Below are 67851 nucleotides of genomic sequence, written 5' to 3' on the forward strand. Positions count from 1 at the left end.
CTCCGCGTCTTACTCCTCCGCCATCTTTCCACAACTTCACAGGCGAATTCTATCAAACATTTAGAGAAGAGCTAACACCTATCCTTCTCAAACTGTACCAAAATAAAGCAGAGGGAGGAACACTCCCAAGTTCATTCTACAAGGCCATGATCACCTTGATACCAAAACCAGACAAGGATGTCACAAAGAAAGAAAACTACAGGCCAATATCACTGATGAGCAAAGATGCAAAAATCCACAACAAAATACTAGCAAAGAGAATCCAACAGCACATTAAAAGGATCATACACCATGATCAAGTGGGGTTTATTCCAGGAATGCAAGGATTCTTCAATATACAAAAATCAACCAATGTGATAAACCATATTAATAAATTGAAGGAGAAAAACCATATGATAATCTCAATAGATGCAGAAAAAGGTTTCGACAAAATTCAACACCCATTTATGATAAACACCCTGCGGAAATTAGGCATAGAGGGAACTTTCCTCAACATAATCAAGGCCATGTATGACAAACCCACAGCCAACATCATCCTCAATGGTGAAAAACTGAAAGCATTTCCACTAAGATCAGGAACGAGATGAGGTTGCGCACTCTCACCACTCTTATTCAACATAATTTTGGAAGTTTTAGCCACAGCAATCAGAGAAGAAAAGGAAACAAAAGGAATCCAAACTGGAAAAGAAGAAGTAAAGCTGTCACTGTTTGCAGATGACATGATACTATACATAGAGAATCCTAAAGATGCTACCAGAAAACTGGTAGAGATAATCAATGAATTTGGTAAAGTTGCAGGATACAAAATTAATTCACAGAAATCTCTGGCATTCCTATACACTCATGTTGAAAACTCTGAAAGTGAAATCAAGAAAACACTCCCATTTACCATTGCAACAAAAAGAATAAAATATCTAGGAATAAACCTACCTAAGGAGACAAAAGACCTGTATGCAGAAAATTATAAGACACTGATGAAAGAAATTAAAGATGATACAAACATATAGAGAGATATATCATGTTCTTGGATTGGAAGATTCAACATTGTGAAAATGACTCTACTACCCAAAGCAATCTATAGACTCAATGCAATCCCTATCAAACAACCACTGGCATTTTTCACAGAACTAGAGGAAAAAATTTCACAATTTCTATGGAATCATAAAAGACCCCAAATAGCCAAAGCAATCTTCAGAATGAAAAATGGAGCTGGAGGAATCAGGCTCCCTCACTTCAGACTATACTACAAAGCTACAGTAATCAAGACAGTATGGTACTGGCACAAAAACAGAAAGATAGATCAATGGAGCAGGATAGTAAGCCCAGAGATAAACCCATGCACATATGGTCACCTTATCTTTGATAAAGGAGGCAGGAGTATACAGTGCAGAAAGGACAGCCTCTTCAATTAGTGGTGCTGGGAAAATTGGACAGGGACATGTAAAATATGAGATTAGATCACTCCCTAACACCATACACAAAAGTAAGCTCAAAATGGATTAAAGACCTAAATGTAAGGTCAGAAACTATCAAAATCTTAGAGGAGAACATAGGCAGAACACTCTATGACATAAATCACAGCAAGATCCTTTTTGACCCACCTCCTAGAGCAATGGAAATAAAAACAAAAATAAACAAATGAGACCTAAGGAAACTTCAAAGCTTTTGCACAGCAAAGGAAACCATAAACAAGACCAAAAGACAACCCTCAGAATGGGAGAAAATATTTGCAAATGAAGCAACTGACAAAGGATTAATCTCCAAAATTTATAAGTAGCTCATGCAGCTCAATAACAAAAAAACAAACAACCCAATACAAAAATGGGCAGAAGACCTAAATAGACATTTCTCCAAAGAAGATATACAGATTGCCAACAAACACATGAAAGAATGGTCAACATCATTAATCATTAGAGAAATGCAAATCAAAACTACAATGAGATATCATCTCACACCAGTCAGAATGGCCATCATCAAAAAATCTAGAAACAATAAATGCTGGAGAGGGTGTGGAGAAAAGGGAACATCCTTGCCGCGCTGGTGGTAATGTGAATTGGTTCAGCCACTATGGAGAACAGTATGGATGTTCCTTAAAAAACTACAAATAGAACTACCATATGACCCACCAGTCCCACTACTGGGCATTTACCCTGAGAAAACCATAATTCAAAAAGAGTCATGTACCAAAATGTTCATTGTAGCCCTACTTACAATAGCCCGGAGATGGAAACAACCTAAGTACCCATCATCGGATGAATGGAAAAAGAAGATGTGGCTCATATATTCAATGCAATATTTCTCAGCCATAAAAAGAAACGAAATTTAGCTATTTGTAATGAGGCGGATAGACCTAGAGTCTGTCATACAGAGTGAAGTAAGTCAGAAAGAGAAAGACAAATACCGTATGCTAACACATATATATGGAATTTAAGAAAAAAATATATCATGAAGAACCTAGTGGTAATACAGGAATAAAGACACAGACCTACTATAGAACGGACTTTAGGATATGGGGAGGGGGAAGGGTGAGCTGTGACAAAGCGAGAGAGAGGCAGGGACATATATACACTACCAAACGTAAGGTAGATAGCTAGTGGGAAGCAGCTGCATAGCACAGGGAGATTAGCTCAGTGCTTTGTGATCACCTGGAGGGGTGGGATATGGAGGGTGGGAGGGAGGGAGATAAAGAGGGAAGAGATATGGGAACATATGTATAGGTATAAATGATTCACTCTGTTATAAAGCAGAAACTAACACACCATTGTAAAGCAATTATACCCCAATAAAGATGATAAAAAAAAAACAAAAATACACAAAAATTTCAAGCCTCTTTTTCAAGCTGGTTCTGTGGCAACACTAAGATTCACATCCAGATTTATCTGATTCCAGAAACTATACCCTCAGTTCGAGTTTGGGTTTAACAATTTAAAGTGTCTGGAGGGTAAGCACTCTGACAAAAGCCCTTTAACTACCTAAGGAGCCAGGGGTAAAGATAATTATGAAACTCCTCCTCACTCTTGCCTTCTAGAAGTTCTACCAACCTTGACATTGACAAAGAGGTAATGCCAGGGCTGCTTGCTAGCAGGGTGACATTCTCCTTAGAAACTGTCTTTGGATTGTTTGTCTACAGTTTACCTTTAAAATTCTGGTGCTACTTAGTGGCCTCCCTAGGAGTTTCTCTGAAGAGCAGCTAAAAGAAGAAGAAAAAAAAAAGAAACAGGGGAAAGGGACCTTCTCAAAGTATAAAATCATAGTGTTGGCTTATTTTCTTCACCCTAGCTTCAGCTGCACCTTTGGGAATGGTTATATAGGTTAATCATAGCTACCAAAGGCCTAAGCATCATGCTCCAAGAAGTCTGAAGCATACTCAGATTCCTTAGCATCTCCAAGGAAACAGCTCCTAATACTGCACAGTTAGTCATCATCTCTGATTATTATAACAGCACTATGAGGTAGATATTATTATATATTTTCATTTTAAATATAAAGACGGTATAATGCATGAGTCAAGTGAATTGCCAAAATCCATGTAACTACTAAGCGAAAAAGTTGAGGTTTGAACTCTGGCCTAATTCCAAGGTGAATGTTCTTTCAACTGTGCTTTTTTCCCTCACACCTAGTGGTGAATTAGCCAGTGCAACTGCTCAGCAAATAGTGTTTTTTCAAGCTAAGTGATCTTCTCTGGATGGTTGTTCCACCCAGAAGGAAAGTAATTGTTCCTTTCTGCAACCCATCAGAAACACCCTTTGTGCTAAATGCTTCCTTTCACCAGAGCAATAAAACCCCTTTCCGATAAGCTATTGCCTAAGCCTTGGGAATGCTTCTACTAAAGTGAATTTCTCACCACATACGCATTCCTTGCAGAGGGATTTGATGCATAGGCAAACAGTGCCTGTAACTCATTTTGTAAGAAAATGCATACACTATTAACATTTTATGGCATAAATTCCACAGGATAAAGGCAACATTTTAAAGAATTTCTTGGAAACACTTGGTAGTTCCATTATTTGTGGAGAAAAGGGTAGTCTGTGAGAGGGGAATTGAGGGAATACTCATGTTTTTTTTTTTTTCCTTTCACTGTTCTCTGCTCTGTGTCTGTGTTTGTGTGTGACTAGGCCTTCTCTTTTGACCACTCAAATGGAAGAAGGAGCATGTTTCTACAATTAGAACTATACAGACACTTGTTTCTCGTGAAGCACAAACTTGCAGCTATTTTTGGTTTCTCTTTGAGGCAAACAGTAGACAAACATGAGGCAAACATGAACTATTTACACAGGGGGAGGGATTCCAGGAACAGACTTTGGAAGGAGTGAAAGCAAGTATAAAAGCATTGCACATTTATAGGGTCCTTCATGAATGTCTCATAGTTGCCTCCAGGGAAAAGTATAGCTAGCTGGTTTTTAGAGGCCTAGTCCTCAATATCCTCCTTCCCTTCCCTCCCTGCAACCCCAGTTGCTCAGTGATATTTAGAAGCAACATCCAACTCACTTCAGAACACACATGTTCACTGATACTTTGGATTACTTGCTGAGATAGCAACCAATCTTTAGCTTCAGGAACCCGGGAATGCTCTGATAGATATCCCTTCTGAGAGATGCTTCCCTATCATCTCCAGGGCCAGAGGGTGGGAAAGTTCACATTTTATGGGCCTTGCAATCTGAATGACAGTGTATACATGGTAAAAATATGTTACTCACAGTCTTAAAGGTGTGCTTGCTCTTGGGCACTGCTGAGAACTACCTGAGTCCTGGGATAAAAAACAGAAAGTCTGTCACAGAAGAGCGAACTACAGCCCCCTCCAGAATGAGAGCAAGAGAATCAACAAGTACACGTTCAAAACATACCCCAAAAGGCCCAGGATTTGGAAGCACAGTGAGTGTCTGTACAAGTGTTCAAGCTATCATGCACTAACTATGTGACTTAGGCAGGTTATTTAACTTTTCTGAACCTCAGTTTTTCTATCTGGATAATAATACCTACCTTGCAGGGTTGTTTTAAGGAATTGTTATAAGGATAAGTGTGGTATACAACAATTCTTATCATAGTTTTTAATATATTGTAATTATTTTCCCTTGAATGTATGAACTTATATTAATTTGACTTGTTTAGGAATCATCAAAGTGCAGTGGCTAGATTATGAACTTTAAATTAATATAAATCTGTCTTTGAAATCCACCCCTACCCTTTTGGAATCATTCAGACTGGGTTCAAATCTCAACAGCACCCCTCGCAAACCTTACTTTGACCAACTTTAAGAATGTGATTATACTTGCCTTACAGAGTGGTTGAGAGATAAGATTGAATTAGATAATGTATATTAAAGTCTTAGTGCAATACTTGGCACATAATAGGTACTCAAGAAATATTAACCTCTTCTCCTCTCTCATCCCCAGAAGACTAGGCTGGACCCTTGCAAAAGTCACTAGATAATCTGTACATACTGAAAATAACGTACTTTGTTCTTTCTGTGTAAAAATATTCCAGAGATTTAAGTCATTTGAGCTCACTCCACTTATTTATGTATTCCACAGTCCATGTTTTAAGTATCCCCAGTGCACTACCTTTTCGTTCAGGGATCAGGACCATCAACACTACAGTAGATTGCTAACGTTTATCAGATAAAATGCACACTCCTTAATCAACCATTCTTGAGATCCTATAGTTATGGTAATTATACATATCAGTTTTTTCAAGAACAGACTCAATTTCAAGTATGGTATCCTATGTCCTATGTCCTCATAAATCACTGCAAATGACTGGCAGTTACAACACTTTGCTTTTCAAAATACATCTCTTACCTCTGCCACTCATACCCAAAAGCAGCATAAAAGTCATTTGATAGACCATAGGACCCGATAATTGATTCAGAATTTGTGAACACTGTACCTAGAGTTCTTTGCAGTATGTTAAAATATGGTACTTTCTCACTTACTCATTCCTTCAAACAAGTATTTATTAAACATCCACTATTTGTGAGGTAAGCAGTGCCAGAGAGGTAAATATGTTATATAGAAGAGTGAACATAGAAGTAGACAAACTATAATATTGATATAATGTGATAAACAGGAAAATAGAATTATTTGAAACTATGCTATGATAGCCAAAAGTAGAAAACAACCAGCTAATTCTACCTGAGGGTAATAAGGAAGCCTTAACTAGAGAAAGTGATGGTTGAACTTGGACTTAAATGACACTTAAACACATTAATGATAAGTAGCTACTGTTTTTCTGAGTATATTGTTGAGGAGTTAGATTGGGAGGTATGCCCTTCTATTACTGATTTGCATTTTGTGAGCTCATATAATATTTCAGTTTTTCTAGAAAGAAACAGAAAAAAAATTTCCCCATTATAACAAATCTACCTTCACATATTTTTTCATAGAAGTGTAACTTATAATATCTACTATTTTGGGTCATCAGGTGGCTAAAATTTCACTGTTATTAGTGACCACCCTTTTCAGATATCATTACTGACTTACAAAATGAGTTTTAAAAGAAACATATAACATACAAGAAACATATACATACCTGCATATAGACATATATATGACGTGTATGTCTATGAGTATGTGTACATATCACACACACACACAACACACACAACACTTACAATAAGCTCTGCATGCAGAAACAATATTGGCAACCAGCATTCCGTGAGTATAATGCTTGATTTGGAGCTTAAAAAAGATTGAAGTTGATCATTAAATGCTGGTTTCAGTTTCTAAAAAAAAGCTAAAAAATTACGTTCATAAAAGCAGTTTTGACGCTTTTGAACTCTGACTTTATTTAAAATATTAATTTCATTGCTTTTTAATTCATCTTCTGTTAACTCAATAAAGTGAAGTTTTTTTCATTTAATCCTTTTTTCCCACTATAGTCTCTGCCCCAGCTCACTGCCTAGCAAATTCATGCTGTTTGTCACAGGCACCGGGCAAGACAGAGTGAACAACTTGTTGAAAATCCATCTCAGCTTGCTGTAACAGCTAATCCCCAGGCATGCCCTGCTTTAGAGGGATGTGTTTCAAGCACTTCACATATTAAGACCGAAACATGAAGCCAAAAATGGCCCAGAAGATAACTAAAGCTGTAAACAAAAGTGTGACTGCAAGTGTTTCTGCAAGGAACAAGCAGGTGAATTAACAGTGGAGGAAAAAGTCTTCATGGCCAACGAGGCACCATCATTCGTTTTGCAACTTTCATCTCTCTCTTTTTTCTTTTTTTACATCTTTATTGGAGTATAATTGCTTTACAATGGTGTGTTAGTTTCTGCTTTATAACAAACTGAATCAGTTATACATATAAATATGTTCCCATATCTCCTCCCTCTTGCATCTCCCTCCCTCCCATCCTTCCTAACCCACCCATCCAGGTGGACACAAAGCACCGAGCTGATCTCCCTGTGCTATGTGGCTGCTTCCCACTAGCTATCTATTTTATGTTTGGTAGTGTATATATGTCCATGACACTCTCTCACTTTGTCACAGCTTACCCTTCTCCCTCCCCATATCCTCAAGTCCATTCTCTAGTAGGTGTGTATCTTTATTCTTGTCTTACCCCTAGGTTCTTCATGACTTTTTTTTCTTTTATTTCTTAGACTCCATATATATGTGTTAGCATATGGTATTTGTCTTTTTCTTTCTGACTTACTTCACTCTGCATGACAGACTCTAAGTCCATCCACCTCACTACAAATAATTCAATTTCGTTTCTGTTTATGGCTGAGTAATATTACATTGTATATATATGTGCCACATCTTCTTTATCCATTCATCTGATGATGGACACTTAGGGTGTTTCCATCTCCTGGCTATTGTAAATACAGCTGCAATGAACATTTTGGTACATGACTATTTTTGAATTATGGTTTTCTCAGGGTACATGCCCAGTAGTGGGATTACTGGGTCATATGGTAGTTCTATTTGTAGTTTTTTAAGGAACCTGCATACTGTTCTCCATAGTGGCTGTACCAATTCACATTCCCATCAGCAGTGCAAGAGTGTTCCCTGTTCTCCACACTCTCTCCAGCATTTATTGTTTCCAGATCTTTTGATGATGGCCATTCTGACCGGTGTGAGATGATATGTCATTTTAGTTTTGATTTGCATTTCCTTAATGAATAATAATGTTGAGCGTTATTTCATGTGTTTGTAGGCAATCTGAATATCTTCTTTGGAGAAATGCCTATTTAGATCTTCTCCCCATTTTTGGATTGGGTTGTTTGTTCTTTTTGTTATTGAGCTCCATGTTCAGCTTATAAATTTTGGAGATTAATCCTTTGTCAGTTGTTACATTTGCAAATATTTTCTCCTATTCTGAGGGTTGTCTTTGGGTCTTATTTATGGTTTCCTTTGCTGTGCAAAAGCTTTGAAGTTTCATTAGGTCTCATTTGTTTATTTTTGTTTTTATTTCCATTTCTCTAGGAGGTGGGTCAAAAAGGATCTTACTGTGATTTATGTCATAGAGTGTCCTACCTATGTTTTCCTCTAAGAGTTTGATAGTGTCTGGCCTTACATTTAGGTCTTTAATCCGTTTTGAGCTTATTTTTGTGTACCATGTTAGGGAGTGATCTAATTTCATACTTTTACATGTCCCTGTCCAGTTTTCCCAGCACCACTTCTTGAAGAGGCTGTCCTTTCTCCACTGTACATTCCTGCCTACTTTATCAAAGATAAGGTCACCATATGTGTGTGTTTATCTCTGGGGTTTCTACACTGTTCCATTGATCTATATTTCTGTTTTTGTGCCAGTACCATACTGTCTTGATTACTGTAGCTTTGTAGTATAGTCTGAAGTCAGGGAGCCTGATTCCTCCAGCTCCATTTTTTGTTCTCAAGATTGCTTTGGCTATTCAGGGTCTTTTATGTGTCCTTACAAATTGTGAAATTTTCTGTTCTACTTCTGTCAAAAATGCCAGTGATAGTTTGATAGGGATGGCATTGAATTTGTAGATTGCTTTGGGTAGTAGAGTCATTTTCACCATTTTGATACTTCCAATCCAAAAACATGGTATATCTCTCCATCTATTTGTATCATCTTTAATTTCTTTCATCAGTGTCTTATAATTTTCTGCATACAGGACTTTTGTCTCCTTAGGTAGGTTTATTCCTAGATATTTTATTCTTTTTGTTGCAATGGTAAATGGGAGTGTTTTCTTGATTTCACTTTCAGATTTTTCATTATTAGTGGATAGGAATGTCAGAGATTTCTGTAAATTAATTTTGTATCCTGCTACTTTACCAATTTCATTGATTAGCCCTAGTAGTTTTCTGGTAGCATCTTTAGGATTCTCTATGTATAGTATCATGTCATCTGCAAACAGTGACAGCTTTACTTCTTCTTTTCCAATTTGGATTCCTTTTATTTCCTTTTCTTCTCTGACTGCTGTGGCTAAAATTCCCAAAACTGTGTTGAATAACAGTGGTGAGAGTGGGTCACTTTGTCTTGTCCCTAGTCTTAGTGGAAATGTTTTCAGTTTTTCACCATTGAGAACGATGTTGGCTGTAGGTTTGTCATATATGGCCTTTACTATGCTGAGGAAATTTCCCTCTATGCCTACTTTCTGCAGGGTTTTTTAAACCATAAATGGGTGTTGAATTTTGTCGAATGCTTTCTCTGCATCTATTGAGATGATCATATGGTTTTTCTCCTTCAGTTTGTTAATATGGTGCATCACATTGATTCATTTGCATATATTGAAGAAACCTTGCATTCCTGGAATAAACCCCACTTGATCATGGTGTATGATACTTTTAATGTGCTCTTGGATTCTGTTTGCTAGTATTTTGTTGAGGATTTTTGCATCTATGTTCATCAGTGATATTGGCCTGTGGTTTTCTTTCTTTGTGAAATCCTTGTCTGGTTTTGGTATCAGGCTGATGGTGACCACGTAGAATGAGTTTGGGAGTGATCCTCCCTCTGCTATATTTTCAAAGAGTTTGAGAATGACAGGTGTTATCTCTTCTCTAAATGTTTGATACAATTAGCCTGTGAAGCCATCTGGTCCTGGGATTTTGTTTGTTGGGAGATTTTTAATCACAGTTTCAATTTCAGTGCTTGTGATTGGTCTGTTCATATTTTCTATTTCTTCCTGATTCAGTCTTGTCAGGTTGTGCATTTCTAAGAATTTGTCCATTTCTTCCAGGTTGTCAATTTTATTGCCATAGAGTTGTTTGTAGTAATCTCTCATGATCTTTTGTATTTCTGCTGTGTCAGTTGTTACTTCTCCTTTTTCATTTCTAATTCTATTGATTTGAGTCTTCTTCCTTTTTTTCTTGATGAGTCTGACTAATGGTTTATCAATATTTTTTCTTCTCAAAGAACCACCTTTTACTTTTATTGATCTTTGCTATCGTTTCCTTCATATCCTTTTCATATATTTCTGATCTGATCTTTATGATTTCTTTACTTCTGCTCACTTTGGGGGTTTTTTGTTCTTCTTTCTCTAATTGCTTTAGGTGCAAGGTTGTGTTATTTATTCAAGATATTTCCTGTTTCTTAAGGTAGGATTGTATTGCTATAAACTTCCCTCTTAGAACTGCTTTTGCTGCATCCCATAGGTTTTGGGTCATCAGGTCTCCATTGTCATTTGTTTCTAGGTATTCTTTGTTTTCCTCTTTGATTTCTTCAGTGATCACTTCGTTATTCAGTAGTGTATTGTTTAGCCTCCATGTGTTGTTATTTTTTACATATATTTTCTTGGAATTGATATCTAGTCTCATAGCATTGTGGTCGGGAAAGATACTTGTTACAATTTCAATTTTCTTAAATTTACCAAGGCTTGATTTGTGACCCATGATATGATCTATCCTGGAGAATGTTCCATGAGCACTTGAGAAAAAGGTGCATTCTCTTGTTTTTGGATGGAATGTACTATAAATATCAATTAAGTCCATCTTGTTTAATGTATCACTTAAAGCTTGTGTTTCCTTATTTATTTTCATTTTGGATGATCTGTCCATTGGTTAAAGTGGGGTATTAAAGTCCCCTACTACGAGTGTGTTACTGTCGGTTTCCCCTTTTATGGCTGTTAGTATTTGCCTTATGTATTGAGGTGCTCCTATGTTGGGTGCATAAATATTTACAATTGTTATACCTTCTTCTTAGGTTGATTCCTTGATCACTATGTAGTGTACTTGTCTCTTCTAATAGTCTTTATTTTAAAGTCTATTTTGTCTGATATGAGAATTTCTACTCCAGCTTTCTTTTGGTTTCCATTTGCATGGAATATCTTTTTCCATCCCCTTACTTTCAGTCTGTATGTCGCTCTAGGTCTGAAGTCATCTCCTGTAGACAACATATATATGGGTCCTGTTTTTGTAACCATTCAGCCAGTCTGTGTGTTTAGGTGGAGGCATTTAATCCATTTACATTTTAGGTAATTATCTTTATGTGTGTTCCTATTCCCATTTTCTTAATTGTTTTGAGTTCACCATTGTAGGTCTTTCCCTTCTCTTGTGTTTGTTGCCTAGAGAAGTTCCTTTAGCATTTGTTGTAAGGCTCGTTTGGTGGTGCTGAACTCTCTCAGCTTTTGCTTTTCTGTAAAGTTTTTAATTTCTCCATCTAATCTGAATGAGATCTTTGCTGGGTAGAGTAATCTTGGTTGCAGGTTTTTCTCCTTCATCACTTTAAATATATCCTGACAGTCCCTTCCAGCTTGCAGAGTTTCTGCTGAAAGATCAGCTCTTAACCTTATGGGGATTCCCTTGTGTGTTATTTGTTGTTTTTCCCTTGCTGTTTTAATATGCTTTCTTTGTATTTAGTTTTTGACAGTTTGATTAAAATGTGTCTTGGCGTATTTCTCCTTGGACCTATCCTGTATGGGACTCTCTGTTTTTCCTGGACTTGATTAACTATTTCCTTTCCCATATTAGGGGAAGTTTTCAGCTATGATCTCTTCAAATATTTTCTCAGTCCCTTTCTTTTTATCTTCTTCTTCTGGAACCCCTATAATTCGAATGTTGCTGTGTTTATTGTTGTCCCAGAGGACTCTGCCACTGTCCTCAGGTCTTTTCATTCTTTTTTCTTTATTCTGCTCTGCAGTAGTTATTTCCACTATTTTATCCTCCAGGTCACTTATCCATTCTTCTGCCTCAGTTATTCTGCTATTGATCCCATCTACAGCATTTTTAATTTCATTTATTCAGTTGTTCATCATTGTTTGTTTCATTTTTAGTTCTTCTATGTCCTTGTTAAATGTTTCTTGCATTTTCTCTATTCTATTTCCAAGATTTTGGATCATCTTTACTATCATTATTCTGAATTCTTTTCCCGGTAGACTGCCTATTTCCTCTTCATTTGTTAGGTCTGGTGGGTTTTTGTCCTGCTCCTCATCCACTCTTTGTTTTTATGTCTTCTCATTTTGCTTATCTTACTGTGTTTGGGGTGTCCTTTTTGCAGGCTGCAGGTTTGTAGTTCCCGTTGTTCTTGGTGTCTCTCTCCAGTGGCTAAAGTTGGTTCAGTGGGTTGTGTAGGCTTCCAGGTGGAGGGGACTAGTGCCCGTGTCCTTGTGGGTGAGGCTGGATATTGTCTTTCTGGTGGGGAGGTCCACGTCTGGTGATGTGTTTTGCGGTGTATGTGGACTTATTATGATTTTAGGTAGCCTCTCTACCAGGGGTTGGGTTTGTCTTCCTGTCTTGCTAGTTGTTTGGCATAGGGTGTCAAGCACTGTAGCTTGCTGGTCATTGAGTGAAGCTCGGTGCTGGTGTTGAGAAGGAGATCTCTGGGAGATATTTGCCATTTGATATTATGTGGAGCTGGGAGGTGTCTTGTGGACCAATTTCCTGAAATTGGCTCTCCCCACTCAGAGGCACAACACTGACTCCTGGCTTCAGCACCATGAGCCTTCATCCACACGTGTCAGAATAAAAGGGAGACAAAGAAGAAAGAAAGGAAGAAAGAAAGGAAGAGGATAAAATAAAATAAAGTAAGATTAAAAAATTAAGTTATTAAAATAAAAAATTATTATTAATAAAATAATTTTTAAAAGAAAAGGAAAAAAAAAACGGACGGATAGAACCCTAAGACAGATGGTGAAAGCAAAGCTATACAGACAAAATCTCAAACAGAAACATACACATACACACTCACAAAAAGAGGAAAAGGGGAGAAAATAATAAATCTTGCTCTCAAAGTCCACCTCCTCCATTTGGGATGATACTTTTTCTGTTCATGTACTCTACAGATGCAGGGTACATCAAGTTTTTTGTGGAGCTTTATTCCGCTGCTTCTGAAGCTGCTGGGAGAGATTTCCATTTCTCTTCTTTGTTTGCATAGCTCCCAGGGCTCAGCTTTGGATTTGGCCCCACCTCTGCATTTAGGTCGGTGGAGGGCATCTGTTCTTCATTCAAACAGGATGGGGTTAAAGGAGCAGCTGCTTTGGGGGCTCTGGCTCACTCAGGCCTGGGGGAGGGGGAGGGAGGATGCGGTGTGAGCCTGTGGCGGCAGAGTTCAACAGGACGTTGCTCCAGCCTGAGGCATGCCGTGCGTTTCCTGGGGAAGTTTTCCCTGGATCACGGGACCCTGGTGGTGGCGTGCTGCACAGGCTCCCCAGAAGGAAAGTGTGGATAGTGACCTGTGCTCACACACAAGCTTCTTGGTGGCGGCAGCAGCAGCCTTAGCATCTCATGCCCGTCTCTGTGGTCCGTGCTGTTAGCTGCAGCTTGCGCCGATCTCTGGAGCTCCTTTAAGCAGTGCTCTTATTCCCCTCTCTTTGCACACCAGGAAAAAAAGAGGGAAGGAAAGGTCTCTTGCCTCTTCCGCAGGTCCAGACTGTTCCCCGGACTCCCTCCCGGCTAGCCGTAGTGCACTAACCCCTTCAGGCTGTGTTTACGCCGCCAGTCCTCTCCCTGCGATCCGACCGAAACCCCAGCCTCAGCTTCCAGCTCCCGCCCACCCTGGTGGGTGAGCAGACAAAGCTCTCGGGCTGGTGAGTGCCAGTCGGCACCGATCCTCTATGCGGAAATCTCTCCGCTTTGCCCTCTGCTCCCCTGTTGCTGTGCTCTCCACCGCGGCTCCGAAGCTTTCCCCCTCCACCGCCCGCTGTCTCTGCCTGTGAAGGGGCTTCCTAGTGTGTGGAAACCTTTCCTCCTTCACAGCTCCCTCCTACTGGTGCAGGCCCCGTTTCTATTCTTTTGTCTCTGTTTTTCCTTTTTTTTTTTTTTTTTGCCCTACCCAGGTACGTGGGGAGTTTCTTGCCTTTTGTGAGGTCTGAGGTGTTCTGCCAGTGTTCAGTGGGTGTTCTGTAGGAGTTGTTCCACGTGTAGATGTATTTCTGGTGTATCTGTGGGGAGGAAGGTGATCTCCACATCTTACTCTTCCACCATCTTCCCGATTCCCCTTATACTGCCTCTTGATTTGTCCCTTGAACCTTCTCTTTTCCCCAAAGCTCAACATCTTTTCCACTTGCTTTATGCTGACTTTCATCGGAACCTGAACACTGAAGAGCAAAATATCTTTATTTTAGAATACAGTAGGCAAAGTACATACCTAATTTCCTAAAGAGGCTACTTTCAATACTCTTTTTCTTCGTTTGAGTTTGTACAGAACCTAGGGGTTCCCAAATATCTTTCCAAGTATTCAAGGAAGAACTCAAAGAAAGGAGACAAATCTTGAGCATGTTTTAAACTCACAAGCTATATTGAAGTCCTAAGTAAATAACTCCACCTTTCCTTTTGCAGTTTCCCCTCATTTAATTTGTACTTTCTGGCACTTATTGGCTCTTCTGAATTGTACATTAGACTGGAGTCTTCAATCCACCTGGTATGTCACACAGCACATAAATTTGACTACAAAGAATTATCTTGTTACTGGTGATTCTGAAAAATCTCTAATTACTTTCAGCACACATTCCCCTGGTTGATTTTCAGCCTATTTCTTTACTGGAAACCACTGTCTAGCCATTGAGAAGACATGTTTTTACTAAAAAAGAAAAAACGTAAAAGGGAGGGAAAAGAGCTATGTGATTGGATGCCATCCAGGAAGTGCATACATAGCTTTAACTGTAATGGAGTATAATGGCAGCCTTTTTCTGAGAGGATCTGGGGCCAGTGCTCACAGTTTTCTGTTTTCAGTTTTAGTGGGAGAAGTCTGTGCTGACTTCTCACATAAAATGCACTGCTATCATCATCTGCCAAGATGCTAACTGAAAAGATCCATTATTTTCATATTTAATACCTTATAAATTATATGGAGATTGTGTTGACTGATATGGACATCTGGAAGGATGGTCAGGAATTCTTTTCCTAGGTCAGGTAGACTGAGTATGTGCCTGTTTGTTCATCAATGACCAATTATGCATTTAGAGAGAAAATGTCTTTTCTCAGCTGCTAGTCAGCTAACCTCAGAGGAACTGGGATGAGTGGATTTGAAGACGGGATGCAAATGAGCAGTGGCCATTTGGAATTTATATGGAAAATGTATAGCTGCCTGTTCCCTAACAGAGTTGAATTGTGAGCTGGCCGGTTCTTGAAGATACAGACAAATCACATCTTGGTTAAGCAGAACTGAAGGTACCTTCAGAGCCTTTCTCACCTTCCATATTTGCTGTCTCTGCCAGCTAGAGAAGGTGCTTTTCACTTGAACATTGACCAGAAGTTATCTCGTTTCTGACCAATGACTCCCAATTTACTCCCAAACTCATCTCAAGAAGAGAGGGATTAGAGAGGGGGGAAGATGGTGGAAGAGTAAGAAGTGGAGATCACCTTCCTCCCCAAAGATACACCAGAAATACATCTGCATGTGGAACAACTCCTACAGAACACCTACTGAATGCTGTCAGAAGACCTCAGACCTCTCAAAAGGCAAGAAACTCCCCACGAGCCTGGGGAGGGCAAAATAAAAAAGAATAAACAGAGACAAAACAATAGGGATGGGACCTGCACCAGTGGGAGGGAGTTGTGAAAGAAGAAAGGTTTTCACACACTAGAAGCCCCTTCACAGGCAGAGACTGCGGGTGGCGGAGGGGGGAAGATTCGGAGCCGTGGAGGAGAGCGCAGCAACAGGGGTGTGGAGGGAAAAGCGGGGAGATTCCTTCACAGAGGGTTGGTGCCGACCAGCACTCACCATCCTGAGAGGCTTGTCTGCTCACCCACTGGGGGGGGGTGGGGCTGGGAGCTGAGGCTCGGGCTTCGATCGGATCACCAGGAGAGGACTGGGGTTGGCGGCATGAACAGAGACTGCAGCAGGTTAGTGCACTACGGCTAGCCGGAAGGGAGTCCAGGGAAAAGTCTGGACCTGCCGAAGAGGCAAGAAACTTTTTCTTCCCTCTTTGCTTCCTGGTGCACAAGGAGAGGGGATTAAGAGCGATGTTTAAAGGAGCTCCAGAGATTGGCGCAAGTCGCGGCTAAGAGCGCGGATCCCAGTGACAGGCATGAGACGCTAAGGCTGCTGCTGCCGCCACCAAGAAGCCTGTGTGTGAGCACAGATGACTATCCACAACCAGCTTCCAGGGAGCCTGTGCAGCCTGCCACTGCCAGGGTCCCGTGATCCAGGGACAACTTCCCCGGGAGAATGAACGGCACGCCTCAGGCTGGAGCAATGTCCTGCCGGCCTCTGCCGTCGCAGGCTCGCCCTGCATCCACACCCCTCCCTCCCCTCGTCCTGAGTGAACCAGAGACCCCAAAGCAGCTGCTCCTTTAACCCTGTCCTGTCTGAGCAAAGAAGAGATGCCCTCCACTGACCTAAACGCAGAGGCAGGGCCAAATCCAAAGCTGAGCCCTGGCAGCTGTGCGAACAAAGAAGAGAAATGGAAATCTCTCCCAGAAGCCTCAGAGCAGCGGTTTAAAACTCCACAATCAACTTGATGCACCCTGCATCTGTGGAATACATGAATAAACAACGAATCAGCGCAAATTGAGGAGGTGGACTTTGAGAGCAACATTTATTATTTTTTCCCCTTTTCCTCTTCTTGTGAGTGTGTATGTGTATGCTTCTGTGTGAGGTTTTGTCTGTATAGCTTTGCATTCACCATTTGTCCTAGTGTAATATCCATCCGTTTTTTTCTTTTTTAAAATTTTTTCTTAATAATTGTTATTTATTTTAATAACTTCTTTAATCTTAATTTATTTTATTTCATCCTCTTTCTTTCTTTCTTTCTTTTTTCTTTCTTTCTTTCTACATTTTCTCCCTTTTATTCTGAGCTGAGTGGATGAAAGGTCCTTGGTGCTGAAGCCAGGAGTCATTGCTGTGCCTCTGAGGTGGGAGAGCCAATTTCAGGACACTGGTCCACAAGAGACCTCTCCGCTCCACATAATATCAAATGGAGAAAATCTCCCAGAGATCTCAATCTCAACACCAGCACCCAGCTTCACCCAACGACCAGCAAGCTACAGTGCCGGACACCCAATGCCAAACAATTAGCAAGACAGGAACACAACACCACCCATTAGCATAGAGGCTGCCTAAAATCATAATAAGGCCACAAACAACCCAAAACACACCACCAGACATGGACCTGCCCACCAGAAAGACCAGATCCAGACTCATGCACCAGAACACAGGCACTAGTCCCCTCCACCAGGAAGCATACGCAACCCACCAAACCAACTTTAGCCATGGGGACAGAAAACATAAAAATGGAAACTACAAACATGCAGCCTGAAAAAAGGAGACCCTTAACACATTAAGATAAGCAAAATGAGAAGACAGAAAAACACACAACAGATGAAGCAGCAGGATAAAAACCCACCAGGCCTAACAAATGAAGAGGAAATAGGGAGTATACCTGATAAAGAATTCAGAATAATGATAATAAATATGATCCAAAATCTTGGAAATACAATAGAGAAAATGCAAGAAACATTTAACAAGGACCTAGAAGAACTAAAGAGGAAACAAGTAATGATGAAGGGCACAATAAATGAAATTAAAAATACTCTAGAAGGGGTCACTAGCTGAACAAATGAGGCAGAAGAACAAATAAGTGACCTGGAAGATAAAATAGTGGAAATAACTACTGCAGAGCAGAATAAAAAATAAAGAATGAAAAGGACTGAGGACAGTCTCAGAGACTTCTGGGACAACATTAAATGCACCAACATTCAAATTATAGGGTTTCCAGAAGAAGAAGAGAAAAACAAAGGGACTGAGAAAATATTTGAAGAGATTATAATTGAAAACTTCCCTAATATGGGAAAGGAAATAGTTCATCAAGTCCAGGAAGCACAGAGAGTCCCATCCAGGATAAATCCAAGGAGAAACATTCCAAGACACATATTAATCAAACTGTCAAAAATTAAACACAAAGAAAACATATTAAAAGCAGAAAGGGAAAAATGACAAAAAACACCCAAGGGAATCCCCATAAGGTTAACAGCTGATCTCTCAGCAGAAACTCTACAAGCCAGAAGGGAGTGGCAGGACATACTGAAAGTGATGAAGGAGAAAAACCTGCAACCAAGATTACTCTACCCAGCAAGGATCTCATTCAAATTTGATGGAGAAATTAAAACCTTTACAGACAAGCAAAAGCTGAGAGAGTTCAGCACCACCAAACCAGGTTTACAACAAATGCTAAAGGAACTTCTCTAGGCAAGAAACACAACAGAATGGAAAGACCTACAATAACAAACCCAAAACAATGGCTTTGTTGTAAAGATGGCTTCACAGTCGAATTCTATCAGACATTTAGAGAAAAGCTAACACCTATTCTTCTCAAACTCTTCGAAAACATAGCAGAGGGAGGAACACTCCCAAACTCATTCTACGAGGCCACCATCAACCTGATACCAAAACCAGACAAGGATGTCACAAAGAAAGAAAACTACAGGCCAATATCACTGATGAACAAAGAGGCAAAAATTCTCAACAAAATACTAGCAAGCAGAATCCAACAGCACATTAAAAGGATCATACACCATGATTTAAGTGGGTTTTTTTCCAGGAATGCAAGGACTCTTCAATATATGCAAATCAATCAACGTGATACACCATATTAACAAATTGAAGGAGAAAAACCATATGATCATCTCAACAGATGCAGAGAAAGCTTTTGACAAAATTCAACACCAATTTATGATAAGAATCCTGCAGAAAGTAGGCATAGAGGGAACTTTCCTCAACATAATAAAGGCCATAATAACAAACCCACAGCCAACATCGTCCTCAATGGTGAAAAACTGAAAGCATTTCCACTCAGACCAGGAACAAGAAAAGGTTGCCCACTAGCACCACTCCTATTCAACATAGTTTTGGAAGTTTTAGATACAGCAATCAGAGAAGAAAAGGAAATAAAAGGAATCCAAATCGGAAAAGACAAAGTAAAGCTGTCACTGTTTGCAGACGACATGATACTATACATAGAGAATCCTAAAGATGCTACCAGAAAACTACTAGAGCTAATCAATGAATTTGGTAAAGTAGCAGGATTCAAAATTAATGCACAGAAATCTCTGGCATTCTATACACTAATGATGAAAAATCTGAAAGTGAAATCACGAAAACACTCCCATTTGCCATTGCAACTGAAAGAATTAAATATCTAGGAATAAACCTACCTACGGAAACAAAAGACCTGTGTGCAGAAAATTATAAGACACTGATGAAAGAAATTAAAGATGATACAAATAGATGGAGAGATATACCATGTTCTTGGATTGGAAGAATCAACATTGTGAAAATGACTCTACTAAACAAAGCAATCTACAAATTCAATGCAATCCCTATCAAACTACCACTGGCATTTTTCAGAGAACTAGAACAAAAAATTTCACAATTTGAATGGAAACACAAAAGACCCTGAATAGCCAAAGCAATCTTGAGAACGCAAAAAGGAGCTAGAGGAATCAGGCTCCCTGACTTCAGACTATACTACAAAGCTGCAGTAGTCAAGACAGTATGGTACTGGCACAAAAACAGAAAGATATATAAATGTAACAGGATAGAAAGCCCAGAGATAAACCCACACACATATAGTCACCTTATCTTTGATAAAGGAGGGATGAATATACAGTGGAGAAAAGACAGTCTCTTCAAGAAGTGGTGCTGGGAAAACTGGACTGGTACATGTTCAAGTATGAGAATAGAACACTCCTTAACACCATACACAAATATAAGCTCAAAATGGATTAAAGATGTAAGGCCAGAAACTACCAAACTCTTAGAGGAAAACATAGGCAGAACCCTCTATGATATAAATCACAGCAAGATTCCTTTTGACCCACCTCCTAGAGAAATGGAAATAAAAACAAAAATAAACAAATGGGACCTAATGAAACTTCAAAGCTTTTGCACAGCAAAGGAAACCATAAACAAGAACAAAAGACAACCCTCAGAATGGGAGAAAATATTTGCAAATGTAACAACTGACAAAGGATTAATCTCCAAAATTTATAAGCTGAACATGGAGCTCAATAACAAAAAAACAAACAACCCAATACAAAAATGGGCAGAAGACCTAAACAGACATTTCTCCAAAGAAGATATACAGATTGCCAACAAACACCTGAAAGAATTCTCAACATCATTAATCATTAGAGAAATGAAAATCAAAACTACAATGAGATATCATCTCACACCAGTCAGAATGGCCATCATCAAATGATCTAGAAACAATAAATGCTGGAGAGGGTGTGGAGAAAAGGGAACACTCTTGCACTGCTGGTGGCAATGTGAATTGGTACAGCCACTATGGAGAACAGTATGGAAGTTCCTTAAAAAAGTACAAATGGAACTACCATATCACCCAGGAATCCCACTACTGGGCATATACCCTGAGAAAACCATAATTCAGAAATAATCATATACCAAAATGTTCATTGCAGCTGTATTTACAATAGCCAGGAGATGGAAACAACCTAAGTGTTCATCATTGGATGAATGGATAAAGAAGATGTGGCACATATGTATAATGCAATATTACTCAGCTATAAAAAGAAATGAAATCGCGTTCTTTGTAGTGACGTGAATGGACCTAGAGCTGTCATACAGAATGAAGTAAGTCGGAAAGAGAAAGAAAAATACTGTATGCTAACCCCTATATATGGAATCTAAGAAAAAATTGTCATGAAGTACCTATGTATAAGACAGGAATAAAGACACAGACCTCCTAGAGAATGGACTTGAGCATATGGGGAGGGGGAATGGTAAGCTGTGACAAAGTGAGAGAGTGTCATGGACATATATACACTACCAAACATAAAATAGATAGCTAGTGGGAAGCAGCGGCATAGCACCACGAGATCAGCTCGGTGCTTTGTGACCGCCTAGAGGGATGGAATAGAGAGGGTGGGAAGGAGGGAGACACAAGAGGGAAGAGATATGGGAACATATGTATTTGTATAACTGATTCACTTTGTTATAAAGCAGAAACTAACACACCATTGTAAAGCAATTATACTCCAATAAAGATGTAAAAAAATAAATAAATAAAAGAGGCAGTATGGAGCAAGAGCCTTAAAGTCATACAGACCTGGTTTCCCATCCTGCTTCTACCACTTTGATTCATTCAAAAAGTATTACTTGAGTGTCTACTATGTACTAGATATTGTACTAAAAAAGAGCAACATGATTGCTGCCCCCATGGAACCTACATTTTATGGCGAGTGATGTAGACAGACACTGAACAAATCAATTAAAAAGAAAAACATCAGAGAATTCTATGAAGAAAATTATAATATGATAAATTGATAAGAGTAACTGCACATCTACTGTAGATTGGATGATCGGGGAAGGCTTCTCTGAGGAGGTGACATTTGAACCTGAATGATGAGAAGGAGCTAGCCACGTGAAGACCTAGTGGAAAAGTATTCTAAGCAGAGAGAACAGTAAAGGCAAAGGCCCTAAGACAAGAATGAGCTTCACTTATTAAATAACGGAAAGAAGACCAATATATCTGGAGTTCAGGTATGAGGGACAGAGTAGTTAAGTGATGAGCTAGGGGAATAGATATAGGCTTGATCTTGGGGGCCCTACCATGGTTAGGTGCTGGATTTCATAAAGACCTACTCATTATCTATGAGACTTTGGGCAAGTTCCTTAACTCTCTGTATCTCAGTCCCCTCACTTGTGAAAGAGAGAGATAATATGAGTACTTACCTCACAAGATTGCTATGAAGATTAAAAGAGATAATATTTGTAAAGAACAGCACCTGACACATAGTAAGCATTTGATAGTTATTATATATTAGAACAAGTCTCTTGGTAGCTGATTCGAATTATCCCATATAAATATGGATATATAAGTCTTGGTTCTGCCTTCGATTGGCTGTACGACTTTGGGCATGTTACTTAGGCTCCCAATGCCTCAGTTTTGTCATCTTTAAAACAAGATCATAGCATTTTGTGTGCTTCTTCCTGACACATATTGAACATTTGAAATATTTCCATTAATATTGCTATTGTTATTATTCAAACTCTTTCTGGCCTCACGTGGGAATAGGCAGCCACTTTTGTGGAATGTTTTCAAAGGAACATAAAAGGATTCATTATCCCTAAAACCTCCCTCTTCTTCTCCTTAAAGGCTGAAGTTCCAGCATTAAACTTGTCTTCCTCATGCTTAAGGCCCATAGTCTTGGATGGACAAAGCAGTATTAGTTAAGAACACAGGTTTTAGTGACATACAGAACTAGGATCAAATCAGACTGCCACTTATTAGTTCTATGGCTATTTTAAGTTTCTTCAGCTAATTGAGCCTCAGTTTTATCAACCATAGAATGCAGCTAATCATAAACGCTCTCTCATAATATTGTAAAATAACACATGTAAAGTTCTTAGTACAGTATCTGGCACTTAGTAAGCACCTTCATCCATATCAGCATTATTATTAAGTACTGTTAGTTCTGGCACAACATCAGTGAGTTTGGAGTTCCAGTCTTAGCAACTATCAGGGACCTCAGACATAACTAACAACCTGCTCATTTTACTAATAATGGAACTCAGTCACAAAGAGAGGAAGGGACTTGCCCAAGTTCACACAGTGAGTAGGAAAGTAGAATATAAAAACCAGATTTGGGCTTCCAACCCAAATCTCTTTATTACAGCACAGAGTTAGCATTCAGATCCTTTTCTGGGAGCATGTTTTCCTGAAAGGAATGATGGAGAGAAAGAGTCAGAGAAAGTGACAAAGATAGAGACAGAGAGACAGATAGAAAACAAGTGAGCCTCTTGCTGTAGGATGAAGCCTGAGGGGAGAGGAAGCTAAGGCCATGACATTATCAGCACTGCTGACTGAAAGTTGCCTATGCCTGGGTTTTCATTAACCACTTGAGATCTCTGTGGCTTGAGCAAGAGCATAAACACCCAAAGGTAGAAAGAATAACTACAGAATTTAGACAATTCAGGGCTGCATAACTCTTGAAAACAAACATTGGTAATGTGATGTTTTAAAGTCAGAACTTTTTTGCACTTTCTTACATGCATTGCTATAAAATTAATTAAAATAATTTTAATTGCTTATTTAGAGAGAGGCATCCTCCTCTTTTTAATGTTTGCGATCTTTAAAGTTTTAATCCAGTATGCTGGGAGCCCGAAATTTGGTTTCAGGTATGTGTTCTCCTTTACTTTGCGGCATAGCACTTACTATCATCTGTCATATTACTTTTAGCTTATTTATTTGTTATTGACTATGCCTGATCTGACTCAAGAACATAAGGTTTAAAAACAGTTTTTTTCTGTTATTTTCACCACCGCATCCTCAGTGCCTGGAAGGATGTCTGGCACATAGTTGGTGTTCAAGAAATACGTTGACTAAGTAAATGAATGAATTCTTGGTCCCTAGGAATTCCTCCAGCCTATTTCTCAAGAACCTCAAACTTCCTTGAATCAAGGGTAGTCCAGAAGTCCCAGAATCCAAACTGACAAAGGTGCCCCCTAGTTTTGGCCTTGACACCACCAACTTGAGTAAGGAAGGTAAAAAGCTATTTCCTAGACTAGTAGTGGGAGTGAGGGCTCTTTGTAATAAGCATTTCATCTATAAGATCGGAGCTCCTCCATGATAAGTAAGAAGGAAAGCTGGTTGCAAGGCACACACAAGTCATTCCAATCTTAGAGCTTGCCTGGCTTCCCTCACTGCCACATTTTAGGCTTCACACTGGCTCTACTCTACCCTCTTGGACTCAGTACCTCTCTGGGTGCTTGGGAGAGAAGAGCTTCATTCCCCACACTCAGAGAGAGAAAGAAGGGAAGCAGTAGGAAGTATATAGCTACTCAAAACTCTGAATACAAGGGGAAATTTTTACTCAGTAACCACAGGCAATTTTGGAAAATAGGGCTGTCTGGAGGAAGGCAGTGTACGTTTTGGACTCAGTGGTACACAGGGTAGCGTCAAGAGAGTGGGACAAGAGAGTTTCAGTACAGAGGCTTTACCAGAGGCTCAACAGATGATTTACCATTTACCAGGACAGTCATCTCTACCCATCCCAACCCTGCTTCAGTCATTTGAATTAACCAGATTCCTTTTATAAGATGCAAACAACAAAGGGAGGATTAAAAGCAGTGGGTGGAGGGGTCAATCATTGGCAACTTAATGTAAATCTGTTCAACGTGTCACTGTCTTGACAGACGTTTATGTATTGTTTTCAGTCCACAAAGAAGCACTATTTCTGTAAGAGGTAGGGAGAGATGTTAAAGGGCCACAGGAAAGACAGGTAGAGTTTGGGAAACAATAGCAAACATAAGGTACAGGGGTTTGGGGGTAGAGACAGAGGTGGAAGAAAGCTAATAAGGATGTGACACCAATGACATGTCCCCATTTTTTTCTGAGGATCTGATCTAGAAGGTCACTAATCACAAAGTTCTTATAATTTTAAACATAGCCTAGGGCTAATCATGCTGGTCGTGATGTTAGAAAAGGCAGTGTTTGATGTCATCACATGGGGAACCAATACACAGTGCTTTATGAGATGCTGACATTGCTTTCCCTGAGAGTTCAAAGGCATGAGGACAATGATTATGAACTCCCTGTGCTGCTACTCTGGGACCACCACCTGTTTTAGTTATTGATCAGTCAGCCACCTATTTCCAAAATCTTCTGATTGTTGTCAGATTTTTTTTCTCCCCTGACTTTCCCCAGGCCTCCCAGTCATCCTAGGATGTTTCCTCAAATCTGAGAAATCAGATTCAAGAGTCAGCTTGGCAATAAACTCCAAATAAATCAAAGCCAAGTTGGACAAACCAACTTAACCTTTCAGCTTGATCTCTGAAAAGTCACCCATGGATTTGCCATTTGCAACTCTGCATTAGTCTTTAGACAGCCTCCAAAACAAAGTACTGGAATTGGTTTGAGAACAAATATACTTTAATAAGTTCTTTCTTGAAGGATGGAGGGAAGATAAAAGAAAATTGTCTCTGGGTGCCCACAAATAAAGGCAAAGTTGAAGGTTCCCTTTTCTCCACAGCCTCGCCAACATTTCTTGTTTCTTGTCTTTTTAATAATAGCCATTCTGATAGATGTGAGGTGGTATCTCATTTGACTTGCGTATCCCTGATGATTAGTGATGCTGAGCATCTTTTCATGTGCCTGTTGACCATCTTCCTTGGAAAAATGTCTATTCAGGTCTTCTGCACACCTGAAACTAATATAATATTTCATGTCAATTGGAATTCAATAAAAAGGGAAAGTTGAATAAATAGTTGACCAAAGTATAACTGCTAGATAATCCAAGTGTGTTTTATTACATTTAATAAGCATTTAAAATCCAAGTTGTAAATACAGTTGAATGATTGCTTTTGCTTTTAAATGTAAAATAAAAGGCAATTCTACATTTAGTTTGCATTACATTTTGTTGGTTACATTGTTAACATGACAAAATTTTTATTATTAGCAAGTTATATTAACTATAAAATTGGAAATTAAGATAAATTGAAATATGGAAAAGTAAACAAAACTAAATATGGAAATTACACAAAAGTAAACTGGTTTATTGATATATTTTATGTCAACTTGGTTAACATATCCTATTAAATGGTTTGGTATCATAATCCTCAAATTTCATAATTTTGAGAGTCCAGGGCACAAACAAAAGTTCACATATAGTTTATACTTACAAGAAACAGAAAAGAAAGAATACCAAAAGAAAAAGATTATTCATACTTTGATTACTAATTTGATTTTACAACATAACTTAACAACCAAATTTTACCTAACTTAACCTAATTTCATCTAACTCAACCTAATGCCTTACATATTCTATCTATTGCATGATTATTTTTAGGACTTTAGATCATGAGGAAAAAGTAATGCCATTTTTGAGAATTCATTTTTATTACTGTTCTATTGTTTTAGCCTTTTTTTCACTTAGTTCGTAACCCAGGCACAGATTTGCTGGTTTTTAAAATTACATTAGGCTCTTGGATTTTTATCTAAAAATCTTAGTATTTTTAAATCTACATATGTCAGAAAGAAAAACAAAGGTTAATGAGAGTTTTAACAATTTGCTTATTGCTTTAAAAGTTTTACTTTTTTGTCATTGTTTAACGGTTTTTAATCTTTTTTTAATCTCTCCCTGGCACAAGTTCAGCAACTTACAAGATGCATTGTTCCTGAAAGTTTTACTTAAAAAGTCTTATCATTTTAAAATTATCACATCTCCAAATAACTTAAAAAATGATTAAAATATATTTTAAGAATATTTTGGTTTGGTTTTGCAGTGCTTTAATTGTGTATGTGTAGTATGCATGCAGGATATTTATTTCCACTGCTTCTTATATGAGAACAAATGTAGCATCTTTCAAACTATACCGTGCTCAGAAGTTTTGTTTATAGGTCTTAATATTCTTAAACCTACACTTCATCTAATAAATAGTAAGAGAGTATAAGGATGTTTTTGTTGCTTTTGTTAAGTTAGTTATAAAAAATGTTTTCTCTTCTTTTGTATACCTTTAAATATTGATTTTAATTGCTCTTGAACTAGATGCCAGTTTAGCAGCTTCCTAGCTGCATTTTAATTCAAAGCATCATATGAAAGTTATAGTATTTTTTAAGTTTGAAAAACGCTCAGAAAAAAAGTTCTAAGTTTTTTTTGTGTGTTTTTTGTTGTTGTTTTCTAAGGGGTCGTTTTGTTTTATTTTTATTTTTTCCGATGAGGTTCTGACCTGGGCACAAATGTAGCAGATTTCTACCTGTATTGTACTCTAAAATTTTTTACAAATAATACAATATTTTTAAGTTTACATATACTCAAAAACTAAATAAAATATTAATGCAAGTGTTAGGAATTTTTTGTTATTTTTATCATTTTGCAGTTTTTCTGTTTTTTGTTTGTTTGTTTGTATTGGTTTAGTTTGGTTTATGTATTTTTTTTCAATATGCTCCCAACCTGGGCACAAATTCAGCAGCTCTCTGGCTATACTGTGCTCCAAAATTAATATGAAAGAATAAGTAATTTAAAGTTACAGATCTCTACTCCCTCCCCTCAAAAATGATTAATGCAAGTTTTAAAAACTTTTTTTGTTTTATGTTTTTTTTTGTTATTCTTTTGTTTCTAAATTTTTTCAATTTGCTCCTGACCTGGGCACAAATGCAGCAGCTTTCTGGTTCCACTGTGCTCCAAAATTTCATATAGAAAATATTTATAAAAAACAGTCTCTGAAAAGAAGGATAATTGGAAATTCTTAGAAAAAATGTTGATGTCTCTTATTTTTTTATGAACATTTGTTGTTTTATGTGATTTTCCATTTTGCCCTGTTTTGGGCACATATTTAGCAGCTTTCTGGATCTGAAGTTTCATATGAGAAATTTAATGTAGTGTAGAAAAAGGAAAACGTTTTTAAAAACTGACACTGCTAGTGACTGCAAATATGTAAATCCAGTTAATCTTCTGTTTCTTCCCAGCCATATTCATGCAAACAAAATTTATGTTTCTGCTTTCAAAATATATACAACAAATTTTTCTAGCTCTCTTAAATTTGATACTTTTTATTAATAATGTTAAGCTAAAATATGTTGATGTGCTAAAATAAACTCAATGACAATTCAAAAAGAAAAAAAAAGACTAGCATATATCAGTAGTAACACAAAAGGTTGTTTTAAAAAAAAAATATCCCTGAATTAGTTCTATATTTATAGGCCCAACCTAATTACCGATTATTGGAGTAGAAATATATTTTTTAAAGTTTTTAAGTAATCTCCATATCACTAAAGCCAAGGCTACTGTCCACTTATATAATGTGGTACAATGAATTTCCAACCCAGCAGAAGAGTTTGGCAATAAATTTTTGTTGTTGTAATTAGACCTGACCTATAATTATTGAACAAAATAGCATATGTACAATAAACATTCAAATAAATGTATCTGACTGTATTCAGTACATTATTCTCAATATCATTAGCTTGAAATCTTTTCTCTTATTCATAGCATAGGAAAATCGTAGAAGAAACCATATCTGGACCTAAAGAGAGTTCTCATACCTAGAAGGTGGATTCTAGCATTAATTCACCACCATTATGTGTTGTTTGATCACTAACTTCCTCTTGAATAGCTGGAAGGGAAGGCTTTGTGGTCAGAGGTGTTTCAGTCTTAAACAGAGACTCCATCCTGATATGGGTATTGATGTAGAAGGACTTCTGAAAGGACTCAAGGGTGAAGTAATAGATGAAAGGGTCAAAGCAACAGTTCAGAGTTGCAAGGCACAAGGTGATTGGGTACATAATCTTTGCAAATCTTTCCAACAAGCAATTGGTAATGGCTTGGGAGCGCACTAGGGCATACAGGAAGAGGACGGAGTTATAGGGTACGAAGCATACCACAAAGACTGCCATATGCACTGTGATCATCTTCAGCACTTTTTTCTTATTGGTCCCAATTTGAGACAGTGTAGCAGGCTTACGGAGGGTTTTTAGCACCACAGAAGAGCAAGAGACATTCAGTATCAAAGGAATAATAAAACCAACAACTTCAATAAATATGGTTATCTTGGACAGATAAGTCTTCCATACACGTTTGGAGAAGCCCTCAAAGCAGGTGGTGGTTGCATTGTTGACATTAGTGGTGGAGAATAAAGAAGCTGAAATACCACCACTGAGGACTAGGATCCAGACTCCAGCACACACAATGGCAGAATTCCTCCTGGTCCTAATGGTACGAGATCGGAAGGGATAGACAATGGCCAGAAAACGATCCACGCTAATACAGGTAAGGAAGAGCATGCTCCCATAGATGTTGGTTAGAAATGCAGTCCCAGAGATCTTGCAGAGGGTGTCACCAAAAGGCCAGTGGCGGTTGAAATTGTAAAATATTTTGAAAGGTAGAGTGCAGACAAAGAGCAAATCAGAGAGGGCCAGATTGGTGATGAAAACAGCCGTCTCACTTCTCATTTTCATGCGGAAGCAGAAGACAAACAGAGAGGCACTGTTGGTTATCAGACCCAGGATGAATACAACACTGTAGACAGCACCATTCAGATTATACTTGAAGGAATCATCAACAATGCAAGTATTATTGGCAGTAGCATTGCCCAACCTGGGTCTGAGGCTTGAATTTAAATCTTGGAATTGGAAGTCAATGAATCTTCTGTCACCCATGGATTTTTTTTCAGGAGGCCTGCTGGCTGCAGGGTTCAGCACTCTGAGACTAAGGACTGGTAGGAAATGTTTTCCTCCTATGGGAGACAAGATGGAACCAGTCATCAAATCTACCTTCCATCCACGATTTCTGTGGAGTAAAAGATATTCTGTCTACCCAGACTGGAAATAACATGCACATTCAATTCAGTTTAACAAATACCTTTTGAGTACCTACCATATGTTAAAAGGTACTACAAGAGTATGTTGCAGGAGTAGGAGAGATCACACTCAAGACAGTAAGTGCAATACTGTAGCACTGCAATGCACAGGAATAAGGTATTTGTTTTTGGGGAGCCCAAGGCCGGTAGGGGAGGGGTGGGGGCGAGGGTGACTCTGATGGTTAAAACAATGTTAATACTTTGAAATTTATATGATTTTTTAACTTTCAAAAGAATGTTTTATTTGATTCCTACAAGTACACCATAAGGCAGGCAAGGCAGGAATTTATCACCATGTTACAGAAGCAGAAACTGAGGCTTATGTAATTTAGAATTACAATAATGTCAGAAATGGAAGAACATGTAAATGATACAGTCAGAACCAGAATTCAGGTGTTTTTTTAAAAATTCCTAACTAAAGGATTATCAAGCTACTCTAAATTATCAATACATTGTCTACTTTCCAGTATTACTAAACTTCTTTGTCTGAGTATTAGTTCTACTGCACAAGAGTACAGGTGGGTATGGGACCTCCAGGACAACCTCTTTAAAAAGTTATGAGTAAACTCCTGAATTAAAATGTTGATTCACCTTTTCTTCCAAAATATAAGTTTAGAGAGCAGGTATCCCTCAGTATATTAAAGTTCTGGCTAAAACTTTTTTTCACTATACTACATTGCCTTTATAGAGAGAGATTTCACGTGACAATCTCAATGTTTCCCTCTTTAAGACTATGGTCCCTTTCCAAGCTTTTTTCATGCCAGACCCTAAGCCTTGGGTATTTTCCTACTCCCTCTCTCACTGCCCATTCCATCAGTTACTATCATGCCTTCAGCTCTTAAAATGGCCCTGGTCAATAAAGCCTTTCCTGGCTGAATACAAGTGAAATATGAAAGGTAGATTTGAGGTGAACAACCATCCCACTGTACATTTCTGATCTGGCCAGTTACATGCCCTCTGCCTGCCACCACTTGTACACGTGGCTGTCATTGACTAATCTTTGTTGGGTATCTGAACCATCATTGTTCAAAGGTGCACATAGAAATCTTACTAACCATCTCCTAGGTCAACAGCTGCCATTGGAGGACTGTCTTCTGAATGCTCTATAATACACTATGAACAAGTTGCAGATGGATGAATTGTTTTCAATGAGGAAGATATGGAATAAAAGTGGTCTTTGTTCTTGACATATCCAGTAAGGGGTTTTCATATGATTATATTTTAAAATGTGAAAACCATTTCTCTGAAGTGATTCCTCCGTAGGTCCCTCTTTCCTTCCAACTCCCAGGGAACAGGTCAAAGGGCCTCTGTATCAGGGAAGGGAGTGGCGGGGGGAATCTGCCATAGATATAGAGGCCTGAAGTCACTTCAACCAGTGTTTGGCCTGAGGGGAAAAAAACTGGTTTGAGAAAAAAAAAAATCACTCACTGCAGTGCCCAGAATGAGAGCTGACCTTGGAGAATATAGGGTGCAAAGCAAAGGGTTTGCATTTTTAATAGCTAAAGTTTTAAAGTTAAAATTGGAAGTGTGCCGTTCCTGATTTCTCATTCAACAAAGCTTTATGGAGTGCCTCCCCTGAGCCTAACACTGCTCTAAGATCATATTCCTTCTTGGCCATTTCATCTCACAGGCCCAGCTCAACTTTTGCCAGAAGTAACCTTGGTATACGAAAACAGGCTATAGTAGGAACCCTGACAAAGTAAGGTCCAGGAGGAAAAAAAAACAGAGAAGGAAGAAATAAAAATAGATTGGGAGAGCAGAAGAGAAGATGGCAAAGAAAGTAGCAGAGAAGGAAAAGCTGAAGAATTGAGAGAGAAGAGAGAAGACAAGACAAAATAAAGAAGACCTTGCTGGAGAGAGGTCAGTGCTTCCATCTAATTTGTATTAAGGGCTTGGAGGGTACTCCCAATTTATAAGTCCTCCAATTCCACCCTCTCTACCTTGCTTCATCTCACTTCTTCCAATTTTCTCAGAAAGAACAGTACACAGTGGCCAAGGGGGTGGCAGAAACAAAATGAGTGGCAAACTTCTCAACTGCTTAAACCACATTATATACTATTTTACACCCCCCACACGCTACCCATTAGGCTGGAAGTCATCTTTTTTCCATTGTTGAAAGAAATCAAGATAGTCAAAAATATCCTTCTAACATAGTCACACAATCTAAAGAAATTACAGGAATGCAAAACCCCTAACATTAAAGCCAAGCTTCATTCACTATGATCTGCTTGCACCTGCCTTCTACAAAAAGTACTGCTAATAAGTTAATTTTATTTGAAAAATGCTTTCATAATAGAAGCCTTTTCACATTTGCTCAGACTCCCTCCAGTCTGCCCACTGGTGACCCTTTTACACAGTATACTTCTAGCTCACTGGCTATGTATTATTTTGTACTTCCCAAGATGGCATGTTTCAAATAGGTGAGCTTTACTCCCCAGTTATCTATTCAGTTTTATATCTCCCAGAACATATACACTATACCCACAGCAGGCAGTCTGCAAAAGCCTGGCACTTCTGCTTTGCTGCATTGAGTAACCAAATCCTGTGGGAGAGAAAGGACCACAGACAAGAAAGCATTACAGTCTCAATCCTGAAGAGAGAGCATGGGAAAACTGTCACTAAGGCCCTATTCATAGCTTTCCCTTGCTCAAACACACAGCCCCTTTGCTGTCTAGCAGCGAGGGTGTGGTGCTGGGATTTAACACAGCACTGTAAGCAAGGAGTTCTATTTCTGATTCAGACACTGGTTCACTCTGTAACTTGGCTATACTGTTTCTCTTCCCTGTATAAACATTACCTCTGAGCCTCACAGCTGAGGCTAGGAAGATTCAACAGGGCTTGTGAGTAGCTTTATGAGCTTGACCAGCATTCAGCCCAACCTAACCACAAAGAAACATTACCGGAGTTTTTTCCTTCTCCCTCCTCTGGCACAACTGGACACCTATGTCTCTGTCTTTCTTGGTATGCTGAACTTCATATTAGCAACACATCTTTCTCTTAACACCATGTATACCCTTTACTTCAGAAATCCCCCCTTGAGTTTCAACCTTAACTACACAATTTTGTCATAATGGGACAATCCAGGAGTGTGTCCCAAAAGGAATATCTCCCACTGAGCTATGGTTAAAAAAAATCAGAGAGGCATTTGGCTCTTAAACTAATTCTGAAGGAGAATCAGTGAAAAAGAGAAACAAGGTCTCTTTTCTGACTGGCTTCCTTTCTTTTGACTGAAATAAACAGGGTTTTTTAACCACTGGATTTTCCTAAATGGCTAACATATTGTGCACTGAATGGAGGCAAAGGGCCAACACTTGAGCTTCAGATAAGATGAAGAAGAAAAAATATAGGCTGACACAGTTAATTACATCTTTCACTGCAAGTAGCATTAGACTATTATCTTGTGAAGACCTTTACAGCCAATTATTTTAACAATTAATCACCTAAGGGTTCAGAGTGCTGATTGCATGTATTTTCAGTGACAATGGACAGGAAACAGGTCACCTGGAGGTTGACCAAAGAGAAATCTAACCCTTGCTGAATTCTTAACTTTGACCTACACATATGGAGCCAGTTTGGGCAGTTCATGGTAGTGTTCACAATGTTTTTCCCTTATAAAAAGTTTCTAATCATAATGAAATATACCATGTTTGCAGTCTTTTGGGCTCCTGGAGGAAGTAGAGTTAGCCTTTTTGCCCTATAAAGATGAATACCTAAATCACTTCACTAAGTGCTAAATTTTCAGGTGATACATTAGAAACAAAGCTCTAATTTCTGGCATATGCCCAGTAGCCCAGAAAGGCTGGCTTGCTTTTGTTCCCTACAGAAGACAATCCAGAACTCAGGGAGGTAAGGCCTTGAAGTCAGAGTATACTTAAATTTTCTTGCTTTGCTCCCTTTTTAATGAGCTTGGGTCAGATCAGAGTGCTTCTGATCCCCAGAGCATTTCCTCTTTCTACTGGTTGAAGTTTAGGAACACTGATACAATAGTTTTTGGAGGAAGCTGAAACCTATTGTGTCCTTTTTATAAATATCTAGCAGTGAAGCAAACTAAAAAATACAAAAATGTTGCAAAAATACAGATTAAAACCATCCTGCTGGAGTGATAGGGAATATGTCTAGACTGCCACTTCTTAGATGAGTGGCTGCTAAGAGAGAAGACTCCTTAAGGAAATTTTCTAGGCCAAGTCACAAGCACAGATCACAATCATTCACACGGTTCCAATTGATGTTCCTATGCATTGGCTGCTGTTTCATAATAGTTTTCAAAACACAACCTAGCCTTATAAAATTACATATGGAGGAAACCATAGGTAAATGTTTCACTCTAGAATTGAGCTGGGAAATTGATCTATATCAGGTCTCATCTCAAACAAGCGTCTCTCTGTGTCAAATGTTTAGACTGACAAGCTCGTTTATTTTATTTTTTTGTCCTCATTTATTTTTATGCAAGAAATATCCTTTTGAAAAAGGTTTTCTATGTTAAATTTGGTTCACACTAAGATTATTATGGCTGTTTTGTCTCCCTACTTTATTTGAAAAGAGGAGGAAATTGACACAGGCCCTAATCTGAGCAGTTCCTAATCTGAGCAGTTCCTATCCTCAGTGTTTAACTTAATTTTTTTCACCAAAAAATATTCCAGTCTCTCACTAGCACAGTCTAATTTTTGGAAAATAATGTGGTTTAGTGCTCAATATGATGGGACCAAAGTTTGCATCAACCCCAAAAAATATTCCAGTCTCTCACTAACACAGTCTAATTTTTGGAAAATAATGTGGTTTAGTGCTCAATATGATGGGACCAAAGTTTGCATCAACCCTACTAAAGTAGAATTTTCCCTAGGAGTAAGTTATAGAGTAAGACAACTGTAGACAAATTTCTCAACCTAATCTAATGAAATCGTCTAGAGTCTTCAGACTTAATATCTCATCTCAACAGAAGCCCCAGACCTTTTGGGGGAAAAAAATTAGGTATTCCTAAAAGAGCCCATTTGCAAATCCTGTGAGGCTCATAAATTCCAGCTAGGAATCTGGCTTTATTTCACATAGTTGAACAGATAAATTAGTTATCAATTTGCATACCAATTCATCTGATATACTTGGATACTGATCCTGATAATATGAGCAAAGGCCATGTCTCCCACTGCTAAAGGCATATACCAGTGGCAGAGAAGGTTTAAACCAAAGAATCAATATTCTTTTACATCATACCTGCCTGGATTATAATAAACAATTACAACTCTTCCATTCATTCTGGATTTTTGGATCATATAACCTATAATAAATTGGAAGCACTGGTTAGAAGAAATGTTGGAGAATAAAATTAAGAATTTTAGAGAAAGTTATTACAAGGACAGTGGTACTCACCACATTAGTTCAAACCAAATTCTGGAACCAATTTTATCCAAGACTTGGGTGATCAATGAACTTTCTGGAGGTACTGTGGTTACAGATTTCCTCCAATGGATGCTGTGAAATAGAATTAGTCACAATAGTGTGCCATGGAGAGAGCTTTTCAATAAAATGTATACCAAAATCATAAGGTAAAGAAATATATTACATGATATAAATCAGAGTAAATGAGAGCCAACATATTTTAAAATGGTATCTAAATGCTTTGGATTTCATTATTACAGAGTTGCAGATAACATTTCATTTTCAAAGCTTGTTACTGCTATGTCATATTTTGTTAGTTATATTGACACACATAAAGTCGTTTATGTAACTTATAATCACTTAAAGATAACTAGTGACAAAAGGCATAAAAATACATCTTCCACTTTATAAGGTAATACATTACATTAAAAATAACTGAACAAAGATTTATCTGGCCTGAAGTTGTATTGGTTCTTTGTGGTTTTTTTCTGTTTTCTTTTATTTCTTTTTCCCTGGCAACAACTGTTACTATTGGGCAGGAGCCTTGATAGGGGAAGAGGAAAGAAGACTGGAGCAACAGGTAGAGACCTTACTGCCTTGTCTCTAACCCCCCCAAACCAGCTGGATTTCTTTATTCCCTGAACTATAGTGATATGAGCAAGTCTTCAATTACTTCAGTTAGCACACTGACAATCACTGCTCCCTCTACTAGGATGTTCTAGTTCTAGTTCTGTAACATCTTCAAATCACAGTTCTACCCAAAATACTTGTATAGAACCAGAAATACTCTGCAGTGGAATTCATACAGGTAGCAACTGAATTTGAACCTTACTCACTTACTGCCTGTAAAGTAGAATCATCTGCTAGTGACAAACTTACACTATCATCACATCTCACCCTCTTCTGAAGGTGGCCTAAACAAAGCAGACTGCTATGCTTCAACTCTCCTGAAATAATTTTTCTCTAGTCTAAGGGAATCAAAACTTAAAAAATAAAATCATTAGATAATTTAAAATATATTTGAGATCACCTTAACATTAAGGAGAATTGATTTTCACACTCCTCCAGAGAGCAGTATTCCTGGAATGAAATTAATATTATTTTACTGGTTTATCTTAAAGAAAGACAGAAGCATTAACATTTCTTTCTTTTATGGCTTTCACAATTGATACAGATTATAAAGAAAACTTCTTTTTGTTTAGAATCAAAGCAAACCAGGAAGTTCAAATACCCAGAAATTTTCATATTTGGTGTTAATTCAATATAGCCACGTCCAGGTACATCACTAGCTTACTGTGTGAGACCAAGTCATAGTCCCTTTCTGTACCTCAGTTTCTCTTCTCCTTCCATCCTTGCCTTGATTAATAGCAGCCTTCAACTCATGTTATGGCAGTGTGGCCTCACTGGCTGTTCCCTCCTGTCAGTGTTTTAACCTGCTCCCATTTGTCACTGCAAAAAAAAATTTTTTAATCCCTCGAAGTCTGAGATAAGGGGAATTAATTTTTATTAGACTCAATGAAATTATTGCTAGATTTAGTTTTTAATTGATGTATAATTTACATATAACATTATATTAGTTTCAGGTGTATAACATAATGATTCAATCGATATTTGTATATACTGTGAAATGATCATCACAGTAAGTCTAGTTAACATCCATCACCATATGTAGTTTAGATTTATTTTAGTATCAGAAGTAAATATTATTAATTATTGTCAGAAGCTAAGGATCACAGATCAAGCTGCCATTTATATTGTAAAGTCTCCCTAATATCCTCATTTTCCTCATCCTCTGTCCTTATGCCCATATCAGCTCTAATTGTCTAGGTCTTAATACTTGACCTTCTCTACCTGTTCCCCAGTGACCTCTCTCCTCAAAATATAAGGTTATCGAAATACTTCCGAACATATCTATAAAGAATCAGTAGACTACTTATCCCATGCCTTGCTCTAATTACTTATCTAATAAAAGTGAGGATTGATTCCAAATGGTAGGTAAACTCCTATTAAGCTCCCAATTTTCAGTACTAGTATTCACAAACACATTAGTGAGTTTTTTCCTCCCCTGTAAGAAGGCCAAGAGTAGACTATACACAATGACCATACACTGAGAAAAAAAGGCAACTATACAATTAAGCCTTACCACAGTAAGGGCAACAATTCTCATTGCATTTTCTGTCAAATGGAATTGAATAGATCAAGCTTTAGCTAAACTTGGCCTGAGTGTTTCCGTAGGGCATATTCCCAGTCCTCTCTTTAACTTTTGTGAGTACACATTCTGAAAGGCAGGTCTGATTGTTCCAATAGGGCTTTGATTTGCATCTCTGATTAGCAGGAGATGCTTTAGAGTGTAGCTGCCATCAAGTGTATCAGCTGAACTCATCCTTTATAAGAACAGCACATTTCATCTGTGACAAGGCAAAAGGATTTACAATCTATGTTGATGGGATATGTTATTTGAAATTTTATTCTGAAAAATAAACATGTTTCAAAGCCACTGAATAATTTGGAGCTTAGGTTATTATTGTTGTTTCATGTTGGTCAAGGATAAAGAAAGCTGGTATAATTTGGTAAGGTAGCAAAGTGAATAACCCACCAAGCTCTGAAATGTTCTAATCTTTGAATTTGTCTGGTCTTTTCCAAAGTGGAATAATAATAAATTACATTGCTCAATTTCCTAAAACAAAGTAACCAAAATACAATATTTATCAATTCAACAAAATCTTGTAAGTAAAAATCTTAAAAATATTCAGGATATACAAGAAGAGAATTTTAAATATGTCACATTATTGCATTTGTATGGAAAACAGCACTTAAGTTCACATATAAGGGCAAATTCCATTTATGACAGAATTAGTTTTTCATTGAAATGTGTTTCTTCCTTTATGGTCTAGTTCATGAATTATTCAATATAACAAATGTCACATTCTCCATAAATCAATTAGGCATCAAAGGCACGCTGCTGTATAGTTTTACTAGAAGAAACCTCATCAAAATAGAAGCCACATTAGCTCACAATCAATTGTAAACCAAAGAAATATAAAGCTAGCCAAAAGAATTTCTAACTTGCTCTACTCTGTGATTTTAAATCATCTCTTTAGGACAACTGTGTTTACATGAAACAACAGCCTGAAAATCTTGTATCTCTTCCACTGAAACAGTATTATTGCCAAAACAATAGAAATTCCTGCTTTTTTTGTTTTAACCATTCCACTCGAAGATCCCTGTTCAGCACTTCAGAGTTGAAATCTAACTTCTTTCCCCAAACACTCTAAGCATCAGTGTTTCCACTGAAGTTTGTTGTGCCATCCCCCCACCACCAAACGCCCGAATCAAATCTTTCTCAAAGAGACTTACCCCAAGAAAGAGTGCGCTGATGAGAGAGTGTGCTCATGCCTGTAGACAATTAGCTAATAAACATGTAAACGGACAACTCGCACTTTAGAAGTGCATATTTTAATCTATTATTCTTTTTTACAGGGAAAGGTTAGCCCAGCCCAAAGTAGCAGACTCTGGGCTGCCGAAGCTTCTTACAGCAAACTGCTCATTCTGAAAATGTGAGCTTATTTACATTTATCTCTTTCACTTTGTTAAGAAACGGCCCTCTTGAATGCTGTAGCTGGCATGCCTTTAACAAACAGGACGCAAGAAAAGGCCCAAAATCCGGGTCGGAGCGTAGGGCCGGGGGAACTCTTGGGGGTCTCAATAGGAAATGCTTTTCATTGGATAAGGAGGCATTATTAGGAGCAGAAATCCCGCCCAATACCCTGTGCTCCATCGTTCCCTCAGTCACCAATCACTGGACTGAAGAAGTTTTTCCTTAAAAAGCATTGCCCAGGAAAAGCAGTTTTCACAGTCAAGAATTGGCGGCTTAAGTGCCACTTCACAATATAAAATGTGTCTTTCCTGACCAATTAATCCGCAGAGAAAGCCTTTGTGCCTGTCTTTGATGCAGGACGGCTATCCTCCCCCACCCTCTTACAATTCTAATGAGGAGGAGACGAAACTCCAAACTGGGAGGAGCGTTTCACTTATGAGCAGCCCATGTTTGTTCCAACTTTATTAAAATAATTACAATAACAATCCTAATAATAAGTAGGGGGCGGGGAAAGGCAAAAGTGATTGATACCGTAAATACATTCCTATTATACTATGCAAAATTAAACCCCCACCACCACAATAAAATAAAATTTAATACTATACTCACTTAAGCCAGTGCAGTGCCCTCAGATGGAGATGTGCTGGGGTCCCAGAGCTCTCCAACCCACCTTCAATGCACTAGGGAGTGCTCTGTGGCAAAAGGAGGGTCTACGCTTCTCTTAAATAACTGCCTGGCAGGACATCTAATTACCATGAGATTTTTCAGAGGTTTTCTAAAACCCAAAATAAATAGTACAGATGCAATTTGTTTATAATAGGAAGTTATCTTCAACTGTATACTTATTTCCCCCTGGGCAAGTTCTTTTCCTATAGGTTTACTGCCTTGGTTGCTCACACTGCTTTCTTCTCCTCCCTATTTTTTCTCCTTCCCTCTTTCTCTTTGATCTGAATTTGTTGCAGAAATTCATTCACCCAACTGTAACTTCATTGCTAGCTCTTCCCTTCTGCCAGTTCCCTTCATTCTTCTCTCCTCTACCTCCACTCATTGCCAATACTACCACCAACAGCAACCCCTCCCCCTTCTCTGTAACTCTTGGGCCAAGGATAAGGTGCTTTCTTACTCTGGGCAGAGCGGTGCTCCTGGAGAATTGAGGGATCCTCTGACTGCTTCAAAACCTCAATCTGTGTAATTAACCTGCCTCCCAAATAAGGCATGCTTCATGTTTGTTTATTCTCCCTCTTTCTACAGCTCTATTGTGGCTGTTCTCACTAAGAGTCAAGGCTACTAAATAAGTGAGTGTGAAGCTGATACTAGCCTCATTACTAGTGACTTATTCTGAAAAGCACTTTCTCTATAGTTTCCTCTCTCCCCCACCCCCAGTCTCTGCTCTTTCTGTTCCCCTCTCCACTTATCTCAGGTATGTCTATTTCTGTCAGTTGCTGAATTGGCTATGTCTCCACAAGTGGTCATTCATCCACTCTGGGCCTGGATCAGTCTTTGGCATATTTATCAGTCTACAAGAGGAAGACACAGTCACTGCCCTGCAGTGCCTCACAGTCTAGCTGGGGACACAAGACACATGAAAGAGTGAGTAGCAAAGGCAAATTTTGAAAACTATTAAAGTTATTGTATGGAGAGTAAGTTTTGTAATGGATCAGATGCTGAAGTCCCATGGATAAGTCCAGAAGGGCTTCCTGGAGGAGATGGAATTCGATCTGGACCTTGATGGATAATTAGTATTTAAATAAGCCAAGAAAAGGAGAAATCTTTTCAGGTGTCCAGACACAAGTGATAAAATACAGTAGGTGTAAAGTGAATCAAGGTGAAAATGAAACTGGTTTGTGAATAGAAAAAATGGGTAATGAGAAGAGCTTTTTTCAGGAGTGCTCAATTGTAGCAACTCAATGCACTACACTGATTAAAGTCAACTTAATAGTCGTGGTCATTGTCTATCTATATGTATGACCAGCTCATTATTATTCTCCTCTTTGGATTAATATTCCTCAGTCTTCCAGTTCATCTGCTTTCATTTCTCCTTAAGGTACTCAAGTACCTTTCTGATTAATCTCACAAATGACTCCCAGGTTGTTTATCATATCACTGGGTCAGATGCCCTTCTAGCATCACTCTTTCTCTACCTGAGTTCCAGCCTCACTGATTTGCTTCATCTTCCTAGAATGAGATATGATCTCTCACACCATAGACATTTCTACATGCTAGTCCCCTTGCCTGTAACACTCTCCCCCTCTCTAGCCTCCCCTTCACCAAGGTAATTCTTACTCCTCCTTCAGAAATTATCCCAGTAAGCATGTCTTCAGGGAACCTTTCCTTAACCCCTAGTTCAGGTCATATCCACCTTTCCTTCATTGCATTCATCACAGGTATAAGTTTACATGATGCTGTCAATTTTTTAATTTGTGTGATAATTTGTCAGTCTCTCCCAACTGCAAACTCCAAGAGGAGAGGGTCTATATCTAAGTAATTCAAAATTACTATTAGTAGTGTTCTCAAAAACTCTTCTCTCTTGCCTAAGCAGAGCAGCAGCGTGTTACTTGTTTTGTTTTGTTTTGTCTTGTTTTATGCATCAGGTGAAAACCTGTGCCATTTCATCCCTTTACAAACAAGTCCACATCAAGGTGTTATTTTACAACAAAGAGTACAAGCACATAAGGAAAAAAAGTCCTATGAACAAGAAAGTACTGAAGCTTATCCACTGTCATCTCCTTCTGCTCTCACCTCAAAATCCTCACTGTGAACTTTCTGGTTGTGCTTGCTCAAATATTTGTAAGGTGGAAGGGGGAAAATGAAAGCTTCTCCAAGGTGTTCCCCAAACAGCCAGTTTATAGCCACACAACTTAACCCAAAAAGTCATTTAAAAAAAATGTCTACCAGGAGAGCAGGGGAATGAATATGCAGCTGAAAAAAGTGCCCTCAGAACTACCTGGGAGAGTGTAAATTTCATTTTTTTATCTGTTTGAAAAGAAAGTAACTAAAATATGACTAACTTCCAACTGGGAATTTACACACTTGAAAAAGAACAGCCAGATGCTTAAGACCTTAACACTCCAAACCCAAATCATTTTTTCTTTCTGCCAACAATATCAAAGGACTGGATGAATTCGCCCCAAGTGCCAGAGACTCAAAACTATGCTAGTTTCCTTAGAAACAGTAATAAATGTAACCAAAGGATTTTAACTATGCCTATGGCTTAGGGTCCATCTAACAATTTTGAACACCCTCATATTCTTTAAATGAACACAGTGCCTATATAAACCTGGGCAGTGTTCTAGGAAGGGAAGCCATTTAATTACTTATTTTGCATTAATTATCAGATATCTTGAAACCTTTCATAAAACAAGCGAGATTCTGAATCTTACAGACTTTCTTTTCAATAGTCTTTTTTTTTTTTTTTTTGGCTTCAATGGGAGAAAGGGACCACAAGGGTAAGTTCCAAGCCAGTTCATAACACTGGATACTACATCACTGAAAGGGTAGAAAATATTTTTTCAAGCACAGTCCCTGGAAGATTTTTTAGCTCATCTTTCACACTGAAGCACCATCACCTCTTAGCTGTTGCTCTGGAAACTGGGATTTCCTTCTCACTAACTGAACAGGCTTAGATAATAGCAACTTCCCACAGCTATAGATGGGGTTGGTGGGTGGAGAAAATGAATGCTTTTGCCAAAGAGCTTTGTAAAGTACCCAGAAGCCTTGAATGCTTGATATAGGTTAGAAAAATATCAAGGTAATAATAATAATGACAATAGAAAACTTTTCTAGAGCATTACTATATGCCTGGCAATATTCTAAGTGCTTTACCTATATTCATTTACCTAATCTGCACAACAATGCCATGTTGTAGTTACTGTTATTATTCTTGTTTTATACTTAAGATAAATCAGGCACAGAAGGCTTAAGTGACTTGCCCAAAGCCACACAGCTAGTAATTTTTCCATTAATTCTACCAATTTCTAGGCGAATAATCATAATCACATCTTCTTTTAATAGAACACTTAACAACTCTGCACAAAATGTCTTGTTCATGAGCAAACATAAAGACCTGTGTTTTGTAATGCAAACTGCTCACTAGAAGCTGACAAATTCCTAACAGAATGTGTGGTTTTTGAACCCTTCTAAGGTTTGAAAATTTCTGGATCTAGATCTGTTAATATGAGACCTTAAGCCACAGACTAACTCTCAAAGGCATAAGGAAAAATTGACTTACCTAGACATCAAACGTAACAATAGTGAAGCCAAATCAAAACGCAAGTTTTTTGGAAGTATGTTACTATAAATCTGAGGTAGAGCTTGATAAGTTAAGCTAAATATTGGAAACACAGGAGCAACCACTAAGAAAAACCTCAAAAATACAGTAAAAATCTTTAAAACAATGAAAAAGTTACACTAGGAAATAGCCATTCAAGACAAAGACAAATGGTAAAAGAGGAAGATAAGACAAAAATATTCGTGAGCCATATAGAAAACAAAAAACAAAATGGTATCAAAATTACAACCATATCAATAATAACATTAAATCGGATAGATTAAACATCCAACCAAAAGGCAACCAAAGGATTCTAAAACTGAATTTAAGAACCAGATTCAACAATATGCTATAAAGCCTACACAGTTTTTTTGTTGTTGCTGTTTCTGGGGAGTTTTTGTTTTTTTCTTTTTTTTTTAACATCTTTATTGGAGTAAAATTGCTTTACAATGGTGTCACAGTTTCTGCTTTATAACCAAGTGAATCAGCTATACATATACATATATTCCCATATCTCCTCCTACTTGTGTCTCCCTCCCACCCTCCCTATCCCACCCCTCTAGGCCGTCACAAAGCAGTGAGCTGATCCCCCTGTGCTATGTGGCTGCTTCCCACTAGCTATCTATTTTACATTTGGTAGTATATATATATGTCAATGCCACTTTTTCACTTCGTCCCAACTTACCCTTCCCCCTCCCCATGTCCTCAGGTCCATTCTCTACATCTGGGTCTTTATTCCTGTCCTGCCCCTAGGTTCCTCAGAACCATTTTCCTTTTTTTTAGATTCCATATATATGGGTTAGCATATGGTATTTGTTTTTCTCTTTCTGACTTATTTCACACTGTATGGCAGACTCTAGGTCGATCCACCTCACTACAAATAACTCAATTTCCTTTCTTTTTATGGCTGAGTAATATTCCATTGTATATATGTGACACATCTTCTTTATCAATTCATCTGTCGATGGACACTGAGGCTGCTTACATGTCCTAGCTATTGTAAATAGAGCTGTAATGAACATTATGGTACATGACTCTTTCTGAATTATGGTTTTCTCAGGGTATATGCCCAGTAGTGGGATTGCTGGATCATACAGTAGTTTTATTTTTAGTTTTTTAAGGAACCTCCATACTGTTCTCCATAGTGGCTGTATCAATTTATATTCCCACAAACAGTGCAAGAGTGTTCCCTTTTCTCCACAACCTCTCCAGCATTTATCGTTTATAGAGTTTTTGATGATGGCCATTCTGAATGGTGTGAGGTGATACCTCACTGCAGCTTTGATTTACATTTCTCTAATGATTAGTGAGGTGGAGCACCCTTTCATGTGTTTGTTGGCAATCTGTATATCTTCTTTGGAGAGATGTCTATTTAGGTCTTCTGCCCATTTTTTGATTGGGTTTTTTGTTGTTCTGATATCAAACTACATGAACTGATTGTAAATTTTGTAGATAAATCCTTTGTCAGTTGTTTCCTTTGCAAATATTTTCCCCAAAGCTGCGGGTTGTCTTTTGGTCTTGTTTATGGTTTCCTTTGCTGTGCAAAAGCTTTTAAGTTTCATTAGGTCCTATTTGTCTATTTTTATTTTTATTTCCATTTCTCTAGGAGGTGGGTCAAAAAGGATCTTGCTGTGATTTATGTCATAGAGGGTTCTGCCTATGTTTTACTCTAAGCTTTTGATAGTGTCTGGCCTTACATTTATGTCTTTAATCCATTTTGAGTTTATTTTTGTGTACGGTATTGGGGAGTGTTCTAATTACATTCTTTGACATGTAGCTGTCCAGTTTTCCCAGCACCACTTATTGACGAGGCTGTCTTTTCTCCATTGTATATTCTTGCCTCCTTTATCAAAAATAAGGTGACCATATGTCTGTGGCTTTATCTTTGGACTTTCTATCCTGTTCCATTGGTCTATATTTCTGTTTTTGTGCCAGTACCATACTGTCTTGATTACTGTAGCTTTGTAGTATAGTCTGAAGTCCAGGAGCTTGATTCTACCAGATCCATTTTTCTTTCTCAAGATTGCTTTTGCTCTTTGGGGTCTTTTGTGTCTCCATACAAACTGTGAAATATTTTGTTCTAGTTCTGTGAAAAATGCCATTGGTAGTTTGATAGGGGATCGTTGTGTTTCATTGCCATTTGTTGCTGGGTATTTTTTGATTTCCTCTTTGATTTCTTCAGTGATCTCTTGGTTGTTTAGTAGTGCATTGTTTAGCCTCCATGTGTTTGTATTTTTTACAGATTGTTTTCCTGTAATTGCTATCTAGTCTCATAGCACTGTGATCAGCAAAGATACTTGATAAAATTTCAATTTTCTTAAATTTACTGAGGCTTGATTTGTGACCCAAGATATGATCTATCCTGGAGAATGTTCCATGTGCACTTGAGAAGAAAGTGTACTCTGTTGTTTTTGGAGGGAATGTCCTATAAATATCAATTAAGTCCATCTTGTTTAATGTATCATTTAAAGCTTGTGTTTCCTTATTTATTTTCATTTTGGATGATCTGTCCATTGGTGAAAGTGGAGTGTTAAAGTCCCCTACTATGATTGTGTTACTGTCGATTGCCACTTTTATGGCTGTTAGCATTTGACTTATGTATCGAGGTGCTCCTATGTTGAATGCATAAATGTTTACAGTTTTTATATCTTCTTCTTGGATTGTAATAGTCTTTATTTTAAAGTCTTCTTCTTGTAATAGTCTTTATTTTAAAGTCTATTTTGTCTGACAGGAGAATTGCTACTCCATCTTTCTTTTGATTTCCATTTCCACGGAATATCTTTTTCCATCCACTGACTTTCATTCTGTATGTGTCTCTAAGTCTGAAGTAGGTCTCTTGTAGACAGCATATATACGTGTCTTGTTTTTGTATCCATTCAGCCAGTCTATGTCTTTTAGTTGCAGCATTTAATCCATTTACATTTAAGGTAATTATCAATATGTATGTTCCTATTACCATTTTCGTAATTTTGGGGGGTTTGTTATTGTAGGTCTTTTCCTTCTCTTGTGTTTGTTGCCTAGAGAAGTTCCTTTAGCATTTGTTGTAAAGCTGGTTTGGTGGTGCTGAATTCTCTTAGCTTTTGCTTGTCTGTAAAGGTTTTAATTTCTCTGTCAAATCTGAATGAGATCATTGCTGGGTAATTTTGGTTGTAAGTTTTTCTCTTTCATCACTTAAAATATGTCCTGCCACTCCCTTCTGGCTTGCAGAGTTTCTGCTGAAAGATGACCTGTTAACCTTATGGGGATTCCCTTGTATGTCAATTGTTGCTTTTCCGTTGCTGCTTTTGATATTTTTTCTTTGCATTTAATTTTTGATACTTTAATTAATATGTGTCATGGCATGCTTTTCCTTGGTTTTATCCTGCTTGGACCTCTCTGCACTTCCTGTACTTGATTGACTATTTCCTTTCCCATATTATGGAAATTTTCAACTATAATCTCTTCAAATATTTTCTCAGTCCCTTTCTTTTTCTCTTCTTCTTCTGGGACCCCTATAATTCAAATGTTGCTGTGTTTAATTTAGTCCCAGATGTCTCTGAGACTGTCCTCAATTCTTTTCAATCTTTTTCCTTTACTCTGCTCTGTGGTAGTTATTTCCACTATTTTATACTCCAGGTCACTTATCTGTTCTTCTGCCTCAGTTATTCTGCTATTGATTCCTTCTAGATAATTTTAAATTCCATTTATTGTGTTGTTCATCATTGTTTGTCTGCTCTTTAGTTCTTCCAGGTCCTTGTTAGTCATTTTTTGTATTTTCTCCATTCTATTTTCAAGATTTTGGATCATCTTTACTATCATTACTCTGAATTCTTTTTCAGGTAGACTGCCTATTTCCTCTTCATTTCTTTGGTCTGGTGGGTTTTTACCTTGCCCCTTCAACTGCTGTGTGTTTCTCTGTCTTCTCATTTTGCTTAACTTACTGTGTTTGGGGTCTCCTTTTTTTCACAGGCTGCAGGTTCATAGTTCCCATTGTTTTTTGTGTCTGTCCCCAGTGGCTAAGGTTGTCTCAATGGGTTGTGTAGGCTTCCTGGTAGAGGGGACTGGTACCTGTGTTCTGGTGGATGAGGCTGGATCTTGTCTTTCTGTTAGGCAGGACCACATTTGGTGGTGTGTTTTGGAGTGTTTGTGACCTTATTATGATTTTAGGCAGCCTGTCTGCTAATGGTTGGGGTTTTGCTCCTGTCTTGCTCTTTGTTTGGCATAGGGTGTCTAGCACAGTAGCTTGCTGGTCGTTGAGTGGAGCTGGGTCTTAGCATTCAGATGGAGATCTCTGGGATAGCTTTTGCTGTTTGATATTATGTGGGGTCAGGAGGTCTTTCATGGTCCAGTATCCTGAACTCAGCTCTCCCACCTCAGTGGCACAGGCCTGACACCCGGCCAGAGCACCAAGACCCTGTCAGCCTCAAGGCTCAGAAGAAAAGGGAGAAAAAAAGAATGAAAGAAAAAATAAAATAAAACAAAGTTATTAAAATAATTTTTTTAATTATTAAAAATAAAATAAATTAAAAAGTAATTTAAAAAAAAGAAAAAGAAAAGAAAGAAGGAAAGAAGAGAGGAACCAAACAAAAAGCAAATCCACCAATGATAACAAGCACTAAAAACTAGGCCAAGAAAAAAAACAAAAGACAGACAGAACCCTAGGACAAAGGGTAAAAGCAAAACTATACAGACAAGATCACACAAAGAAGCCTACCCATACACACTTACAAACTGACCAAAAGGAAAAATAAATAAATAAATAAATATATATATATATATATATATATATATATACACACACACACATATATTTATAAAGAAGGAAGCGAGGAACCATATCAATAAACAAATGCACCAATGATAATAAACTCTAAATACTAAGGTAAGATAAACATAAAACCTGAAACAAATTAAATGCAGAAAGCAAACCCCAAGTCTGCAATTGCTCCCAAAGTCCACCACCTCAATTTTGGGATGATCTGTTGTCTATTCAGGTATTCCATAGATGCAGGGTACATCAGGTTGATTGTGGAGATTTAATCTGCTGCTCCTGAGGCTGCTGGGAGAAATCTCCCTTTGCCTTCTTCATTCGCACAACTCCTGGGGTTCAGCTTTGGATTTGGCCCTGCCTCTGCATGTAGGTCGCCTGAGGGCATCTTTTCTTCACTCAGATAGGATGGGGTTAAAGTAGCAGCTGATTAGGGGGCTCTGGCTCACTCAGGCCTGGGGAGGGAGGGATATGGAATGCAGGGTGAGGCTGCGGCAGCAGAGGCTGGCATGATGTTGCAACAGCCTGTGATGGCACCAGTTGTTCTCCCGGGGAAGTTGTCCCTGGATCACGGGACACTGGCAATGGTAGGCTGCACAGGCTCCCAGGAGGGGAGGTGTGGCTAGTGATCTGTGCTTACACACAGGCTTCTTGGTGGCTGCAGCAGCACCCTTAGCTTTTTATGCCAGTCTCTGGTGTCCACACTGATTGCCGTGGCTCATGCCCTTCTCTGGAGCTCATTTAGGTGGTACTTTGAATGCCCTCTCCTTGTGCACCCTGAAACAATGGTCTCTTGCCTCTTAGGCAGTTCCAGACTTTTTCCCAGACTCCCTCCCAGCCAGCTGTGACTCACTAGCCCCCTTCAGGCTGTGTTCACCCAGCCAACCCTAGTCCCCTCACTGGGATCTGACCTCCGAAGCTGGAGCCTCAGCTCCCAGCCCCCACCCACTCTGGCGGGTGAGCAGACAAGCCTCTCTGGCTGGTGAGTGCTGGTCGGCACAGATTCTCTGTGCAGAAACCTCTCCACTTCGCCCCCTTCACCCCTGTTGCTGCTCTCTCCTCCGGGGCTCCGAAGTTTCCCCACCACCACCCCTCGTCTCTGCCAGTGGAGGGGCTTTCTAGTGTGTGGAAACTTTTTCTTCTTACAGCTTCCTCTGGGAAGTGCAGGTCCTGTCCCTATTCTTTTTTCTCTGTTTTTTTTCTTTTTTTCTTTTGCCCTACCCAGGTACATGGGGAGTTTCTTGCCTTTTGGGAAATCTGAGGTCTTCTGCCAGCATTCAGTAGGTGTCCTGTAGGAGTTGTTCCACATGTAGATGTATTTCTGATGTATTTGTGGGGAGGAAGGTGATCTCCACATATTACTCCTCCACTATCTTGAAGGTGTCACTTACTTGGGGTTTTATTTGTTCCTCTTTTTGTAGCTCCATTAGGTGTAAGTTTAGGTTACATATTTGAAATTTTTCTTGTTTCCTGAAGTCAGGTTGTATTGCTATAAATTTCCCTCTTAGAACTGCTTTTGCTTCAACCCATAGGTTTGGGATCACGGTTGTGTATATAGATGATTTTACTACTTTTGTCTTTTAACTTCCATACTAGTTTTGTGTGTGGACTATTTCCTACCTTTCCTGTATGTTTGCCTTTACTGGTGAGCTTTTCATTTCATAATTTTCTTGTTTCTAGTTGTGGCCTTTTCTTTTTTACCTAGAGAATTTCATTTAACATTTGTTGTGGAGCTGGTTTAGTGGTGGTGAACTCTTTTAGGGTTTGCTTGTCTCTAAATATTTTGATCTCTCCTTCAAATCTGAACAAGAGCAATGCTGGGTAGAGAATTCTTGGTTGTAGATTTTTCCCTTTTATCACTTAGATATATCATGCCGCTCCCTTCTGTCTTGCAGACTTTCTGCTGAAAAGTTAGCTGATAGGCTTATGGGAACTCCCTTGTGTGTAACTTGTTTTTTTTCCCTTGATGCTTTTAATATTCTCCCTTTATTTTTAATTTTTTCATTTTAGTTACAATGTGTCTTGCTGTGTTCCTCTCTGGTTTAATCTTGTATGTGACTCTGAGCTTCCTAGAGTTGGATGCTTGTTTCCTTTTCCAAGTTACAGAAGTTTCCGCTATTATGTCTTCAGTTATGTTCTCAGGCCCTTTCTGTCTCTCTTCTCCTTCTGGGACCCTTACAATGAAAATTCTAGTGCACTTGATGTTCTTCCAGGGGTCTTTTATACTGTCCTCATTTCTTTTCATTCTTTTTTTCTTTTTTCTCTTCAGCATCAGTGATTTCCAATACTCTGTACTCTGGGTCCCTGATCTGCTCCTCTCTATCATTTAGTCTACTGTTGATTTCTTCTAGTGTATTTTTCATTTCAATTCTTGTTTTCTTCATCTCTGTTTGGTTGTTCTTTACATATTCCAACTCTTTGTTAAAAACTTCTAACTTCTCGCTCTGTGCATCCATTTTTCTCCCAAGTTTTTGATCATCTTTATGATCACTACCCTGAGCTCTTTCTCAGGTAGATTGCCTATCTCTACTTCACTTAGCTCTTCTTCTAGGGTTTTGTCTTGTTCCTTCATTTTGAACATGTTCTTCTGTTGCCTTATTTTGCGTATGTTGCTGTTTTTATTTGTATGTATCTGGTCGGGTGGTTACATTTCCCAAACTTGGAGAAGTGTCCTTCTATAGGAGATGTCCCATGAGTCCCAGTAGCACTCTCCCCTCTCATCACCAGAACTATATGCTCTAAGGATTTCTCCTATGAAGACTGTATGTGTCTTTCTTTTGTGACAGGCTGACCATGTATGCAGTCTGGTAGGCTTGGTTGGCCTCCAGTCTGGTTAGTTGTCAGGCCCTGCCTCCTGTGGAGGCTGCTGGTTGCTGATTGGTGGGACCGTGTCACAAGGCAACTTGCTGCTGGACCCCAGGGGGCCCCAGGGCTATTGCTGGGTTACTGGTGGGCAAAGTCAGGGTCCAGGAGACCCTGGGACTATTGCCCACCCTCTGATGGGTGAATCCAGGTATGGGGTTAATGCCAGCCTACTGGTGGGGAAAGTCAGGTCCTAGGGTCTGGTTGTAGGGCCCAGGGTTCCCAGAACTGGTGTGGGATTTCTGGTGGGTGGGGCCAGTTCCTGACAGAGTTGGCTGTGGGGTCTGTGTTTTCCCAAAGCTTGTGTTGGCTTATTAGTAGATGGAGCCAGGGCCCAGCCAGTCCCAGGGAAATATCTGGCCTGCTTTGGTGGGCCAAGTCCATAGGCTGTGAGGCTGCATTTTTCTTGCAGCTGTTATCTGCCCACTGGCTGGTGAAGCTGGGCTCAAGGCTAGAGAAGGCTCACTGGTGAACAAGACTGGGGTACGGCCAGTCCCAGGGCAGGGTCTGGCCTGCTGGAGGGTAGGCTGCAACTGCAGATTGCAGACCTGTGGTTTTCTTGTGGCTGGTGTCTGCCCCCTGGTGGGTAAAGCTAGGCCCAAGGATAGAGCAGGATCCTTTGAGGGAGGGTCCAGGGCTCAGGGCATTCTGAGCCTTGAGCCTACCCACTGGTGGGTAGGGAGCTGTATCCTGGGGTCTCTGGCTGGAGAGCTTTGGGGTCCCAGGTCTAGTGCCTATGCACTGATGTGTGGGGTCAGGTCCTGCGTCCTCTGGTGGGCAGGAATGTGTCCAGGGTTTGCAGTATGTTCAGGGGGCCTTAAGGCAGCCTGTCTGCTCATGGGTGAGGCTATGTCCATGCCAAGTTAATTGCCTGGCCTGAGGCATCCCAACACTGGTGCTTACAGGCTGTTGTGGGGGCAGGGCTGGGTTCTGGGGCTAATAAGGTAGAGGGAGGATTTCAAAATGGTGCTTGCCAGCACCAGTGTCTACGTGGTAGAAGGAGCTCTGAAAAAGGGCTGCTGCTGGTGTCTATGTCCCCAGGTTGAGCGGCAGTTGCCTCCTGCCTCTCCTGGAGACTCCCTAAGATCAGTAGATAGGTCTGACCCAGGCTCCTATCAAAATTACTGCTTCTGCCCTGGGTCCCAGAGTGTGTGAGATTTTGTGTGCACCCTTTAAAAGTCTCTATTTTCCCCAGCCCTCTGGGACTCCTGAAAGTAAGTCCCTCTGGCTTTTAAAGTCAAATGCTCTAGGGTCTCAAGTTCTTAGTGCAGGACTCCTGGGATGGGGAGCCCAACCTGTGGCTCAGACCTCTCACTCCTTTGGGAGAGCCTCTGCAATTATAATTATTCTTCGTTTTGTGGATTTCCCAACCTGGGCTATGGGACTTGACTATGTCACGACTTCACCCCTCCTACCTATCTAGATGTGGTTCTTTCTTTATATCCTTAGTTGTAGATCTTTTCTGGCAGGTTCCTTTCTTTTTCTTTGGTTGTTCTGCAAATAGTTGTGATTTTTGTGTGCCTGTGAGAAAAGGTGAGCTCAGGGTCTTTCTACTCCCCCATCGTGCCACCAACCTAAATTGTTTTTTAAATACCCAATTCAAATTTCATCTCTTCTATAAAACCTTTGCTGATCACCCCAGCATGCATTTGTGCAACTTCCAAACTGACAACTGTCCTTTTTATTTGGATTTCACATTCACTGACTTGTCATATTTATTCCAGTGTTTTCTCAAACAGTCCTTTAACTGTTGCTATTGAGCTTTCATCCATTGGTCCTATCTGCCTCTTCCCTTCATTAATTTGTAAAACTCTAAGACAAGAGCTCTTATTTTATTAATAGTTGTACCCTGAAACATTCAGCATAAATCTTGCACATAGTAGAAACTCAGTGATTATTTATTGATTTGATTTTTTAATAGCCTGATAATTTGCAAAGTTCCATATATTTTCATATAATTGGCCCATGCTATGCAGTCATTTTAAACAGTAAACTAATAGTGAACATAAGTCATTTGTAGCCTTCAAGTTCTTTTAAACTTTAACTTAATTTTAAATTTTAACCTTCTGTGTATTTGAAAGGGAGTAGACTTTGAAAGCCTTGCACCATTATTGATCTTTTGGACAGTCTCCTCTTTGTACTTTCTGGTATCTTTTAGTCTTCATTGTTACAGTGATTTCATCCTTAGACTTACATATGCATCATTGATTCATTCAACATCTCTGGTTCTTCTCCACTGAGGACTAAATAATTTTCAATCTCTTTCACATATAAGTTATTTTTCCATTTTAGTTAGAGACAAATGCAGACAAAATGGATAGACTGATGCCATAGACGTCACAAGCCAGGGGATTTTACACTTGGCAAAACAGCTACAAATCCATATGCCTACTTTGTACCTTTCTTCCCTACCTTTGTACACCAAAAGCATAGCTGTAGTTCTACTACAAGGACCTAGGTGAAGGACTCTGAGAGGATGGTGGAGGGAGGATGGAAAAGACAAGTGAGGAAAGAAACAAGTAAAGCAGAATTCAGGTAGCAATATGAAATGCAGTACTAGAAGGGAAAAGAAGAGGAAACTTTTCTTTTTCATGTTGAATACTTCTCAGGCACTAGTTTTGTTTTGTTTTTTATAACATCTTTATTGGAGTGTAATTGCTTTACAATGGTGTGTTAGTTTCTGCTTTATAACAAAGTGAATCAGTTATACATCTACATATGTTCCCATATCTCTTCCCTCTTGCACCTCCCTCCCTCCCACCCTCCTTATCCCACCCCTCTAGGTGGTCACAAAGCACTGAGCTGATCTCCCTATGCTATGTGGCTGCTTCCCACTAGCTATCTATTTTATGTTTGGTAGTGTATATATGTCCATGCCACTCTCTCACTTTGTCACAGCTTACCCTTCCCCCTCCCCATATCCTCAAGTCCATTCTCTAGTAGGTCTGTGTCTTTATTCCCGTCTTACCCCTAGGTTCTTCATGACCTATTTTTTTCTTAGATTCCATATATATGTGTTAGCATACAGTATTTGTTTTTCTCTTTCTGACTTACTTCACTCTGTATGACAGACTCTAGGTCCATCCACCTCACTACAAATAACTCAATTTCATTTCTTTTTATGGCTGAGTAATATTCCATTGTATATATGTGTCAGGCACTTGTTTTATCTTTTTGTGATGTTCTCATTTTTAGGAAAGGAATTAAATGGGAGAAAACTTTATTCCTCCCTCTACCTACAGAGCAGAAGTTTTCTATTATAGGGAATTCCCTGGAGGTCAAGTGGTTAAGACTCAGTACTTTCACTGCCGTGGTCTGGGTTCCATCCCTGGTCAGGGAACTAAGATTCTGCAAGCCACACAATGTGCCAAAAAAAAATAAGTTTTCTAATATAGCTTTTTCACTCAAAACTGAAGTCCCTTGCTTTCAAAAATGACCAATTTGTCTCTCCTATAATTTTTTCCAGTTTTATTGAGGTATGATTGATGAATAAACATTGTATATATTTAGGTTGCACAATGTGATGCTTTTCTAAGGTGTACAACATATGATGATTTAATATACATATACATTGTTAAATGTTTACCACAATCAAGTTAATTAACACATCCATTACCACACATGGTTACCTTTGTTTAACATCACTAATCATCAGGGAAATGCAAATAAAAACCACAATGTGATACCACCTCACACGTGTTAGAATGGCTATTATCAAAAAGACAAGAGATAACAAATTTTGGTGAGGATGTGGAGAAAACATAATCCCTGTACACTGTTGGGAATGTGAATTGGCACACCCATAATGGAAAACAGTATAAACGTTTCTTTCCTGTCATTTAACTGTTTATTGGTAGTCACTACACAGAAGTACACTAATACCAGTTCTCACAAGGGGCAATGATGATTTCCCTGGGTGACTCCTATTTATCCAGCAGTCCAGGCTCCACTCTGGCATTGTAGGACATAGGCTTGCCTGCAAAATGGCTCTTTAGACATTTTCTCCCTCAGTGGTGTATCTATAACAGCCTGTTCTCAGCTTCAAGTGTGCTGATCTTAGTTTCTCAAATATACAGAAACCATGCTCTACCAGTTATGTGGCCTCAGACAAATCATTTCCCCTCTCTGGGCCTCAGAACTTCCATCTATAAAATGAAATGTTTAGACTAGATGAACACTAAGGTACCTTTAATTTCTATCAATCCTTCAGTCAATGGTGTTTGCTGGTATCAATTTTCTCCTTCTCTCTCTCACTCACACACACACACCCCAATCCTATTCTTTTATAAAGCTGACACAACATGGTAACAAGGAAAGAACAGCAGATTTGTCCTCAGAAGAGCTCAGTTCCTATCCTAGCTCTGCTATCAAGTAACCTTGGAACGATGACATCATATCATATATCTGTACTCAATTTTTCAATCTGTAAAAGAGAGATTTCAGCTAAGTAGATTTCTAAAGGTCTAATATTTCCCTTCTAGCTCTGAGGATCCTATGTCTCAAAAGTGCAGCACTTTGCAAGCATCCTTCTGAAGTTCTTAGCTTGTTTATTGGAAAAAGCATTTTCTTGGTTACCCAGGCTCTCTCCAATTCCCTATATCCAATCAATAACTAAGTCTTCCCAAATATCTCTTGCAAACATCTCCTTCTCTCTATTCTCACATTTACTATCCAGCTTGAGTTTGTCCCTTGCACTGTTGCCAGAGTTATCTTTCTGGAGGACATCTTAGAACATGTTATTCTACTGCTTAAAATCCTTCAATGGCTCCCCATTGCCTCTAATAAAATGATTGCCTCTAATGCAATGATGTTCCCTCTGTCAACCAACATTCTCCCTATAGCAACACTTTTTGCTTGCTGGATTCTATGCATCTTTTAAGATTCAGCTCACATTCTTATTGCCTCCATGAATCTTTCTCTGATTTTCCAAATATATAAAACATCTTCTGATGCTTTAATCCCACAGTTCTGCTTCTGAATCTCTTTAATGGTACTCATTATAGTCTACTATGTATCAACTCATTTATGCATATTATACTGTCCCTCACTGGACAGCAATTTCTTTGAGACCAGGGTCCATGTTTTAGTCACTCCTGTTACTACTCTTACCTTTAGCACAGCATAGCTTGACACAGGGTCCTGCTGCTCTGCACATAATAAGCACACAAAGAAATTTAAAAGTAATGTAACTGACTCCAAACAAAGAACAGAGACAGTTTGAGTACAAATATGTCCACCAGACCTGTCACAGAGTGGATGAATTATCCCAGCACTCAGAGGAAAGAAAATTCAAGCATGCTAAACCTATACGAAATCCAAGACCTGCACTGTGGGGTACTAAAAAGTAAGTTAATGTACTGAGACTTCATGGGCAAGGAACTTTACAAATTCATAAGCCACTCAAAAAGTGAATAACAAAAGTGCAAAGTGAGTTTCATTCCCATCAAAATAAAGTAAGATGTCTCCTGACAGTTACCTTCTGATTGGTAAAGTCCAGAAGCATTTAATTACACCTGAAGCAAAACTGAACAATAAGCAATCAAGAGCATAGATACTAACCAAAAACTCATAGCACCAGACTGACTTAATCATTTTACATTGGAACAAATTAGAATCACTATAAAATGAAGGCCCTCATCAGGCATCCTTGATTTTAGAAAAAGCAGTCAACATGTGCTTACTTGGTTGTTCATTGGGACACAGTTGGCCTCAGGGCTGATTTGCATGCATAGAGGAATGAGAAGTGATGTTCCGATGATGGTTTCAGGAAGCACAGGGTCAAATAATGGTCAGGGATTATTGTCCACTTGTAAAGAAATATATAAATATATAAATATTTAGTGCACAAAAGAATTTCTCCAAATCCCAATATGGCCACATTAGTTGAAGGTAACAGCAAATAAAGCCATTCAAAGGCCACTGCTGCCTGGGGCCAGAACTGTGGAGTTGGATGAATTAGTATTCATCAGCCATGCAATACTGTTTTCTATGCCTCTCTTTTTTTGTGCTATCTGTCCATTTTCCACAGCTCCCCAAGTGCTTTACGGCTTCACACTGTCTCATGGTGACCCAGGATCCCCTTCTGTGACCTTTTCCCCTAAGAGTGGGAGCCCTAGACTTCCCTCTTCCCCCTCTGAACTCAAAAGTTGTCCTGCTCTGTCTCCTTTTCACCACAGTATTCAGCTCTCAAATGGTTCCATGTACCTGAGAGTGCACAATGAGACATTGAGAATTTACAACAGCATGAGTTAGTTAACTCTTCTAAGAAGGTCAGTGCATTAACACAAAATAACAAAATCCAAAAATTTGAACTTCTAGTTGTTGTGGATTTTTCAAGCACAGCAGCAAGCTAGAAGAGTGATTTTTCCTCTTAAAACAAGAGAACTTAAAGACATGAGTCCCAGTGCTGGCTCTGCTGCTAGTAGACAACGTGGTTTTGTACAAGTCACTTGGTTTCTATGAGCGTCAGGTTTCCTCTCTGAAAATTGGAATGGATTATCTAGATTCTTTTCAGTTCTAATAATCTGTACTCAGTAAATCTCAGCACATTTACTACTCTACTTATTCTACCTCTGCATAATGTTGGTCCTGGTTGTCACCAATCACACTAATAGAGAGAGAGAGAGAAGCCTGTATTTTCTATGTTCCATGTCACTGCTACCAAACATATTTGACTCAACTCAGTAGAACTAAATCTACTATAATGTACACTAAGTAAATGATACTGGCTAAAGTGGTATGAGATTTCATCTTCACAATAGGCGGATATACCTACAAAAGCACACATGTGGGATAAGATGTCTCTGACCTACAAAGGGAAGAATATTGGAGTTAAACTCAAGCAACCTGGATTCAAATCCTAGGTCTACGACTTAGTAGTTCTGTGATTAGCTCTAGGCAATTCTCTTAACTTGTTGAACATCAATTTCCATGCTTTCTAAAACAAAGACTAGATATTCTTAATTTCCAAGTCTGAGGGTTGCCACAAGTGTTAAATGAGAAAATGTACGTGCAGTATTTGACACAGAGTCTGGAAAATAGGAGGGTCTCTGTTCACATTACTGGAATCTGTATTGATAACACGAATTGCTCAAGCTTTCATCTGAGAAAAACTTTGATGTAAATTAAACGAGTATAATGTCCTCAAGGTTCATCCATGTTGCATCATAGGGCAGGACTTCTTTGATTTTTAAGGCTGAATAATATTCCATTGTATGTATATACCACATTTTCTTTATCCATTAATTTCTCAATGTAAATTTAGGCTATTTCCAAATAGCCTAAATCATTCCACTCATATGAGGCATCTAAAAGAGTCAAACTCATAGAAGCAGGCAGTAGAATGGTGGTTGCCCAGGTTAGGGGGCAGGAAATAGGGAGATGTTTTTCAGAGGGTATAAAGTTTCAGTTACTCAAAGTGAAAAAGTTCTATAGATCTGTTGAACAACACTGTGCTTATAGTTCACAATACTGTATTGTACACTTAAAACTGTGCTAAGGAGAGACCTTCAAGATGGCAGAAGAGTAAGATGTGGAGATCACCTTCCTCCCCACAAATACAAGAGAAATACATCTACAAGTGGAACAACTCCTACAGAACACCTACTGAACGCTGGCAGAAGACTTCAGACTTCCCAAAAGGCAAGAAACACCCCACGTCCCTGGGTAGGGCAAAAGAAAAACCAGAGACAAAAGAATAAGGATGGGACCTGCACCACTGGGAGGGAGCTGTGAAGGAGAAAATGTATCCACACACTAGGAAGCCCCTTCGCGGGCAGAGACTAGGGATAGTGGAGGGGGGAAGCTTCAGAGCCATGGAGGAGAGCACAGCAACAGGGGTGCAGAGGGCAAAGTGGAGAAATTCCCACACAGAGGATCTGTGATGACCAGCACTCATCAGCCGGAGAGGCTTGTCTGCTCACCCGCCAGGGTGGGTGGGGCCTGGGAGCTGAGGCTTGGGCATCAGAGGTCAGATCCCAGGGAGAAGACTGGGGTTGGCTGTGTGAACACAGCCTGAAGGGGGCTAGTGCACCACAGCTGGCTGGGAGGGAGTCTGGGAAAAAGTGTGGAACTGCCAAAGAAGCAAGAGACCATTGTTTCGGGGTGCATGTGGAGAGTGGATTCATAGCACGGTCTAAATGAGCTCCAGAGAAGGGCACAAGCCATAGCTATCAGTGCGGACACCAGAGACGGGCATGAAATGCTAAGGCTGCTGCTGCAGCCACCAAGAGGCCTGTGTGCAAGCACAGGTCACTATCCACACCTCCCCTCCAGGGAGCCTGTGCAGCCTGCCACTGCCAGGATCCCGTGATCCAGGGACAATTTCCCCAGGAGAACACATGGTGCAGCTCAGGCTGTTGCGTCACACCGGCCTCTGCAGACACAGGCTTGCTCCGCGTTCCGTACCCATCCCTCCCCCTGGCCTGAGTGAGCCAGAGTGCCCGAATCAGCTGCTACTTTAATCCCGTCCTGTCTGAGCAAAGAGCAGACACCCTCAGGTGACCTACATGCAGACGCAGGGCCAATTCGAAAGCTGAAACACAGGAGCTGTGCGAACACAGAATAGAAAGGGAAATCTCAGCCAGCAGCTGTGGACTAAACCTCCACAGTCATGTACCCCTCATCTGTGGGATGCCTGAATAGAAAATGAATGAGCCCAAAATTGAGGGAGTGGACTTTGAGAGCAATGGAATATATATATTTTTCCTTTTTCTCTTTTTGTGAGTGTGTATGTGTATGCTTCTTTGTGTGACTGTCTGTATAGCTTTGCTTTTACCATTTCTCCTAGGGTTCTTTCAGTTCAATATTTGATTTTCTTTGCATAGTTTTTAGCACTTGTTATCACTGGTGGATTTGTTTATTGGTTTGGTTGCTCTCTTCTATCTTTTTTTGTTACATTTTAATTTTATAAATTTTAATAATTTATTTTATTTTTTATTTTAATAATTTTCTTTTCCTTTCTTTTCTTTCTTTCTTTTTTTCTCACTTTTCTGCTGAGATTTGTGGCTGACAGGGTCTTGATGCCCTGGCTGTGTGTCAAGCCTATACCTCTGAGGTGGGAGAGCCGAGTTCAGGACATTGGTCCACCAGAGACCTCCCAGCTCCATGTAATATCAAATGGCAAAAGCTCTCCCAGAGATCTCCATCTCAAGGCTGAGACCCAGCTCCACTCAATGACCAGCAAGCTACATTGCTAGACACCCTATGCCAACCAACTAGCATGACAGGAAGACAAACCCACCCATTAGAAGAGAGGCTGCCTAAAATCATAATGAGGTCACAGAACCCCAAATCACACCACTGAACATGGTCTTGCCCACCAGAAAAACAAGATCCAGACTCATCCACCAAAACACAGGCACTAGTCCCCTCCACCAGGAAGCCTACAAAACCCACTGAACCAATCTTAGCCACTGGGGGCAGACACCAAAAACAATGGGAACTACAAAACTGCAGCCTACAAAAAGGAGACCTGAAACACAGTAAGTTAAGCAAAATTATAAGACAGAGAAACACACAGCAGATGAAGGAACAAGGTAAAAACCCACCAGAACAAACAAATGAAGAGGAAATAGGCAGTCTACCTAAAAAAATATTTAAGAGTAGTGATAGTAAAGATGATCCAAAATCTTTGAAATAGAATGGAGAAAATACAAAAAACGTTTAAGAAGGGCTTAGAGGAACTAAACTGGAACAGACAATGATGAAAATCAAAATAAATGAAATTAAAAATTCTCTAAAAGGAATCAGTAGCAGAATAACAGAGACAGAAGAACGGTTAACTGACCTGGAATGTAAAATAGTGGAAATAACTACTGCAGAGCCGAATAAAGAGAAAAGAATGAAAAGAATTGAGGGCTGTCTCAGAGACGTCTGGGACAACATTAAATGCATGAACATATGACTTATAGGGATCCCAGAAGAAGAGAAAAAGAAACGGACTGAGAAAATATTTGAAGAGATTAGAGTTGAAAACTTCTGTAACATAGGAGAGGAAATAGTTAATCAAGTCAGGGAAGTGCAGAGAGACGGACACAGGATAAATCCAAGAAGAAACATGCCAAGACACATATTAATCAAAATATCAAAAATTAAATACAAAGAAAAAATATCAAAAGCAGCAAGGGAAAAACAACAAATAACATACAAGGGAATCCCCATACAGTTAACAGGTGATCTTTCAGCAGAAACTCTGAAAGCTAGAAGGGAGCGGCAGGACATATTTAAAGTGAAGAAAGGGAAAAACTTAAAATGAAGAATACTCTACCCAGCAAGGATGTCATTCAGATTCAATGGAGAAATCAAAATATTTACAGACAAGCAAAAGCTAACAGAATGCAACACAAACAAACCAGCATTACACAAAATGCTAAAGGAACTTCTCTAGGCAGGAAAGACAAGAGAAGAAAAAGACCGACAATAACAAACCCAAAGCAATGAATAAATTGGTAATAGAAATATACATATCGATAATAACCTTAAATGTAAGTGGATTAAATGTTCCAAACAAAAGATATAGACCGGCTGAATGGACACAAAAACAAGACCCATATATATACTATCTACAATAGACCCATTTCAGATGTAGGGACACAAACACACTGAAAGAGATGGAGTGGAAAAAGATATTCCATGCAAATGGAAAGCAAAAGAAAGCTAGAGGAGTAATTTTCATAACAGAAAAAATACACTTAAAAACAAAGACTGTTATAAGAGAAAAAGAATGACACTACAAAAGGATCAAGGGATCAATCCAAGAACAAGATAAAACAATTGTAAATATTTATGCACGCAACATAGGAGTACTGCAACACATAAGACAAATTCTAACAGCCATAAAGGGGGAAATTGACAGTAACAAAATCATAGTAGGGGACTTAAACCCTACTTTCACCAATGGACAGAATATCCAAAATGAAAATAAATAAGGAAACACAAGCTTTAAATGATACATTAAACAAGATGGACTAAATTGATATTTACAGGACATTCCATCCAAAAACAACAGAATACACATTTTTCTCAAGTGCTCATGGAACATTCTCCAGGATAGATCATACCTTGGGTCACAAATCAAGCCTTGGTGAATGTAAGAAAATTGACATTGTATCAAGCATCTTTTCTGACCATAATGCTATGAGACTAGATATCAATTACAGGAAAAGATCTGTAAAAAATACAAACACATGGAGACACAAAAAATACCTACAAACAAAAAATACCTACAAACAAATGACAATGGAGACACAACAACCCAAAACGTATGGGATGCAGCAAAAGCAGTTCTAAGAGGGAAGTTTATAGCAATACAATCCTACCTTCAGAAACAGGAAACACCTCAAATAAACAACCTAAACTTGCACCTAAAGCAATTAGAGAAAGAACAAAAAAAACCCAAAGTTAGCAGGAGGAAAGAAATCATAAAGATCAGATCAGAAATAAATGAAAAAGAAATGGAGGAAACGATAGCAAAGATCAATAAAACTTAAAGCTGGTTCTTTGAGAAGATAAACAAAATAGATAAACCATTAGCCAGACTCATCAAGATAAAAAGGGAGAAGACTCACATCAATAGAATTAGAAATGAAAAAGGAGAAGTAACAACTGACACTGCAGAAATATAAAAGATCATGAGAGATTACTATAAGCAACTCTATGCCAATAAAATGGACAACCTGGAAGAAATGTACAGATTCTTAGAAATGCACAACCTGCTGAGACTGAACTAGGAAGAAACAGAAAATATAAAGAGAACAATCACAAGCACTGAAATTGAAACTGTGATTTAAAATCTTCCAACAAAAAAACCCAAGGGCCAGATAGCTTCACAGGCGAATTCTATCAGACTTTTAGAGAAGAGGTGACACCTATCCTTCTCAAACTCTTCCAAAATATAGAAGAGGGAGGAACACTCCCAAACTCATTCTACGAGGCCACCATCACCCTGATAGCAAAGCCAGACAAAGACGTCACAAAGAAAGAAAACTACAGGACAATATCAGTGATGAACATAGATGCAAAAATCCTCAACCAAATACTAGCAAACAGAATCCAACAGCACATTAAAAGGCTCATACACCATGATCAAGTGGGGTTTATTCCAGGAATGCAAGGATTCCTCAATATAGGCAAATCAATCAACGTGATACACCATATTAACAGACTGAAGAAGAAAAACCATATGATCATCTCAATAGATGCAGAGAAAGCTTTTGACAAAATTCAACACCGATTTATGATGAAAACCCTCCAGAAAGTAGGCATAGAGGGAACTTTCCTCAACATAATAAAGGCCATGTATGACAAACCCACAGCCAACATCATCCTCAATGGTGAAAAACTGAAACCATTTCCACTAAGATCAGAAACAAGATAAGGTTGCGCACTCTCACCACTCTTATTCAACATAGATTTGGAAGTTTTAGCCACAGCAATCAGAGAAGAAAAAGGAATCCAAGTTGGAAAAGAAGAAGTAAAGCTGTTACTGTTTGCAGATGACATGATACTCTACATAGAGTATCCTAAAGATGCTACCAGAAAACTACTAGAGCTAATCAATGAATTCGGTGAAGTTGCTGGATACAAAATTAATGCACAGAAATCTCTGGCATTCCTATACACTAATGATGAAAAATCTGAAAGTGAAATCAAGAAAACACTCCCATTTACCATTGCAACAAAAAGAATAAAATATCTAGGAATAAACCTACCTAAGGAGACAAAAGACCTGTATGCAGACAATTATAAGACACTGATGAAAGAAATTAACGGTGTTACAAATAGATGGAGAGATATACCATGTTCTTGGATTGGAAGAATCAACATTGTGAAAATGACTCTAATACCCAAAGCAATCTACAGATTCAATGCAATCCCTATCAACTACCACTGGCATTTTTCATAGAGCTAGAACAAAAAATTTCACAATTTGTATGGAAACACAAAAGACCCCAAATAGCCAAAGCCATCTTGAGAACGAAAAACAGAGCTGGAGGAATCAGGCTCCCTGTCTTCAGACTATACTACAAAGCTACAGTAATCAAGACAATATGGTACTGGCAAAAAACAGAAATATAGAACAATGGAACAGGATAGAAAGCCCAGAGATAAACCCATGCACATATGGTGACCTTATCTTTGATAAAGGAGGCAGAAATGTACAGTGGAGAAAGGACAGCCTCTTAAATAAGTGGTGCTGGGAAAACTGGACAGATACATGTAAAAGTATGAAATTAGATCACTCCCTAACACCATACACAAAAATAAGCTCAAAATGGATTAAAGACCTAAATGTAAGGCCAGAGACTATCAAACTCTTAGAGGAAAACATAGGCAGAACACTCTATGACATAAATCACAGCAAGATGCTTTTTGACCCACCTCCTAGATAAGTGGAAATAAAAACAAAAATAAACAAATGAGACCTAATGAAACTTCAAAGCTTTTGCACAGCAAAGGAAACCATAAACAAGACCAAAAGACAACCCTCAGAATAGGAGAAAATATTTGCAAATGAAGCAACTGACAAAGGATTAGTTTCCAAAGTTTACAAGTAGCTCATGCAGCTCAATAACAGAAGAACAAACAGCCCAATCCAAAAATGAGCAGAAGACCTAAATAGACATTTCTCCAAAGAAGTTATACAGACTGCCAACAAACACATGAAAGAAAGCTCAACATCATTAATCATTAGAGAAATGCAAATCAAAACTACAATGAGATATCATCTCACACCAGTCAGAATGGCCATCATCAAAAAATCTAGAAACAATAAATGCTGGAGAGGGTGTGGAGAAAAGGGAACACTCTTGCACTGCTGGTGGGAATGTGAATTGGTTCAGCCACTATGGAGAACAGTATGGATGGATGTTCCTTAAAAAAACACAAATAGAACTACCATATGACCCAGGAATCCCACTACTGGGAATATACCCTGAGAAAACCATAATTCAAAAAGTGTCATGTAGGGCTTCCCTGGTGGTGCAGTGGTTGAGAATCTGCCTGCTAATGCAGGGGACACGGGTTCGAGCCCTGGTCTGGGAGGATCCCATATGCCACGGAGCAACTAGGCCTGTGAGCCACAACTACTGAGCCTGCGCGTCTGGAGCCCGTGCTCTGCAACAAGAGAGGCCGCGATAGTGAGAGGCCCGCGTACCGCGATGAAGAGTGGTCCCCGCTTGCCACAACTAGAGAAAGCCCTCACACAGAAACGAAGACCCAACACAGCAAAAATAAATAAATAAATTACTAAATTCCTACCCCCAACATCTTCTTTAAAAAAAAAAAAACAAGTGTCATGTACCAAAATGTTCATTGCAGCTCTATTTACAATAACCCAGAGATGGAAACAACCTAAGTGCCCATCATCGGATGAATGGATAAAGAAGATGTGGCACATATATACAATGGAATATTACTCAGCCATAAAACGAAATGCAATTGAGCTATTTGTAATGAGGTGAATAGACACAGAGTCTGTCATACAGAGTGAAGTATGTCAGAAAGAGAAAGACAAATACCATATGCTATCACATATATATGGAATTTAAGAAAATAAATTGTCATGAAGAACCTATGGGTAAGACAGGCATAAGAACACAGACCTACTAGAGAATGGACTTCAGGATATGGGGAGGGGGAAGGGTGAGCTATGACAAAGTGACAGAGAGGCATGGACATATATACACTATCAAACGTAAGGTAGATAGCTAGTGAGAAGCAGCCGCATAGCGCAGGGAGATCAGCTCGGTGCTTTGTGACTGCCTGGAGGGATGGGTTAGGGAGGGTTGAAGGGAGGGAGACGCAAGAGGCAAGAGATATGAGAACATATGTATATGTATATCTGATTCACTTTGTTATAAAGCAGAAACTAACACACCATTGCAAAGCAATTATAATCCAATAAAGATGTTAAAAAAATAAAATAAAATAAAAAATACAAAAAAAGAGGCAAGAATATACAATGAAGAAAAGACAGCCTCTTCAATAAGTGGTGCTTGGAAATCTGGACATCTACATGTACAAGAATGAAAGTAGAACACTCCCTAACACCCTACACAAAGATAAACTCAAAATGTTTTAAAGACCTAAATGTAAGGCTATACACTTTAAAACTCCTAGAGGAAAACATAGGCAGAACACTCTATGACATAAATCACAGCAAGGTCCTTTTTAACCTCCCTCCTAGAGAAATGGAAATAAAAGCAAAAATAAACAAATGAGACCTAATGAATCCCAAAATCTTTTGCACCTCAAAGGAAACCATAAACAATACAAAAAGACAACCCTCAGAATGGGAGATAATATTTGCAAATGAACCAACTGACAAAGGACTAATCTCCAAAATGTACAAGTAGCTCATGCAGCTCAGTATCAAAAAAGCAAACAACCCAATCCAAAAATGGGCAGAAGACCTAAACAGACATTTCTCCAAAGAAGATATACAGATTGCCAACAAACACATGAAAGGATGTTCAACATCACTTATCAGTAGAGAAATGCAAATCAAAACTACAGTGAGGTATCACCTCACACCAGGCAGAATGGCCATCATCAAAAATTGTACAAATAATAAATGCTGGAGAGGGTGTGGAGAAAAGGGAACCCACTTGCACTGTTGTTAGTAATGTAAATTGATACAGCCACTGTGGAGAACAGTATGGAGGTTCCTTAAAAAAATAAAAATAGAACTACCATACAACCCAGCAATCCCACTACGGAGCATATACCCTGAGAAAACCATAATTCAAAAAGAGACATGTATGACAATGTTCATTGCCGCTCTATTTACAGTAGCCAGGACATGGAAGCAACCTAAGTGTCCATTGACAGATGAATGGATAAAGAAGATGTGGCACATATATACAATGGAATATTACTCAGCCATAAAAAGAAACGAAATTGAGTTATTTGTAGTGAGGTGGATAGACCTAGAGTGTCATACAGAGTGAAGTAAGTCAGAAAGAGAAAAACAAATACTGTATGCTAACACATACATATGGAATCTAAAAAAAAACATGGTTATGAAGAACCTAGGGGCAGGACAGGAATAAAGATGCAGACATAGAGAATGGAGTTGAGGACACAGGGAGGGTGAAGGGTTAACTGTGATGAAGTAAGAGAGTGGCATTGAGTTATTTATACTACCAAATGTAAAATAGACAGCTAGTGCACAGCAGCTGCATCACACGGGGAGATCAGCTTAGTGCTTTGTGACCACCTAGAAGGCTGGGATAGAGAGGTTGGGAGGGAGATGCAAGAGGGAGGAGATATGAGGATATATGTATATGTATAGCTGATTCCCTTTGTTATAATGCAGAAATTAACACACCATTGTAAACAGTTACACTCCAATAAAGATGTTAAAAAAAATCTAAAATTAAAATCTTTCTCTGCTCAGAAAAAGAAAACAGCCCATGTTAAGTGTTCATTAGAAGAAAATAATAATTTATAGTATTTGTCAAAATAAATGTGCTAAGAAGGTTGATCTCATTGTAAGTGTTCTTACCACAATTTAAAATTGATTGTATATGAGTGAAATTAACAGGCTCATCTGGAAGAATTGATCTGTGGAAAAGATTCATGAGATATATTCTCCATATAGTGTTATTAAAAAATGTAAGGAAGATCTTTAGCCATTGTGAAGTCCAAAGAAATGTCACAAGAATATTTATGTATAAATTTCTTCCTTTCTGTTTAGAGGCAAGGAAAAGAAAAAATGGAGAATAAACCGTTTTATTCTTCTCACGTATCACATCTACTTTTCTATGTGTCTCAGAGATTGTTACTATTGTTGTTATTTTGTATTTATCAAAACAGAACTATGAAATGCTTCCTCGGAGAGGTAATAGAAATCTATATTGGAAGCATTTGCGATAGCTAATACTTGACTAGATTTTGTAGAGTAATAATTTCTGGTACTTTTTGAAGAAGCTTTCAAGATCTTTATTTAAATACACAGTGAGTTTTTTGTTTTCGTTTTTGTTTTTGTTTTTGCGGTACATGGGCCTCTCACTGCTGTGGCCTCTCCTGTTGTGGAGCACAGGCTCCGGACGCGCAGGCTCAGTGGCCATGGCTCACGGGCCCAGCCTCTCCGCAGCATGTGGGATCTTCCGGGACCGGGGCACGAACCCGTGTCCCCTGCATCAGCAGGCGGACTCTCAACCACTGCGCCACCAGGGAATCCCCACAATGAGTTTTTAATCCTCAAACTAGAATATTACTGATAGAGATACATACGGTGAGGCAAAAGATACACAATTGCTTTTATTTCCATAAAAGAACTCAAGTGTTTCCAAAACAACGGAGATAATTTTTTTTTTTTTTTTTTTTTTTTTTTTTTTTTTCTGTGGG

General features: G+C 38.9%; 1 protein-coding gene across 2 annotated transcripts; it reads right to left on the reverse strand.

Annotated features, from left to right (window-relative positions):
* Positions 1-27235: 27235 nt before the first annotated feature.
* Positions 27236-38690, reverse strand: LPAR4 (lysophosphatidic acid receptor 4). 2 transcript variants are annotated; one of them, XM_007464329.1, is made up of 4 exons: positions 38383-38576; positions 36056-36105; positions 35017-35118; positions 27832-29529 (listed from the first exon to the last, which is right to left on the reverse strand). In XM_007464329.1, the coding sequence occupies exon 4, from the start codon at positions 29450-29452 to the stop codon at positions 28340-28342; it is 1113 nt and encodes a 370-aa protein (XP_007464391.1). In that variant the 5' UTR covers positions 29453-29529; positions 35017-35118; positions 36056-36105; positions 38383-38576; the 3' UTR covers positions 27832-28339. The 2 variants fall into 2 exon arrangements, with proteins under 2 accessions (XP_007464390.1, XP_007464391.1); XM_007464328.1 differs by lacking the exons at positions 35017-35118; positions 36056-36105 and having other exon boundaries at positions 27236-29529; positions 38383-38690.
* Between the last annotated feature and the right edge of the window lie 29161 nt (positions 38691-67851).

The sequence above is a fragment of the Lipotes vexillifer genome, unplaced genomic scaffold (assembly GCF_000442215.2).
Source record: "Lipotes vexillifer unplaced genomic scaffold, Lipotes_vexillifer_v1.1 scaffold307, whole genome shotgun sequence".
Lineage (NCBI taxonomy): Eukaryota > Metazoa > Chordata > Mammalia > Artiodactyla > Lipotidae > Lipotes > Lipotes vexillifer.

Coding starts and splice junctions, on each gene's coding strand:
- LPAR4 (XM_007464328.1), bottom strand. CDS start 38,419: ATGAGCACACTCTCTCATCAGCGCACTCTTTCTTGGG. Junction 29,530..38,382: donor TCAGCGCACTCTTTCTTGGG/GTAAGTCTCTTT, acceptor TGTCTCCCATAG/GAGGAAAACATTTCCTACCA.